The 72089-nt window shown below is 46.8% G+C and overlaps 1 protein-coding gene across 2 annotated transcripts; it reads right to left on the reverse strand.

Annotated features, from left to right (window-relative positions):
* Positions 1-8064: 8064 nt before the first annotated feature.
* Positions 8065-51701, reverse strand: LOC141165963 (uncharacterized). Of its 2 annotated transcripts, XM_073652108.1 has the most exons (3): positions 51585-51701; positions 10740-11159; positions 8065-8157 (listed from the first exon to the last, which is right to left on the reverse strand). In XM_073652108.1, exons 1-3 carry the CDS (start codon positions 51600-51602, stop codon positions 8146-8148), a joined length of 450 nt encoding a protein of 149 aa, XP_073508209.1. In that variant the 5' UTR covers positions 51603-51701; the 3' UTR covers positions 8065-8145. The 2 variants fall into 2 exon arrangements, with proteins under 2 accessions (XP_073508209.1, XP_073508199.1); XM_073652098.1 differs by lacking the exon at positions 51585-51701 and having other exon boundaries at positions 10740-11629.
* Between the last annotated feature and the right edge of the window lie 20388 nt (positions 51702-72089).

A 72089-nucleotide genomic window follows, 5' to 3' on the forward strand; every position in this document is an offset into this window, starting at 1 on the left:
GCAGAAATTTTCTGCTTCATTTCTGCATTGTGGGCACATAGCCTCAGTCCACTGTTCAGCCACATTACATTCTGTGTCCAGTTCAACTTGTAAAATTAGGGAATGGTCCTCTTTAACATCAGACTGTGGACCATATAGGAACCACAACACTGATGAGATACACTCAGTATCACAAATAAACATTTACATCCAAGTTCCTTATAGATGACATCCTCTCTGATTGTAGTCATTCTCTTTCTTTTTTTTCTCTATCTTGTCCAGATGCCATAATGGCTTTTCATATTCACAGGGTGACTCTGCAGTCTTACATCTTCTCGTTGGTCTTCTGCAGCACACCCCGGCACTATGACATTAAAGTTAACAGATGGTACCTTATTAAGGAGTTAGAACTCCAAAACTTGTTGTCATTATAATTCCCCTCTTTCCAATCTCCTGGTTACCCTGTTTCTCTGGACCCAGCAGTGCCTGCAAACACTGCATTTTCAATTTATTTTTTTACTCAACTTCTGTGCCTGACTTGGTCAGGTTCAGCGGCTGGAGCAGCAGCCGCGTCCTACCATTCCTCAAGCCCTATGCAGTATTGTACTTGCAATTTGCACAATTTTACCAGGTGAGTGCTCCTTTGAGTCTCTATTTCTCAATTTTATCCCACCAATTTCACACATGGAGTGTCCCTGCTTCTTATTCTTTCATTAAAGATAATAGTGTCATTATAATGACCCTGAATAGCCATATCTGCCCTACTTATGCCCCTGAATAGTTTCACCTCAATATGCTCCCTACACAAAATATAACCCCAACACTGTATCTCAGATAATACATGGCTTCTGCACTATCCTTTCCTGTAAAATATTGCCTCCACACCATACACCCTTACGAACTATAACTGCCACTGTTTGCCCTTATAAACTATAACTGCCACACTGTCCACTCTTATGAGCTAGAACCGCAACACTGACCACCCTGATTAGCAATAACCACCAAACTGTCAATTCTGATTAGCTGTAACCACCACACTGTGCACCCTTATGAACTATATCCGCCTCACTGCCCAGCCTGATTACCTATAACTGCCATACTGTATTCCCTAATTAGCTATAACTGCCACACCCCACCCTGATTAGCTATATACGCCACATTGTCCACCCTGATAAGCTATAACCGCTACACTGTCCACCATTATTAGCTAGAACTGCCACATTATCCACCCTGATTGGCTATAACCACCACACAGTGAACTCTGATTAGCTGTACCCACCACACTGTCCATCCTTATTATCTATAACCACCACACTGTCTGACATGATTAGCTAGAACCACCACACTGTTTGCCCTTTTTAGCTATAAATGGTACGATGTCTGCCCTTTTTAGCTATAACCTCCACACTGCTCGTCCTTATTAGCTATAACCGCCACACTATCCGCTCTGATTAGCTATAACCTCCACATTGACCTTATATTAAGTGCCCCCCATGCTGCCCTCTTTCCATACTAGGTTCTCTCTTTACACTGTTCACTCACACTGTGTCTCTCCTATATTGCCCAGTCTCTACATTGCGGCCCCTTCTCACAGATCCCCCCCTCTGCTCATGCACATTGTCCCCCCATGCTCCCCCCTCTCTATACTGTGTCTCATACCATCCCCCTTCCATTGTGGTCATCCCCACACTGCCCAGTCTCTATACTGTTGTAGTGAGCTGGCCGGCTCTGGCTGTTCTGTGATTATTGATATAGAGCCTGTTACAGAAGTGATTACACAGGATGATGTTGCCACCTTGTGGCCAGAGGTTGCACCTGCGCAGGGTGTGATGACAGAGAAAAAGACTGGGCCTCCTGTGTCCCGCCCTAGAGAGTCACGTGACCAAAGTGGGAAGCAGGAAAAAGCGTGCGAGGAGTTTGCTGTGGTCTGTGAAAAGAGCCTGGACGGTGTGCAGGCCCTCGTGCGTGGCGCAGGAGAGACTCTCAACGGGATTTCTTTTACCTGACACCATATCCTCGGGGCCTTCCCCAGCTTCTTCACTGCTGAGGGATACAGCTATTACACTCCCTGCTACTGGAGTGTGGACTACATAAGGGATCCACCAAAGCTGCTATCCGGATCAGAGAGACTGTAAGCGGGTCCTCTGGCGAGAGGCCGAAGTATTCCCTTCCTTTCAGCGTAATTTGTTGTTCCTGTTTTTTTCTCCGGCTGGGACCCCTTCCTGCAAAGACAGACAGGCCTGCGACGGGGGACACATCCTTCTGGAGTAAAGGACTGGTAACGTGTGAGTAGGGACAGTGAGGGTCAGCTTATCACTACACGTTATTACTGTGCATATTTACGGTTGTCATTTATTGTTTTTTTTCTTTGCTGTGTTAAAAATGTATACGAGTAAAGATACGGTTATCAAGATGGAGTCTGTGTGTGGGGATCTTGCTTGGCCAGATCATAGATACCAATGCGCGGCCTTGCCCGCGGTCACTTCATCATTCCCACTTTTTCCCCTCCATACTGTGACTTCACACTGTCCCCCAGACTGCCCCCTCTCTATGATGTCCGCCCCATACTGCCCAGTCTCTTTATAGTACCCCCTCACACTGTCCCCTCAGCCCCCCAATAAAGCTTTCTTATTTCTTGGTCTCTATTGGAGTGCTTATCTTCCTGCTGTCTTCTCCTACTCTGTTGCCCAGGAGTGATATCAGCAGTGTAATTAGGTGACCTCACCACACTGTTGTACATCACCTTGACCCTGGAAGTGCTGGCAGTCAGAGGTTTATTGGTACTTGCGTCTGAAAGACGGAAGTACAATTGACAGCAGGGGACCGGATTTTTACCTTTTGTCTGAGCCAACTGTCAGTTTAACAACCCGCTTAGGCACTCTCACTCCTGAGGCAGCCCAACGGCTCTCTGCTGGATGCACCCAGGGAAAATATGCCCCATATGTCCTTCTACCCCAAGTTTCATGACTACTTAAGTGGTCAAAGTGCTTTGGGTAAAATTTCAGAAAAATATTTGTGACTGCATCTACAGTCCTGCTCGTTGTTTTGGCACCCATGAAGTTTAAGTACATAATGTGGAATATCTCCTGAAAAAAATTAATCAAGTGAAACAGTTTTTTGTGTAGAGCACTCGTGTTAAATACAAAAGAGCACATGAAAAACAATAATTAAAAAAAAAAAATGGAGAGAAAAATAGAAAAACCTAAAGCTTGCTGTGTCACTGGTATTGGCACCGCTAGGTTCAGATAGGGTGAGACGGGTTTCATGAATTCTTTGGAATCCTGGGGGAACCGTTACTCAGGGTGACCATAGGCTGCAGCTTCTCTCAGGCACACAATAGATTCAATTGCTGACCAGACACATCTGACAAGAGTCTTTTTCAACAGTTTAACAGTGGAATTTAATCCGAAGCACAGTCGGTGTAATTCAGGGATATTACAGCAACAATCTTCATTACAATACAGTCTGAGTTTTTTGAGCAACAATACAGTAGTTTCTTCACAAGGCACAGTATTACAGTCTCTTCAGTAGCATAATTCAGCATAGATTAGATCTCTTAGCAGCACACTTCTATGCATACACAGCCAAAAGGTTTTCCTTTACAAGGACACAATAGTACACAGCATTCTTTATCCTGCATGGAGATGGAAGGGGGGAGGGTTTGATGAGGGAGATGATCCCTGTGACACATTTCCTTCCAGTCCTTATCTTCCTGCCCGATAATACTCTGCACTGTTAGTTCAGGGAGTTTATCTGACCTGTGTTTCATTTCTCTCCTGATCTGAATCCTGTTCAGTTGCCTTCTGTCAGATCCAGATAACACACTACCTTTCTTTTTGGCTTCAGCCAGACTACAATAACAAGTTCCCCACAATCCCCCTGGGGCTCTGCTAAAACACTCCCTGTCTCCTGTGACTGTGTTAACCCCTCTAGTTGCTGGATGCTTCTGAAGCACAACACTTCCTGTCTCCTGTGCTTGTGTTATTTGTAACAATTGCTGGATGCTTTTGAAGCAACCGCACTACTTCTGCATGTCACATATGGAAACACATTTTGACTCGCCTGTAGTAAATCACAAAAGAGATTCACCTGTGATTAATTGTCGGTGCCCATGTGACATGAATTAGCTAATGAATGATGATTTCAGTGTTTTAAAAAGTCACAAGTTAGGCCCTGTTCCTTTGTCACAATGGCGAAGACAAAGGAGCTTTCTGAGGACAACAGAACTGCTATTATTAGCAAACACAAGACTTCCAGAGGGTATAAGGCCATCTCCAAAGACCTTGGTATCCCAGTTTCAACAGTGTGCAATATTATTAAGAAGTTTGCCAAGCATGGAACCGTCAAGAACCTCCCTGGACTTGGGGGAAAGAGGAAAATTGACAATAAATGTCTTCGAAGGTTGGTGCAAATGGTGGAAAAAACCCACGTCAGACATCCAAAGACCTGAAGGCCAACCTGGAACAGTCTGGGGTCATGATTTCAACAAGTACCATATACTGCGCACTAAACTAAGTAGAGCTTTATGGGCAAAGGCCAAGGTAGAAACTGTTGCTGAAGAACAGACATAAAAAGGAAAGAATGATCTTTGCCAAAGAGAACCTTGATAAACCTTCTGATAAAATGTTCTGTGAACAGATGGAAAAAAATAGAGCTTTTTGGCAATGCAAAGAAAGCAATTTTGTTTACAGATGGCGCAATGAAGCTTATAAGAAAAAGAACACCTTACCTACACTTAAGCATGGTAGAGGATGCATAATGCTGTGGGGTTGCTTTGCTGCGTCTGGTACTGGAGGCCTTTACCGTATCACAGGAATCATTAAATCAGAGAATTATCAATAGATTTTATAGTAAAATGTCCTACCCAGTGTAAGAAAACTTGGTTTGAGTCGAAGATCATGGATCCTCAAGCAAGACAATGACCCAAAGCACACATCCAAAAGTACACAGGAATGGTTGAAAAAATAAAAATGGACTGTTTTAAAATGGCCAGCCCTGATCCCATAGAAAATCTTTGGGGTGAGCTGAAATCTGCCATTGGGAAAAAAGAACCCTGCAAACATTCAAGAGCTTGTACAAACTTCAAAGGAAGAGTGGGAGAAAATTCTAGCTGAGAAGTGCAAGAAGCTTAAGATGGCTACAAGTAAGTTTGAAGGCTGTTAGCAATGCCAAAGGGTGTGCAACCGAGTATTAATTAGGGGTACCTTTATTGCTGCACATGCTGTTTATTCTGTTTTTTCTTTGAAATTGCATCATTGAAGTTGAAAAACAATGTTTTATTGTTGTATTACTTTGGATCATTAATTGAAAAATCCTGAGGATATAACTTTGGTACATTTCCATTTAGTTCTGAAGATATTTTTACAGTCTATGAAAAAAGTGAAGGGGTGCCAATAATGGTGAGCAGCATGGGCGTACCCACCGTGGGGCAGGGGGGGGGAGCTGTCCCCCCTAGAAGCAGGCATGCAAGCTGCACACCAGGGCCGGCGTTAGCACCCGGCGCACCAGGGCGAATGCCGGGGCCCTGAGCAGGCGGAGGGCCCCTCACCGTCAGCGCCCGCTCCCCCCCGCTTGCTCAGGGCCCTGGCACCCGGCACAATATTTACCCCTCCCCGTGCCTCCGCAGCAGCTCCTGCATCCTCCGCGGCTGCTGCACTGTGACGTCTCAGGTCAGAGGGCGTGGTGACGTCTTTACACCGCGCTCACTCCTGAGCAGTCACAGTGCAGAGCAGGATGAGGCCGACGACGCTGGAGTCCGGAGCAGCGGCAGCAGGTGAGATGTGAGGTATTTGATTTTTTTTTTTATTATTATATGGCGGCCTGTGGCCATATAAGGGTGGGGGGTGAGGTGGGGGTGTGTGACATCCTGCATGGGGCATTATAAGGGGGGGTGTGTGTGACATCCTGCATGGGGCATTATAAGGGGGGGTGACATCCTGCATGGGGCATTATAAGGTGGGGGGTGACATCTTGCATGGGGCATTATAAGGGAGGGGGGGTGTGACATCCTGCATGGGGCATTATAAGGTGGGGGGTGACATCCTGCATGGGACATTATAAGGGAGAGGGGGTGTGACATCCTGCATGGGGCATTATAAGGGAGGGGGGTGACATCCTGCATGGGGCATTATAAGGGAGAGGGGGTGTGACATCCTGCATGGGGCATTATAAGGGAGGGGGGTGACATCCTGCATGGGGCATTATAAGGGGGGGGTGACATCCTGCATGGGGCATTATAAGGGAGGAGGGGGGTGACATCCTGCATGGGGCATTATAAGGAAGGGGGGGTGTCATCCTGCATGGGGCATTATAAGGTGGGTTGACATCCTACATGGGGCATTATATGGGGGGGAACAGCCTGCGTGGGGCATTATGTGGGGGGAACAGCCTGCGTGGGGCATTATGTGAGGGGAACAGCCTGTGTGGGGCATTATGTGGGGGGGAACAGCCTGCATGAGGCATTATGTGTGGGGAACAGCCTGCATGGAGCGTTATATGGGGGTCAGTATTCTGTATGGAGCGTTATATGGGGGCCAGTATTCTGTATGGAGCGTTATATGGGGGCCAGTGTTCTGCCTGGAGCGTTATATGGGGGCCAGTATCCTGTATGGAGCGTTATATGGGGACCAGTATCCTGTATGGATACAGAAAAACAACCTGGCACTCAGAAGACTCATGGGTTCTTTTAGTGATTTTTAATAAAGTAATGTAGTAAATAACAAATAAACAGACGTTTCGGTCACAATAGACCTTCATCGGTGTACTACAAAAGCAAAAAAATATAATAGTGAGTACCACATAGAAATATGCAATTCATATAACATAGGTTTGACAGAATGAGATCAAAATTCAATTGGTCATGGATAATGTACATACAGAAAATACAACATCGGGAAAAAATAATAATATAGTAGAGGATCTGGGGAAAGGGGATGGGAAGGAAAACTAGGTTAGGAGGGAAAGGGAAAAATAAAAAGTGACATACCGGTTTTATTAAAGGCGTGATGCATTTGGGCCGCTGTCTGTAGAAATTTGTAAACTAAGGGAACACATATAAAAAATTTAAAAAAAAATTTTTTTGTAAAAACATTTTTTTAGAGGTCTAGAAAAATGTAAGATATGTGATGACACTTAGTATAATCGGTGGCTATGAGGTTAGAGATACCCCGATAGGTGCTATGGGATGAAGAACAATGAAGAGCACATAAAGTGTGAGGGCAGGGGATGAAAAAAACGTACCCGTTGCTTGCGGTAGGTACTTAAAGGTAATGGCCTGGTCGGTGCCGTAGGCTGTATAGAGCAGGGTTCCCCAACTCCAGTCCTCAAGGCCCACCAACAGGTCATGTTTTTTGGATTTCCTTAGTATTGCACAGGTGATGGAATTATCGCCTGAGCAATACTAAGGAAATCCTGAAAACATGGCCTGTTGGTGGGCCTTGAGGACTGGAGTTGGGGAACCCTGGTATAGAGGATGGAGTAAATAAATTAATATCTATGGGATATAGGGGCATTAAGTATAGTAGGAGCCAAAAAAGAAAAACATACCCGTAGGAGAAAATGAATAACCAGAGGCAGTAGCCCGCTAGGAAGTTGTATGCTAAGGGAAAGAAAAAGGGCACATTAAATGAAGCCCCAATAAGTATTAAGGATAAGGGGACCAGTGTAGGAAGTGTACCTGAATTGTAAAGGACGCAGGACGCGGTATCCACCGTTTGTCCAGAAGCATGTGGCAGGATAAGGCACCAGGGGGCTTTAAATAGGGGATAGGAGGGGTGAAAGGTTGTAATAGGAACCAATCATTGGTGGTAGTGGTGTGGGAACGCGCTTTACTAGCTTCTGGGATAGGACCTGAAAACCGGAAGTAGCGTCAAATGACGTTATTCAGGTCCTGTAAGGAAAAAACGGTCACGTGACCGGAAGTGACGTGTGTATGCGTTCCACACAGTGTTCTATGCGTTCCACTGAGCGAGGGGAGCGCTGTAATACTTCTAACAGTGCTGTAGAGCAGAGGAGGCCCACTAATAGATGTGTGGTTGCGTTCCACACAGGTACCATGCGTTCCACAGAGCGGTGGGAACGCTATATTACTTGTGACGGCATAGTAGAACAAGGGAAAGCCAGGATAGGAGTCCAGGAAGGATGGGGATCAGGAGGAGGGATGCCATATTAGGATGGGATCTGGAGAAACAGATAATGACAGCATAAGTTATTTAGGCAGAAAACACGGTGTATATCATAAAAACCACAATAGAGTGTAATCATATCATCAGGACCCCCCAAGTAACAAATAAAAGAGGTTCCAACAAATTTACCTGTGGTCTTGGTAGTGAATACATGTATACATGTATATATGTAATCCGTGTTGTGTGGCAAGAATCAGTCAAAGTGGAAGAACTTTATTTTGTTAGGAGGCACACACCCATAAACACACATATACATTTATATATATCCACATGCGCATATGCACACCCATACTGAGGTGGCTCTAGTCGTTTAGGTAAAGGAGCTGAGATCGTATTCCTTATTTAAGCCCCTTGGGGATAACGACTGTAACTCGTGGATCCAAAAAGCCTCTCTATATTTAAGAAGGCGAATACGGTCGCCTCCCCGTCTGGGAGGGGGTACGTGTTCAATCACTTGGAATTTAAGCTGTGCCACTGAATGGCCAGCTGATGCAAAATGTGATGGAACCGGAAGAAGAAGGTTTTTACAACGTATGGTCGATTTGTGTTTCGAGATCCTATCTTTAACACACTGGGTGGTTTCCCCCACATAAATGAGACCACAAGGACATTTAAGGATGTAAACAACATAGGAGGAGTTGCAGGTAAAGTAGTCCTTAATTTTGTACTGTTTCCCCGAGTGTGGGTGGTAAAACGTGTCGCCTCGGATGATATTGTTGCATTGGTAGCATTGAAGACATGGGAATGTCCCGTTTTTGGGTGTGGACAGAAATCTTTGTCTAGGTTTAGTGATGGGGGTGCCTACGTCGGAATGGACGAGGTGGTCACGGATGTTAGTGGGTCTCTTGTAGCATGGTAAAAATGGCGCTTTGAACTCTTGAACTGTGGGATAGGCTGTTTGGAGTATGTTCCAATGTTGTCGTATTTTCTTGTGTATTATCGAGACTACAGGATGGTAGGTATGGACAAACGGTATACGGTTATTGGTGGAAGGTCTGGGTCTGTTGATGGGTTCTAGGGCTCGAGATAATGTATCAGGTGAGTAACCTCTGTTGAGGAACTTCTCTTTCATCTCGGTGATCCTGATGTCCCGTGTGGTAGGATTGCTAACAATTCGTTCAACGCGGTGGAATTGGGACTTGGGCACCGAGGTGAAGATGGATTTGGGGTGGAGGCTGGTATAATGTAAGAGGCCGTTTCTGTCTGTGGGTTTAACATAAAGGTCCGATGAGAGGTGTCCCAGATTATCTTTTAAAATGGTAGTGTCGAGGAAGTTTATGGATTCCCTGCTAGAGGAAATTGTGAACCGTAGGCCCTCCCAGGATGAGTTAAGGGTCTCAAAGAATCGTGATAGGGTTTCAATGGGTCCCGCCCAGATGCAAAAAATGTCATCAATATAGCGTTTCCACATCCTGGAATAGGTTTGGAAGAGTGGGTTCGTATATACCACCTCTTCTTCAAACGATGACATGAAGCAGTTTGCATACGGTGGGGCTACATTGGATCCCATGGCGGTACCCTGTTTCTGTAAGTAGAAGGTATCCTGGAAGAGGAAGAAGTTTTTGGACAGGACCAAACGTAAAAGGTCTAGACAGAGGTGACTAATTTCAGGTGGTGTTTGGGACAACTCCAATAGATTTTTGACGCAAATGATACCCTTTTCATGTGGGATCGAGGTATATAAGTTGTTTACATCTAAAGTGACCAGTAGGGAGTCTGGGTGGACCTGTTTGATTTCTCTAATAATGGTAAGAAAAGCTCCTGTATCTAGAATAAAGGATGCAGTTTGTTTAACCAGAGGGGTCAGAACTTTCTCCAGAAAAATGGCTAATGGTGAAAGAATAGAATCAGTGGCGGCGACGATGGGACGTCCCGGGGGATTATCCATGTTCTTGTGTATTTTAGGTAGTATATAGAACACTGGAGTAATTGGGAATTTGTTAGTTAAAAACTCACAGGTTTTGATATCTATCGTCCCGTTTAGGGAATGGTGTTTCAATGTTTCGGAAATGGCCCCCCTGATCGTGGAAGTTGGATCATGTGAGAGCTTCTGATAAACTGAGCTGTCATTCAGTTGTCTCTGGATCTCACCCAGGTAGAAGGATGTGTCCATCACCACTATCGCTCCCCCCTTGTCTGCCGGTTTTATGGTAATTGAGGGGTCGGACTGAAGTGTTTTGAGTGCCTGTCTATCCAAAGAAGATAGATTCTGGTGGTAGTGTAACCGGCCCAGGTCAATGTCCGACCGTAGTTTTAGAAAGGATTGATTAATAAAATCGATAAAGGTCTCTGCTGCGTGATAATGTTGAGGGGGTCGATATGTGCTTTTGTTTCTCAAGCCTAAACTGGTTGCTGTGATGCTAACGGAGTTGTTAGTGGGTATAGTGGTGTCCGTAATAGTTGTCTGGGAGAAATGTGTCTTCAGTCTGATGGACCTAAAGAACCTCTGCAATTCCATTTCTAAGACAAATGTATTACATTTATATGATGGGCAAAAGGACAGGCCTTTTTGTAATACCATTAGTTCCGCTATACTAAGCGATCGAGAAGAAATGTTCACAACCAATGGGGTCGTACCTGGGAACGTGTGACTCTGGTGAAGTTCCTGTCCCCTCCTGTTGGTGCCGCCTCTCCTCGTCCTCCTCCTCTTCTGTTGTATTTCTTCCGGTAACCTAAAAAATGATGGGTAGAGGTGGAAGGTTGATCCCGTCTGTCCGTCTCCGAGCCGGAGGAGGATAGATCGGTTGAGGAGCGTCCAGGATACCCCGGTCCATGTTTTATGGTAGAAAAGTCGCGCCATTTGTAAACTCGATTTTTCTGGTAGTCCTCCGTATCACGGATAAATTTCAGCCTTTTCCTGTTTTCTGTATCTCGACGATGCTGTTCAAGGTTCTGGTTCACCTTGATCTTTAAGGAGCTTAACTCTTCCGCGGAGGTCGTAGATGTCAGTTGGGATTCAATGTTAGAGATTTGTTCCTTCGATATGACTATTTCCTTCTGTAAAGATTCAATTGTTAGGGTCATCAAATCAAACGAGCATTTGTTCAAAATACGTTCAAATTTTAGACAGTAGTCTTCTTGGTTGCTAAAAAGAGTGGGGCGTAATGGGACCCTAAGTCCCCTTGGAATACGTTGAACTCGAACGTATTCAGAAAGAGTCGCACAGTGTAATTCAAGATTGGTGCAATGGCGTAGTTCCTTCTCCCAATCCCTGCTTCTTGTTTCCCTGGGCGGTATTTTCAGAAAGTCACAAGAAAAATTGGAGTTGGAGATGATATTGGAAGTTTCCTCGGCGTTGTAGAAGAAGGTGTTGGTTGTCATGACACCACAGGGTGCTGGTATATAGAAACCAAATATATAAAAAAGAAACTACCGCACTCCTGGAGTGGTGGTGGTGCCCAGGTAGGGTTACAAGCCCGTATAGATACAGAAAAACAACCTGGCACTCAGAAGACTCATGGGTTCTTTTAGTGATTTTTAATAAAGTAATGTAGTAAATAACAAATAAACAGACGTTTCGGTCACAATAGACTTTCATCGGTGTACTACAAAAGCAAAAAAATATAATAGTGAGTACCACATAGAAATATGCAATTCATATAACATAGGTTTGACAGAATGAGATCAAAATTCAATTGGTCATGGATAATGTACATACAGAAAATACAACATCGGGAAAAAATAATAATATAGTAGAGGATCTGGGGAAAGGGGATGGGAAGGAAAACTAGGTTAGGAGGGAAAGGGAAAAATAAAAAGTGACATACCGGTTTTATTAAAGGCGTGATGCATTTGGGCCGCTGTCTGTAGAAATTTGTAAACTAAGGGAACACATATAAAAAATTTTTTAAAAAAAATTATATATTTATCCTGCCACATGCTTCTGGACAAACGGTGGATACCGCGTCCTGCGTCCTTTACAATTCAGGTACACTTCCTACACTGGTCCCCTTATCCTTAATACTTATTGGGGCTTCATTTAATGTGCCCTTTTTCTTTCCCTTAGCATACAACTTCCTAGCGGGCTACTGCCTCTGGTTATTCATTTTCTCCTACGGGTATGTTTTTCTTTTTTCTTTTTTGGCTCCTACTATACTTAATGCCCCTATATCCCATAGATATTAATTTATTTACTCCATCCTCTATACAGCCTACGGCACCGACCAGGCCATTACCTTTAAGTACCTACCGCAAGCAACGGGTACGTTTTTTTCATCCCCTGCCCTCACACTTTATGTGCTCTTCATTGTTCTTCATCCCATAGCACCTATCGGGGTATCTCTAACCTCATAGCCACCGATTATACTAAGTGTCATCACATATCTTACATTTTTCTAGACCTCTAAAAAAAATTTTTTACAAAAAAATTTTTGGAAAAATTTTTTATATGTGTTCCCTTAGTTTACAAATTTCTACAGACAGCGGCCCAAATGCATCACGCCTTTAATAAAACCGGTATGTCACTTTTTATTTTTCCCTTTCCCTCCTAACCTAGTTTTCCTTCCCATCCCCTTTCCCCAGATCCTCTACTATATTATTATTTTTTCCCGATGTTGTATTTTCTGTATGTACATTATCCATGACCAATTGAATTTTGATCTCATTCTGTCAAACCTATGTTATATGAATTGCATATTTCTATGTGGTACTCACTATTATATTTTTTTGCTTTTGTAGTACACCGATGAAGGTCTATTGTGACCGAAACGTCTGTTTATTTGTTATTTACTACATTACTTTATTAAAAATCACTAAAAGAACCCATGAGTCTTCTGAGTGCCAGGTTGTTTTTCTGTATCTATACGGGCTTGTAACCCTACCTGGGCACCACCACCACTCCAGGAGTGCGGTAGTTTCTTTTTTATACAGTATCCTGTATGGGGCATTTTATGGGGGCCAGTATACTGTGTGGAGTGATTCGCCGGTTTCTGAGCTATTGTGGAATTTACAATAGATATCACTCATGTAATGTAAGAAGTGAAATCTTTGCATTGTACTATATATATATATTTCTCTTCGGTATCTGTGACCATGGCTTGCACCGCCCTAGTTTTGATCCTGGGTACGCCCATGGTGAGCAGCACTGTATATCATGCCATCCCTTCTCTCAATAATGTGAAAGTATGTATTCACTGAAGACAGATTTTACATGTGAACTGAAAGTGAAGGATAAACATACAAAGACCTGTAACTTAAAATTCCTGAAATCAGAATTTTTAGATGATTTACTTAAGCACAATATATGATAGGAGTAGGCAATTCATTTACCCAGAGGGCCACATGAGAGACTGTTGTGGAGAACTGATAAATAGGCTGAAATTAATTCTGCTCTATATTAATATAATTATGTTTTATTATTTTATATTAATATTAATTTTATCACTTAATATTGAGCAGAATTAAGTATACTGAGTCTAACTACTACGTCTAATACATTTATGATAAGGCTTATGTTTACATGTATTTTTATAAGTAACAGCTAATCAAAACCTTATTATTTACTGCTTTTTTTTAAGTCACACTGCTCCTGTTATTCAAGTAACAGAAAGTATGTATCATATTTTGATATACCTTGGTCAACAGTTCACCCCACACAGTGTGATACCCCACAGCTTTCCCACAAAGTGTGATTGCCCGAACAGGTCCATCACACAGTATGATAGCGATACATACAGCACGATTCCCCCACAGTTTCCCCACACAGCATGATGGGCCACACAATTCCATAAAAAAAAGATAAGCTCTACTCACTTTGCCCCATTTCTTTGATGTGCTGCTCTGGTCTGTGCCATCTGTGGACTGTGGTTCTGTGCAGCAGGTGCAATCTATGAGATCATCACATCTGCTACGCTGATACTTGGGTGCACAGGCTTAATGCTTTAGCATGGAGCCAATAGAGACCTGTTCTACCATGGTATTCAATGGTATCATTTGCCATCAAGTCCCTCCAACTCATGGGCTGTACGCCACTATACCTATCCCTTTGGCTGTCTCAGTCCGCAGGCTAAACAGGAGCAGCCAAAGGGCTAGCTGTGGCCTGTGGGCCACAGTTTACCAAGATCTAGTATATTATATATGCTTGACTCTTCAAGGAAATCTCAAGTAATTCAAGATAAGAGGTATTAATTTCATTTACAATTTACCCTTTAGTGAAATGACATCACCCCTCATACCATTTTACCTTTCCCTGTTCCCTCCTCCCTGTTACGGATCCGGGTGGTGGAACCTCTGTGCTGCGGTGCAAGGAGGGACCCAGAGGGGCGTAACTAAGTATCAACTCGGACCGACCTAGGTCGTACGGCGGCTAACGACTCCGTGACCAGGGAGGGACCGAGCAGAGGGACCAGGTGCTACTCTGGGGACGACCTTGTAAGAGAGCAGGTGACTCCCATGGGTCAGATGGCTGAGACTGACCGGTACTGCAGATGGGCACAGCAGGCAGGCTGACGAGAGATCCGGGTAGATGAACTGGCAGAGAAAGCAGGCGACAGGCGGGAGCCTCTAGGTAGGCTGTCAGGTGGTCACGGCAAGTGACAGGCGGGAGCCTCTATGTAGGCTGTCAGGTGGTCACGGCAAGTGACGGGCAGGAGCCTCCAGGTAGGCAGACAGGTGGGCACGGCAAGTGACGGGCAGGAGCCTCCAGGTAGGCAGACAGGTGGTCACGGCAAGTGACGGGCAGGAGCCTCCAGGTAGGCAGACGGGAAACAGGCAGGTGCTTCCAGGTAAGCAGGCGGCAAAGCCCATAGACAGACTGGCGGACTGAACGGAAGACAGACTGTCGGGCTGGAGAGTAGTCAGGCTGGCGGACTGGACTGATAGTCAGGCTGGCGGGCAGGACTAGTAGTCAGGCTAGCAGCGGGACCTGAGGGCTAAAGCAGAGATGAGTAAACTGTGCATCAACTATTGCTCGGGCACCTCCATTTTGGAGGAGGTGCCTTATATATGGGAAGACCTCCGGCAATTGGCCGGGGACTCCTTAGGGCGGCGCGCGTGGCCCCTTTAAGAGGGAGGGAGCGCGCGCGCGCCCTAAGCACAGTGCCCGGATAGCTGCGCGCGCCGGCAGCAGCAGGAAGAGGAGCGCTGGAGAACGCTGGGCGGGGAGCGCGGCGGTGAGAGGGACGGCGTCTCTGCCTGGCAGGGGGCAGAGACGCCGATTCTACACTCCCTCCCTTATACCCATAAATTAGTTAGGAAACAAACATTGTAACCCATGTATATATGAATGCTATCAACTGTTTTTCAATTGCCTTAATCAATAAAAAAAAATATTAAAAAAAAAGTGAAAGATGAGCCAAGCAGAAGAAAGAAGTAGATTTCTTTGATAAAAATATATTACAAAGCTTTTTATTTTCATGCATGCTATTGATTTATGAAATAAGGAATTAAAATGACAGTTACTATTTGAATGTTATAGCATTTTACAATTATTTTAAAACTTATACAGAGCACCTTAGTGGCATGATGGTCATGTTCTGACAATGAGATTTTCCACATGCACTAACTTAAGCTGACGATTGATTGCATATATAAAGGCTGCTTACAAGACAAATATGCAGCAATGCTGGGTTCCCTTTGGAATGCTGAATTCGTTAGAGAAGCACACATACTAGTGCGACTATAAAATACGGTAAAATGTTCTGTACATACTGTAACTAACAAAGTGCATGCAATAAATAAAAATACATATATACACATTTACATTTGTAGTTGCATTTTCTTCCCTTTAAAGTCAACTATAAATCAGTCTAGGCATAGTACGTGCTGAGGGTAAAGAGCCTTACACGTGCACAAAGCAATACCTTTTGTTTTACATATGGTGCCTGGCTGCGGTATTTGACTTAGGACATACAGACATCCTTTTGTTGTACTAATACGGACATCCATCTGTATTATAGCCCAAGACACCAGGACTGCATTAACAATTGTACAGAATCCTCGCTCTGCTTGCAGCATCGAAGAGCGCAAAGTTCAGACCTGCTCCTCAGCCTTGTTGCTGGCCTGGACTATCAATCTTCAAGAGCATAACTCCCCCATCCATCAGCAAACAGAAAGGCGAGTGGCAGGGGAGCAGTTCACTCCTCAAGAAAGGTGAGAAAACCCTTTTAATCTATTCTAGAGTATTAATTTACATATACTTTAAAACTGAACATCACTTTAAAGTTTATCTACAACAGGGCCGGACTGACCATTTGGCAATTCTAACATATGCTAGATGGGCCGATCGGATAGTAGGCCGCATCAGCTCACAAGACTTTGTGGCACCCCAGGGGTCTGGTTTCCACAGTAATGGCAATATTACGTCTGAGAGCAGGTGGGAGGTCTCCTGGTCAGGAATCCTATGCATGCCACACCTCCTGCCCAGTCCTGGGAGGGGAAGAACTTCCCCTATATAAAACTAGGGCTGAGGCAGGGTTAGAGAAGAAGGGAAGAAGAGGAGTCCCAGACAGAGACACAGTCTGGTCTGTAGAGGAGCAGCTATAGGAAAGAAAGATCAGGAGCTCAGTGGGAGCAGTGCTAAAAGGAGTCAGGGGCTGGAAGCTGTAGAGCTCGCCCTGATTGAAGAGTTCTCACCGGACCCGGAGTCCGAGGCTGTGGGGACTAATCCTTACCCAGCAGCAGAAACCGACCGGCAGGGGATTTCAGGTCCTCTGGCCCAGAAACCCGAAGGCACGGTCACACGCAAGGGACCAGCACCGCCGTCGTGGAGCGGAAGCTACCAGAAGGCCCCGAGTCACCGGCCATACGGGTGAGCACCACACGGTACACTCAGGGACGTGGGCTACTTTTACCCGCCTCTAGCAAGGTAGCCAGAAGAGTACAATTAGTTGGGGAGGCCTACAACTCCGCCTGGCCAGGGGAGATCCTATCTGCTCACAGACTGACCAGGCCCCGATCGCTAGCCAGTACTCCGGGAGGGTCTACCTTTGCCACCAGTAAAGACCCTGAACTACACCGCACCGTCTCTGAGTGTTTCATCATCCACGTCCGCTGCCCTGAGGCCATACCCCTCCCGTTGGGGGTTATACCATCCCCGCTGCACAACCGTATCACCGGCCTCAGCGGTCTGCCCTGCAGCGGCGGTCTCATGACCGCATTCAACGGGTGGCGTAGTCGAACATTCTAACATCTACTGCTAAATACTGCCGCTCAGTTTGACTCCCTGGGCACGGACCGGGTCACCGCCACGAGACTACTACCCCCATCTGATCCGGCTCCGGGTAGGCCCCCGCGTGCGCAACGCTACTCAGCACAGGCCCAGGGGCGTGTCAACTTTTGGCGTAGTCGGCAGGATTCCGTGCCCGCAACCACCGGGTACTGCGCGCCTGAAAAAGAGACTTTTAAACTTACCTGTGGTGAAGATTTCCGCCATCCGACGCCATCTTCTACCTCCTTCCCGCCATCCGTGGAGTTTTCCCGCCGTTGGACGCCATCTTCTGCCTTCTTCCCGCCATCCGTGGAGTTTTCCCGCCGTTGGACGCCATCTTGAAGACGCCGCGCGGGAAGAAGAGGGGCGTGGACTCCGAAAAGCCCGCGAGAACTGAAGCCCCGCCTCACGTCCGGACGTTGCGTAAGGTCCTGGAAGGAGCCCAGCAGACGCCGACGTCATAGGAGCGCGACAGAAGGTCCTCAACCCTGACGATCCACTGCGGAGCCGCGGCCTACGGAAGAGGATCATCGCAAGGTAGGCCACGGTCCACTAGGGGGGAGGAAGATGTCGGATACGGAGGAGAGCTTCACTGCCGCAGCCACCGCCAGCGCCACCGCTGCTGCGGTCATGCCTTTCACTATGCCCTATATCCCGGGGGCAGCCTGGCTACCCCAGTACTCAGGGGAGTCACATACCCTGAATGACTTTAGAGAAAGGCTGGACTTTGCACAGTTCAAGGACAGAGCCATCCGGGTGCTCCGAGAACCGGCACCGGGTGGCGTTGTGACCCACAGGCGCCCTACTACCGCTTACCACAAGGAGGCGGCGCCCTTGTCGGCAGGGCCTGTGGGGGCTGATGCGCAGGCTTTGAACAATGACCCGGCTCCAGACCTGCACCATCAGGTCCAAGAGCTAGCTAAAAGCGTTGCTGCGCTAACCCGAACTGTGCAGTCGTTACAGGTTTCTGCTCCAGGGAAGATCCAGCTGGCATCCGGACCGGAGGACATCCCGTGGCGTCGACCAAGGAGGACCCCGCCGGCCAGAGGAAGACCCAGCGACTGATACAACGAGGACGGACAACCCATCTGCCGCCGCTGCAATCAACCCGGACTTATGGCAAGGTACTGTCCTTTAAACTGGCACAACCTGGGGTAGAGGGCCGACCCCTAGGAATAAGATCACCAGGCCCATCGAACTGGCGTGACAAATATGTGGGAGGACGTCCAGTCTTGCCTGTGGTACTGGATGGCATTCCTATGAGTGCCCTACTTGACACCGGGTCACAGGTCACCACCATCCCGTACGTGCTCTTCAAGCAGTACTGGAATGACTCAGATATAACCCGCTACCCTGACGACGACTTGAGTATCATCGCCAGCAATGGTCAACCCGTGCCACAGATCGGATTCAAAGAGATGACCATTAAAATCGGTAGAGTCGAACTGGCAGCACAGGGACTGATCATTGTAGACATTGACAAGCGCGAGAGTCACCCAAAGATAACGCTAGGAACTAATGTGATTGAAAATTGTCTTGCAGAGGTGATTTTCATTTTACAGCAGGTTGCCAAGAACGCTAGCTCCGGCCAGCAGCGAGTGCTCCAAAAAGAGATCCGGGCACTGATGCGACGGCAACAGGTGGAACTCTCCGGTGGTGAGATTGGAAGCGTGAGAATGTGTGACCCTTTCCCTATTGCCATGCCCCCAAAAAGTGAAATGATGATTTGGTGAAGGGCAGCTATTGGTCTAAGAGGTAGAGACTACCAAGCAATGGTAGAACCCGTCTACTCAGACAGTAGGCCCACCATTCTGACAGCACGGGGGGTGGTTGATGTACGCCAAGGGAGGGTGCCCGTTCGCATAATAAACATCGGGAAGAGAGAAGTACACCTGCCCCGGTATGCCACGCTAGCTAAATTGTTCACCATAAACCAGAATTCTGTACAGGCCGTGGAACCCTTGCCTCCATCTCAACCAGAGGAAGGTAACGGCTCTAAGAAACCAATGGAGGACTGGTGTCAGCAACTACATCTGGGTACTGACTCCACTCCCTCACACCAGAAACAAGGAGTCTATCGGGTGGTTCAAGAGTACGAGAGAGTGTTTAGTAAACACCCGTTAGACTTCGGGCGAGTAAAGGGGGTAGAACACCACATCCCCACGGGAGACCATCCTCCCATAAAGGAGAGATACCGACCCGTACCCCCTGCACACTACCAACACGCCAAGGGGATGCTTAGAGACATGAAGGAGGCTGGGGTAATCAGGGATAGCTGTAGCCCCTGGTCAGCTCCACTAGTCTTGGTTAAAAAGAAGGACAACACCATGAGAATGTGTGTAGATTACCGGAAAATCAACCGTATCACACACAAAGATGCGTACCCCTTACCAAGGATAGAGGAGTCTTTGGCTGCTTTAAAATCTGCTAACTTCTTCTCCACTTTGGATCTCACTAGCGGGTACTGGCAGGTTCCTGTAGCAGAGGCGGACCGGGAGAAGACCGCATTCACCACCCCGATGGGACTTAGCGAGTTTACCTGCATGCCGTTCGGACTCTGCAACGCACCAGGAACCTTCCAACGATTGATGGAATGCTGTCTGGGACACCGAAACTTCGAGACGGTCCTGTTATACCTGGACGATGTCATCGTCTACTCCAAGACCTACGAGGACCACCTGAAACACCTGGCAGAAGTGTTCGAAGCCCTGGCAAACTACGGCCTAAAGGTGAAACCCTCCAAGTGTCACCTCCTGAAACCAAAGGTGCAGTACCTGGGACACGTGGTGAGTGCTGACGGAGTGGCTCCCGACCCTGATAAGATCACCGCAATTAAGGAATGGCCAAGCCCCTCCAGCGTAAAGGAAGTGCGGCAGTTCCTCGGGTTGGTAGGCTACTACCGAAGATTCATTCCCGGTTTCACCAAAAAGTCAGCTCCTATGCAGGACCTCCTGATAGGCCAGTCCAGGAAGGCCAAGAACCAGAAGCCACCCTTCAGATGGGAGAAGCTGGAAGAAGAGTCCTTCCGCCAGCTGAAGATGGCCCTCACGGGGGATGAAATCCTGGCGTACCCTGATTACAGCCAGCCCTTTATCCTCTACACCGACGCAAGTAACATCGGGCTAGGAGCCGTACTGTCCCAGATCCAGCAGGGGAAAGAACGGGTAATTGCTTACGCCAGCCGAAAACTGCGACCCACCGAAAGAAACCCTGAGAATTACAGCTCATTCAAGCTAGAGTTCCTGGCAGTGGTGTGGGCAGTCACCGAACGCTTTAGGCACTACCTCGCCTCTTCCCGGTTCACCGTGTACACGGATAACAACCCGTTGACACACCTGGATACGGCAAGACTCGGTGCCCTGGAGCAGAGATGGATGGCCCGCCTGTCCAACTATGAGTTCACGATCAAATACCGGGCAGGACGCTCCAATACCAACGCGGATGCCTTGTCCAGAATGCCAAACCTACCGGACGTAGGGGAAGATCCAGAGGAACTGGAAGAAGTTGAACTCCCCGCGTTCCACCGTCATGGGACTATCCAGTATTCCCACCGTGTAAGGGGTAAGCAATCTGCTACGTTCAACCCCTTACCTCATTACAACTGGGCGGAAACGCAAGACAGTGACCCCGCCGTCCGACTGGTGAAGGAGATGCTGACTCAGCCAGATGCCCGCCTTGACCCAGACGCTCCGGAGGAGGCCAAGCAACTGTGGCTTGAGAAGAGTCGACTGTTCCTTTACAAGGGGAAGTTGTGCCGCAGAATGGTTAACTCCCGGACGCATGAACTGATCTGGCAAGTAGTGGTGCCAAGAAGAGACGCGGCTATGGTACTGGAGGCATACCACGACGGAGCTGGGCACTTCGGATGGAAGAAGCTGGAGTTCCTGCTGCGCGGGCGGTTCCATTGGGTAGGCATGAGAGGAACCATCGAGAGGTGGTGCAGAGACTGTGGACCGTGCCACCTAAGAAGGAAGGACCGTGCCAGCCAGAAGACTCCCTTGCAGCCCATCATCACCCGACAGCCACTGGAACTGGTAGCCCTGGACCATGTGAAACTGGCTCCAAGCAGATCTGGGTATGTCTACGCCCTCACAATCGTAGATCATTACTCCCGGTTCCTGGTGGTGGTCCCGGTCAAGGACTTAACGGCTCAAACAGCAGCTAGAGCCTTCCAGCAGCACTTCTGCCGTCCACACGGATACCCAGAGCAGGTGCTGACGGACCAAGGACCTGCCTTTGAAGCGGAAGTCTTCCAGGAGTTCTGCACTCTGTATGGCTGCCGGAAGATAAGAACAACACCCTATCATCCGCAAACCAATGGACTCTGTGAGAAAATGAACCAGGTGGTGATAGACCTTCTGAAAACATTGCCCCTGGAAGAACGCAATCTGTGGCCTGAGAAACTGCCTGATCTGGTGGACCTATACAACCACATCCCGGTAGGTTCTACCAACTGTACCCCGGCTTACCTAATGAGAGCAAGACCTGGTAAGCTCCCTGTTGATCTGGAGATGGGAGTCCTGACACCCGAGGACACTTCACCAGAAGCAGACTGGGACACAGAAAGGCAGCAGCAGTACCGGAAAGTACAGGAGAGCGTGGAGCGAAGTCTCTGTCAAGCTAGAGAAAGACAGGAGAAGACTTACAACCAGTATGCTCCCGCTGTTCCCCTGGTACCTGGAGAGCAGGTCTTGAAGAGGAAGAGACGCCTCCACAAGTTGGACGACCAGTGGGAGAAGGACCCGTACACCGTACTGCCCTCAAGCCATGAGAACCCGAAAGTCTGCATAATCAGTAAGGACGGAGGAGAAACCACAGCCATTGTATCCCGAGATCATCTGAAGAAGTGTCCCGAGCAGTTACGAAACCCTGAAGAAGATCAAGAAAATCCTCAACCCGTAGAGGAAAGGGAAGAGATGGTCCGTACTGTACTCGGAGACTTCCCTCGGTCTTGGACACAAGTGAATGGCGCTGTTGTGGTACCCGTCCTCACCTTCCTCCAACCAGCATCTCAAGTACCTACGGAGAAACAGGTAGAGCTGGAAGAGCAGCCGGTCCAGGAGGCAGAAGACCCCACACAAGCAGACCAGGAGGATCAACCCTCTGCTTATAGTGAGCCTGCCGTGCCCCTAGTGAGCCAAAGAGCCCGTAGACAGCTGCCCAGTTTATCTTTGACAGCTCCTACACCCCGTAGCTCAGGACCAGTCAGTCAGCTCCGTAGGTCCACTAGAGCCACTAGAGGCCAGTTGCCCGTACGTTGGAGGATCTAAGTGTTTAGACTGTTTATTTGTATTTACCTGTTTATTGTTGCCTGTAAATAATTGTGTATTTTTAGTTATTTTATAAGTGTCGTTTAGGGATTATCCGGAATCCTTTGTACATATGTTTGGAGCGTAACCCAGGAATGGACTAAAGACTGTTAAGGACTCGGGGCAGGACAGACCCCTACCTGGTTACGGCTCCCTGTTCCTTGGTGAGATGGACACCCTTGTTTTCTTCAAAAACTGCACCCGGTTGCGGACACGCTGTGACCATCATAATGTGTTTTTCTTTATTGTACTGTTTTTGTTTATAACTTGTTTTGTTTACAAAAATATGTTTAGTCCCGGAGTACTAAATTTCACTAGGGGGGAATGTGGCACCCCAGGGGTCTGGTTTCCACAGTAATAGCAATATTACGTCTGAGAGCAGGTGGGAGGTCTCCTGGTCAGGAATCCTATGCATGCCACACCTCCTGCCCAGTCCTGGGAGGGGAAGAACTTCCCCTATATAAAACTAGGGCTGAGGCAGGGTTAGAGAAGAAGAGAAGAAGAGGAGTCCCAGACAGAGACACAGTCTGGTCTGGAGAGGAGCAGCTATAGGAAAGAAAGATCAGGAGCTCAGTGGGAGCAGTGCTAAAAGGAGTCAGGGGCTGGAAGCTGTAGAGCTCGCCCTGATTGAAGAGTTCTCACCGGACCCGGAGTCCGAGGCTGTGGGGACTAATCCTTACCCAGCAGCAGAAACCGACCGGCAGGGGATTTCAGGTCCTCTGGCCCAGAAACCCGAAGGCACGGTCACACGCAAGGGACCAGCACCGCCGTCGTGGAGCGGAAGCTACCAGAAGGCCCCGAGTCACCGGCCATACGGGTGAGCACCACACGGTACACTCAGGGACGTGGGCTACTTTTACCCGCCTCTAGCAAGGTAGCCAGAAGAGTACAATTAGTTGGGGAGGCCTACAACTCCGCCTGGCCAGGGGAGATCCTATCTGCTCACAGACTGACCAGGCCCCGATCGCTAGCCAGTACTCCGGGAGGGTCTACCTTTGCCACCAGTAAAGACCCTGAACTACACCGCACCGTCTCTGAGTGTTTCATCATCCACATCCGCTGCCCTGAGGCCATACCCCTCCCGTTGGGGGTTATACCATCCCCGCTGCACAACCGTATCACCGGCCTCAGCGGTCTGCCCTGCAGCGGCGGTCTCATGACCGCATTCAACGGGTGGGGTAGTCGAACATTCTAACATCTACTGCTAAATACTGCCGCTCAGTTTGACTCCCTGGGCACGGACCGGGTCACCGCCACGAGACTACTACCCCCATCTGATCCGGCTCCGGGTAGGCCCCCGCGTGCGCAACGCTACTCAGTACAGGCCCAGGGGCGCGTCAACTTTCAACAGTATCATCTCCCTGCGCTGCCTCTTAGACATGCTGAAAGTTGCATCTAGCAAAACCAAAAATCAGCTGGACTATAAGCTGGTATACGTGCAAAGTGTAAGAGCACGTTCACACTGTGGCCATTTCATAGACAAAACCCAAGAAAAAGAAAAAGAAAAAATAAGCATATACCCTACAGCTGTTATGATCTGCAACAAGTACTAAGGAAAGATAGGGGAAAGCTGTCCCTACAGTAAGACTAAGCTGAATCCCTACGATGTAGCGGGCTGACTGTTCCTAGCGAACAGACCAGCCTTAGTCCTCGGCTAGTCTGAACGAAGACCTATAGCATAAGGGAAGGGGAGGGGTCCCTAAAAGAACTAAGGACTGGGACAAAAATGGGACACCTCCTAAACAGAGAAGTTGTTGCAGAACACAAAAAGACAAACTGACAAAAAGGTAATAGTGGTCCCAGAAGGACCAAACAAACTGACAGAAAAAGGCACAGAAGCACCTGACTAGAGAAACAGTCAAACACTGAAGTCCAGCACAGCCAAAAGGGCGGAGCTGGAATATAAAAGCAGATGGTCACATGACCGCAAAACACAAGATTGAAAAAACAAACAGGAGGGTTCTAACAACAGCAAGTAAATCACTAAATGGTAATTGTACATGTAAATAACACAGGGAACTTAGCTAACGTTATTTTGATCAAGAAAGCATAAAAGCCACCCCACCATGTTAAGGTGTACCCATCAGGACGGTCCAAGCCTGTCTCTAGCACTAAAAATCTTTCCATGTGTCAAGCAACGTCAATATGATTAAGGGCAGAGTAGGACAACTAAGATACCCACCCATGGGAAACTATACAGTTGAAATATTTAGCTCAAAAAAGGTGGGCTACGCCCCCTGTTTGGGCATAATGCAAGAGATAACCGCAAAACCAAAAAACTGAGCTATACTATAAGCTGGTATGAGTGAAAAGTGTAGGAGCACATTCACACTGTGGCCATTTTATAGACAAAGCCCAGGAAAAAAAAAATCTTTTATGATCAAAATATTGTTAACAAAGTGCCCTATATTATTTACATGTACTATTACCATTTACATCGTTAGAGTGGGGTGAGGTCTGCATTGCCAACCGTCCATAAATTCCAGGACAGTCTGTAAAAATAGGGCACTTTTTTGCCCTGTCTGTAAAAAAATTGAAGGTGTCTGTGATTCTTTTGAAGCTGAAGAAAATTATACAGATTTTTTTTTACTGTAATTATCATCGTTTTACAGTTCACAGTGAATGCAGTTGATGTCTTCATATTAGAATTATGGGCTGTAGACATATATCACTTATATCCATAATGATTTATTATGGTTTTCCAATGTGTCCATGAAAAATATTGTTTGTCCGTAATTTTTTGATAAGCTGTCCAGAAAAAATAAAAAAGTCAAGTTGGTATCCATGGGTGAGGTGATTTTTAATCTTGACAGGGACAATCGGGTTATTATTATGACTATAGATATGCAAATCGGGGTCATTATTACAGAGTCTTTTCCACTAGATTGAGCATGTTATATTGGCCATATCATGGAATATATGAAATAATGGCTACATCATATTTGCAGAGCTGAATGAAACATTTTTTTTATTATTTGATAAGTTCTACTCCCCATTGTGGAGATATTAGCTTGTAAAGTTCAGGTTGCAATGTATGATAAACTCAACTGGGCATTACAAGAGTTTTTTTCTGGGGGGCTTATATGATGCCTCCTGCTTACGATTGGTCAACATCATGCAGGGGGCAAAGCACATGGCAATAAATAATAGGAAAAAATTCAGCTCACCCCTGAGATGCTGTTCCAATCCGGGAGGAGCACGGTATCCCCGCTGCTGCACAGCGCTGAAGGTAATTGAGGAAATAAAAGTTGGAAGCAGCTCAACATACCGGAGTAATTAAAAATTCACAAAATCTTTATTGGAAATCTTTTAAAAATAAAATTGCTGAAAAATTGGGCATCTCAGACAACAAAGCAATAAAGAGGGGTGGTGTGTATAACAGGAATTAGTCCATATGCGTTTTGAGCTACATGGCTCTTGAACAGTGGATCAACCAATACGTGGCTCCATCATCTTCACCATCAGAAGTAACCTGGGGATCAGGGATAGCTAGAGTTAGTGACAGGGTAGGAGCCCCTAGTCCCTGGTTATCACACAACAGTATCGTAACACATGCTTTCTCCTATGTGAGGCATGTAATGACAGACAGCCCTTAGTGCTGATCTTTGCAGATACTGTGAAGTATAGATCAGATTTCAGTGTGATAACAAACACTTCCAGACACTTCCAGATCTACTCTCAGAAGAGTCAGTGTGAAGGAGGGAGAATATAGCAGGGCTGAATTTGACTGCAAGCACATCTAGATCTCCTCTCTCAGCAGTCAGTGTCGGGGGAGGTTAGGGAATATAGCAGAGCTGAGAGTGATTACAAACACTTCTAGATCTCCTTTAACAACAGTATCATTGTGGGGGAGGGGCAGAGTTACCATAGCTTTGAGAGGAGAGCTGCAGTTGCAAACATGTTTGTATTGCCTTCACACTGACTGTCGTGAGAGGAGATCTGTAAGTGTTTTTAATCACATTCAGCACTGCTCTGTGCTATACAGTAGTTGAGTGTAGGGGCACAGGGGGTACTAATACTCTGCAGGGCATAAAGTGGAAATTACTATTGTCTAGGGTGGTTACAGTACTATGTGCTTTGGATCGAGGTGAAGGAATGTAAAAAGGGTGCTGGAAAAGCCATAAGCCAAAGATATCTGTTTGTCACATTCTGCAGAGATTGATCATGGATGGAAGAAGAGGTCATGATGGTCTGGGCAGAATGGAAAAGAAATGGATAAATGAATTACAACACTCATTGATAATGTAACAGGTGATTTACTGAAATCTACTAGTGATGAGCAAGCATGCTCGCTACTGCTCGGTGCTCGCCCGAGCATCTCACTGCTCGAGATGCTCGGCGCTCACCGAGTATTTCCGGGGGTTGCTTGGCGGGAGCTCGGGTCCCCTCCCTGCATGTTTGGCGCTCTTTACAGAGCCAATGAACATGCAGGGATTGCCTGTAATGCCGCAGCCATGTTGTTTGTGGCATTACAGTGATTGGCTGGCCGCACAGTGTCATCAGGTCTATTATCAGACCTGGCGCCGCCGTGCTCGTCACAGTCACTCCGGAATCAGACAGTGTAGGGAGAGGTGCTGCTGAGCTAGGGAGAGATTTGCTTGTTTATTAGGTAGTGTAGGCAGAACAGAAGTATATTACACATATCCGTCTCAACAAACAGTCCTTCTGAGGACTAATCCATCTGCAGAGATATCAGGCAGGCTCTGTATATAGGCAAGCAGGCAGTGTATATAGCAGACTGCAGTGCATATAGCACAAGAGGCTCCATTCCAGTTCTATCTGCTGCTGCTGTTAGACATTTCTAGACATAGGCCCAGGTCTCAGGGGCCAGGAATAATTTTTTTTTGGATCTTAATCCTCATTATTTGCTTAAAAAGCAATCCAGAGAACACCGTTTTTCTGCGCCATTTGCTTGTTGGCTCTGCAGAATACAGCCAAGTCCTTTCCATATTACCGCGCTAAAAATCCAGCTATTTAAAACTGTGGTTTGTCCATCACACGGATCACATATCATTGTTCTGAAAATACTGCCATTTCTGGCCTCCATTGAAATTTTGTTTCAGTGTGTCAGTGAATCTATTGACACCAGTTTGCTGTTAAAAATAGTTAGCTACAGACCAGGTATTTAAAACTGTGTTTTCTCCGTCACACGGATCACATATACATTTTCAGAAAATACTGCCATTTCTGGCCCCCATTAAAAAAATTTTCAGTGTGCTAGCGAAGTTTTTGACACCGGTTTGCTGTTCAAAATAATTACATACAGGCCAGATATTTAAAACTGTGTTTTCTCCGTCACATGGATCACATATAAGTTCGCTCCAAATTCAGCCATTTGTAGTGAGCGTGGAAGATATTGTCCTCCATTTTAAATGGCCAAGGCACATGGCAAGGGACTAGGAACTGGACGTGATGGTGATGGTGAAGGTGCATGCAGAGGCCGAGGCCGTGGGCAAGCTGAAATTGTGCCACAACAAACAGCCACATCCTCTCGCTCGACCTTCCTATCCCAATTAATAAGGGACCGCAGAACACCACTATTGAACACAGAGCAGTGTGAAAAGGTTAGTGGTTGAATAGCAGATAATGCTTCCAGTCACATAACCACCACCACCAACACCCTGTCTTCCACACGGTCAAGTCTCAGTAGCCGTGAATCTGGACCGCATATTCCTCACCCTGAACCTCCTTCCTCCCACCATGCTGAGTGCCCAGAGACAACTGAACCCACACTTGGACACTCAGAAGAGCTGTTCACGTTTCCATTTATAGATTCGGGCCTCTCGCTCGACCTTCCTATCCCAATTAATAAGGGACCGCAGAACACCACTATTGAACACAGAGCAGTGTGAAAAGGTTATTGGTTGAATAGCAGATAATGCTTCCAGTCACTTAGCCACCACCACCAACACCCTGTCTTCCTCACGGTCAGTCTCAGTAGCCGTGAGTTTGGACCGCATATTCCTCACCCTGAACCTCCTTCCTCCCACCACGCCAAGTGCCCAGAGACAACTGAACCCACACTTGGACACTCCAAAGAGCTGTTCACTTTTCCATTTATAGATTCGGGCCTCTCGTCCGGTCCACTTGAAGCGGGGCAAGAGGAGATAGCATGTAGCGATGCTCAAATATTTGAGCAGCCACGGTCATACGAAGGCGACGGTGGGAAAGAGGTGGACGATGATGAGACACAGTTGCCAGAAAGTCAGGAGGAGGACAATGGTGCGGAAGTGGAAGACGAGGTGGTGGATGATATAGTAACTGACCCAACCTGGCAGAAGGACACGCAGAGCGAAGACAGCAGCACACAGGGGGAGGGAGGCAGAGCACTCCAACAGGCAGGAAGAAGCAGTGTGGTGGCCGTGGACAGAAGGCGGGCAACTGTTCCCCGTAACACCAACACGACGGATGTTGCCAGTACAACTGTTAGGTCTGCCCGAATCTGGTTGTTTTTTAAAGACTCTGCCGGGAACCCCAAATAGGCCATTTGCACCACCTGCCAGGCCAGCATCAGCAGGGGTAGCAAAACTACCAGCCTGACCACCATCAGCATGATCAGGCACATGGCAGCAAAGTACCCGACTTTGTGGGTCGAGCCCCAGGGTCCAGGAACAGTGTCTGCAGGTGGCACCACTGCTTCTTCCTCTGTTGTGCATGCAAGCCAATCCTCTGTCCATGGTGCATGCGAAGATGCCTCCTGCCCTGCACCCGTCGTTGCACACTCTCAAGTATCAGCATCAGGAAGCACGTCCACGTCCTTGTCCCAGCGCAGCGTTCAGTTGTCCATATCCCAGTCCTTGGAACGCAAGCGCAAATACGCAGCCAACGCCCCACAGGCCACACTACTAAATTCACACAATTCCAACATTTCGCGACTGCTTGCGCTTGAAATGTTGCCTTTTAGGCTCATGGAGACGGAAGCATTCCACAACCTGATGGCGGCCGTCCCTCGGTACTAGGTCCCAAGCCGCCACTATTTCTCCCGGTGTGCCGTCCCCGCATTAAACAAGCACGTGTCCCAAATCATTAGCCATGCCCTCAACAACGCAATTACCGGGAAAGTTCACCTAACCACGGACACGTAGACAAGTGCTTGGGGGCAGGGACGGTACATCTCGCTGACGGCACATTGGGTTAACATAGTGGAAGCCGGGACCCAGTCGGACCTTGGGACGGAACACATCCTCCCGACGCCAAGGATTGCAGGCCCTAGGTCAATAACGGTTGCCCCCACAGTCTACAGCTCCTGCACCTCATCCTCCTCAGCCTCCTCCTCCTCCTCTTCAGCCTCCCTCTCCGAAATGACCACATCAGTCACAAGCTGGAAGCACTGCAGCACTGCCTCGGCAAAGCGGCAACAGGCTGTGCTGAAGCTAATATGCTAAGGTGACAAACCGCACAATGCTGAAGAGTTGTGGGCATCTCTGGCAGGCAGATCTGTGGCTCCCACCGCAGAACCTACAGCCAGTCATGGTCATGTGTGACAATGGCCGGAACCTGGTGGCGGCTCTAAGGCGAGCTCACATACGTACCATTTCTGGCTCATGTGCTTAACCATGTGGTTCAGCGGTTTCTCAAATCCTACTCAGAGCTGCCGGATCTGCTTGTTAAAGTACGCCGCTTGTGTGCCCATTTTAGAAAGTCAGCTACAGCTTCCGCCACCCTTGCCGTGTTTCAGCAGCGTTTGCAGCTTCTGGCTCATAGACTGGTGTGTGATGTCCCCACGCATCGGAACTCTACACTGCAGATGTTGGGAAGGATTTGTGAGCAGAAGAGGGCAGTTGTTGAGTACCAGCATCAACAAGGCCGTCGGTATTCAATTCAGACTCCACACATAAGACCTCAGGAGTGGACATGGATGTCAGATATATGTACCATCCTCCAAAACTTTGAGGACTCCACCAAGATGGTGAGCAGCGATGGTGCCATAATTAGCGTCACCATCCCGCTTCTCTGTCTTCTGAAACGCTCTCTGCTGACAATCAAAGAGGATGCATTGTAGGCGGAGCATGATGAGATGGAGCAAGGAACCATACAGGGTGATTACACACAGCCCAGCCTCATCTCATCCCAATGTGGATTGGGTGACAATGAAGAAGAGGAGGAGGAGGAGGAAGAACAGGAGCTAGTTTCATGCGCTCTAGACGGTACTACCTGCACAACTGTCATACCGTCTGTTCAGCATGGATGGCCAGAGGACAGAGAGGAGGAGGAGGAGAGCATGGTCAGTCATCCTCTTGGTGAGGACACGGAAGTCTTGCCTGTTAGCAATCTGGCATGCATGGCTGTGTTTATGTTATGCTGCCTTTCCCATGACCCTCGCATTCTCAAAATTTTGGGTGACAGTCATTACTGGTTGGTGACACTTCTAGGCCCACGCTACAAGGAGAACTTTATATCTCTTATTCCTGAGGCAGACAGGTCTACAAAAATGGGGCAGTACTAGAAGACCCTTGTTGCGGAACTATTAAAAAAATTCCCATCTGAAAACGCTGGCAGCAGAGGTCACAGTTCGTTGGACAGCCAAGGACTACAGGCGAGAGAGACACAACTCCAATCCAGCAGAGGCAGGGGAACACTGTCAAAGTTCTGGGAGAATTTTCTCAGCCTCTCCTATCGAACAGGCCCTGAGGCGTGTGGTACTCTCACAAGGAGTGCAAAGTTTGGGAAGATGCTGAGGGAGTACCTTGCCGACTGTACCAACGTCCTCCGTGATTCCTCTGTGCCTTATAATTATTGGGTATCCAAACTGGATACGTGGAATGAACTGGCTCTCTATGCCTTGGAGTTCCTGGCCTGCCCTGCCGCTAGCGTTTTATCAGAGCGGGTTTTTAGTGCCGCTGGTGGAATTATAACTGATAAGCGCATCCGCCTGTCAACTGAAAATGCTGAGAAGCTGACTCTTAGAAAAATAAACAAGGGCTGGATTGGGCCAGACTTCTCAACACCACCGAATGAGAGCAGCGGGACATAAACTCAAATCCAGTGGTTTTTTTTGGAAGGTGTATTCCCATGCACCTTTTTCACACCCACACATGGGTATACGCTTCCTGATTTTGGCTATTTTCTCTTGTCCTCCTCCTTCTCCTCATCCTCATCCTCCACAACAATATCACCAGGGTGACCGTGGTCCGTGATGCAACACCCACATAATTTTTTTAAAGGGTGTTTATGATGCCCATAAAAAAAAATAATTATACAGTATGTTCATGTATACCCCCTAGGGGTAAATGTTTGTCAGCCCATACGCTTAGTGCATTGGCATTACAAGTATAGGAGACCCGCTCCTTTCTAATGGGAACATTTTTTTATGAGGCCCTCCTCCACGTCTCTTCCAAGGGGCATTGGTGTTATGATCTGCAACATGTACTAAGGAAAGATAGGGGAAAGCTGTCCCTACAGTAAGACTAAGCTGAATCCCTACGATGTAGCGGGCTGCCTGTTCCTAGCGAACAGACCCGCCTTAGTCCTCAGCTAGTCTGAACGAAGACCTATAGCATAAGGGGTGGGGTCACTAAAAGAACTAAGGACTGGGACAAAAAATGGGACACCTCCTAAACAGAGAAGTTGTTGCAGAACACAAAAAGACAAACTGACAAAAAGGTACTAGAGGTCCCAGAAGGACCAAGCGAACTGACAGAAAAAGGCACCGAAGCACCTGGCTAGAGAGACCGTCAAACACTGAAGTCCAGCACAGCCAAAAGGGCAGAGCTGGAATAAAAAGGCAGATGGTCACGTGACCGCAAACCACAAGATGGAAAAAAACAAACCGGAGGGTTCTAACAGTACCCCCTCTTTTATGAGGATCCTCCGGATCCTCCAGGCCCAGGCCTATCCAGAAACCTCCTGTGGAAAGCTTTAACAAGCCTAGGAGCAGAGACATCATCCGTCCTTACCCAGGAGTTGTCTTCGGGACCGAAACCCTTCCAGGAGACAAGATATTGTAATCTCCCTCTATGCCATCTAGAATTCAAGATACGAGAAATTTCATATTCGCCGTCTTCCACCACAGTAGGAACTGTGACAGTGGCATCCCTATCTGACACATCAGCCTTTTTCAACAAGGAAACATGAAACACAGGATTAATCTTCCAGGAAGTAGGGACATCCAACCTAACAGCAGACGGGTTAACAACCTGAAGCACCTTAAATGGACCCACAAACTTAAGACCCAGTTTTTTAGATGGAATCCTCAACCGCAGGTTCTTTGAGGACAACCAAACCATGTCACCCACAGTAAACAAAACCTCCTTGCGTTTCCTGTCAAAATACTTCTTGGACTTCTTGTTAGCCTCTTGAAGGTTGCAACGTACATTAGTCCAAACTCTCTTCAAATCACCGGAAAAATTCTCCTCCTTCGGCACCGCCGACCCCAATTTGGAGAACGTACCAAAAGACGGATGTCTCCCAGTACAACAAAAAAAAGGAGAACACCCAGCAGAGGAGGACGTATGATTGTTAAGAGCAAATTCTGCGAGAGGCAGAAACTCAGACCGCACCTCTTGATTGTCTGCCACAAAACAACGCAAAAACTGTTCTACATCCTGGTTCTTTCTTTCAGTCTGTCCATTAGACTCAGGATGATACCCAGACGAAAATGACAAATGGACTCCCAACCTGTCACAAAAAGCATACCAAAAGCGAGCCACAAACTGAGGTCCTCTATCAGAAACAATATCCGTGGGAACGCCATGAAGCTTGACTATCTCCTTAACAAATGCCTTAGCGAGTGTCTTGGCGCAGGGCAACTTAATGAATGGAACCAAATGACACATCTTACTAAAACGGTCCACGACCACCGAGATGACAGTAAAACCCTCGGACACAGGAAGATCAGTAATAAAATCCATTGTGAGATGCGTCCAAGGCGCACTAGGAACCTCCAGAGGGCAAAGCAACCCCGCAGCAGGAGTATGTGAAGACTTTGACCTAGCACACACAGTACATTGACGCACCCACTTGATGACTTCCTTCTGCCATCCAGGCCACCAAAAACTGCGACTGATAAGTCTCTTAGTCTCAGAAATTCCTGGATGACCTGCCAACCGAGACTCATGACACTCCACAAACAAATCTCTCCTAAAGGTTCTAGGCACGAACAACCTCCCATGGGGAGAGTTAGATGGGGCATCATCTTGAGCTTTCAGAATCCCATCCTCCAAAACGCTGTCCAATGCCGCCACCACAACTCCTTTCTGTAAAATGCTCTCCTCCTCCTCGCCACCGACCATAGGAGATAAGCTGCGAGATAAAGCATCGGCTTTAACATTCTTAGTACCAGGGATATAGGTAACAGAAAAATGAAACCGAGAAATAAAAAGTCCCCACCTTGACGGGCATTCAAGCGCTTGGCAGCATCCAGATAGATCAAATTCTTATGATCTGTGAAAACCTGAATAGGAAATCTAGCGCCTTCCAAAAAATGACGCCACTGTTCCAACGCGAGTTTAATAGGCAGCAACTCCTGATTTCCAACATCATAATTCAGCTCGGTTTCCGAAATTTTTTTCAAAAAGAAGGCACAAGGATGTACTCCATCCCTGTTCTCCTGAGACAAAACTGCTCCGACCCCCACCGATGAAGCATTGACCTTGACCAAAAAAGGCTTGGTCTCATCAGGCTGCATAAGGATAGGGGCAGAACTGAACCTCTCTTTGAGATACTCAGACGCTTCAATGGCCTCAGTAGTCCACTGGGCCGTATTCGTACCTTTCCTGGTGAGATCAGTTAGAGGTTTAACAATTATAGGAAAATTCTTAATGAATTTCCTGTAATAATTGGCAAAATGCAAAAATCTCTGTATAGATTTCAAACCAATAGGCCTAAGCCATTCCTGCACAGCGTGAACCTTCACAGGGTCCATCTCAAAGCCCTCGCTGGAGACAATGTAGCCCAAAAAACTAATTTTCTGCACAGCGACCTCACATTTCTCCAGCTTAGCAAAGAGTGAATTATCACTCAATAACTGCAAAACTTCACGTACACTCTGCCAATGGGACTCTAGATCTGGTGAATAAATCAAAATGTCATCCAAATACACAAACACATTCTTACCAATCAAAGGTCTCAGGATGTCATTAATAAGGTTCTGAAAAAATGCAGGTGCATTGGTAAGACCAAAAGGCATCACCAGATTCTCAAAATGACCTACCGGAGTGTTAAAAGCAGTTTTCCATTCATCACCCTCCTTCACTCGTAACAAATTGTATGCCCCTCGGAGATCAATTTTAGAGAACCACTTGGCCCCCACTAACTGGTTAAACAAGTCAGGAATTAACGGCTATGGGTAGGAATTGCATACGGTAATCTTATTAATTTCACAAAAATCCAGACATGGACGTAAACCCCCGTCCTTTTTTTTAACAAGAAAAATCCAACTGCCACAGGCGACTTAGAAGGTCTAATGTGACCAGCAGCCAGGCTAGTCTGTATGTATTCCTCCAAGGCCTTTCTTTCAGGGATAGTCAGATTAAACAAGCGACTCTTGAGAAGAGTAGCTCCCAGAACAAACTCAATGGCGCAATCATAATCCCTATGAGGAAAAAACCCTCCAAAAATCTTGAATAGGTACCGGTAATTCCCCTTTTTCCACAGCCACAATGCGACCATTACATTTATCATAACACTTCGGACTCCAAGACTTAATCACATTAGTAGACCAGTCCAGTAAAGGATTGTGCAGTTTTAACCAAGGCAAACCTAGAACAACTGGAGAGGGTAAATTATCCAATACAACCAAGTCCAAAATTTCTTGGTGAACTCCATTGATGTAAGGGGAAATGCAGCAACCTTGTGAGTAATACATTTCAAGGGAGTGTTATCAATTGCAATCACAGAAATAGGTGATAACAAAGGTTTGGATTTCAAGTTAAGTTTTTCCAAAAACCCTTTATCAATCACATTAAGTGTTGAACCACAATCCACAAACACCTGAAATTCAATCAAATCTCCCTGCAAAGTAGTTCTCCCAGAAAGAAATACTCCTGCAGAGCATAAACAAGCAATACGGGCGTACCTGACCTTTTTTTTTTCTTTACTTAAACAAAGCTCACAATACTTAATCAAATGGTCAGCTTTACCACAATAAAGACACAATCCCTCAGCGAACCTCCGGTCTCTTTCCTGAGAGCGGAGTGACATCGCCGCAACCTCCATCGGTTCTTCGCCGTCTGAGCAGATTTTCTGGGGACTATGACCTAACATTACAGGAGTCTTTACCTCATTCAGCGTGAACCTCAGCCTCCTGTCCACACGAACAGCTAATTGCATGGCATCCTGCAGAGTCTCAGGTGCAGGGAATGCAATTAGCAGATCCTTAACCCTTTCACTCAGACCAGCAAGAAATAAACATTTCAGCGCAGGATCATTCCATTTGACTTCTGAAGCCCATCTTCTGAAGTGTGTGTGATGCGCCCCCTGGGCCATGGGGTACTCGGTGCCGGGCCGGTCGTGTCTAGGGGTGATGTCACAGTGGCGGTGACCCGGTCCGTGACCCAGGGCGGTCAGTAAAAAGGGGATTTTATAGTTTTTATATATATAGTTCGTGACGCCACCTGTGGTATGCGGCTAAAGGGAGCCGCCGCTGCGGAGCAGGTCCTCTGGAGCTGATGTTAGTGCAGCAAATCTGGTGTGGCTCTCCACAGGTAGAGCTTAGCTCCAGGGCAGTGTAGATGCAGTAGGTGATGCTGGGCGTTGTAGTGCAGGGGTGATGGCGCAGTTAATAATAACAGAGACAGTGGGGTGCAGTCCTCAGGGTCTTTACTCACGGTTGTTGCAGTGCAAGTTACAGGTACTGGTGTAAGATCCCTCGTCGTGCTGTGTTTACTCAGGGAGGGGTTCAGTCCACCCTCAGATATCTCCGGAGTACTTAGCGGGACCCCCTTTTGTGTGTTCTCTCTCTGGCCATTTCCCTGCACCTCATACCAAGTATCCCAATCCGGTACCTGCGGGCCTTGTCGGGCGACGTCTATTCCGTGCCCTGGGTCCTCTATAGTTATCTTCTTGGTGAGACTGATATGGACTGTTGACTACAGGACTTGAAATACTGCAGCCTCCGGTTTCTAGTTGAGACATAAAGTGCTCTGCTAGTTGAGGGACCGGTCCCCTTTGTGTGGCCTTACCTTTCCACCTCCTGGTAGATTCGGGCGTACGGGTAGCCTCCAGCACTGCCCGTACCCCTGGGTCCCTTCCTCGTTCCTGGAGCCCTTCTCCTGCTCCCTCTCCTCTTCCTTTCAGTCTTGAGCCTCTCCTCAGGCCCGCTCAGGAGCAGAGCTCTTGCAGAGCCCCTGCTCCTTCCACTTCTCCTTCTCTGACTGATCTCTTCTGTTCTCCTCTCTAAACAAGATGGCTTCTCTATTTATACCTTCCTTTCATGTGTTCCCCTAAGCTACTTCCTCCACCCACACCCACTACATAGCACCTCCCCTCAGCTAGGGACCAAGGACTGTGCTCTCCCTTATTAGCAATCTCGCCCTACCCCCACTGCGGGTATGTGTTGGATGCAGGTGTTAGGGTCCCGAGCTTTACTCCTTCCTTACCTGAGAGTGAGATACCACACTTGTGGGTGAGATGCAGTACCTCTGTGGCGACGGAACCCTCAGAAGCGCCACATGTGCAATAATTTTCAAGATCACTTGACCACTGATTCAAACGACTGAGTTCTGCCTCAGCAGATGGGATTCTATCAGGATCGTCATATAATAGACCCATAGCAGAAAAAAATTCTTCTACAGACCTTAAGCATGGATCTTTAGGTTGGCGAGAAAAGGCCCACCCCTGTGGTTCATTGCGCAAAAGTGACATAATAAAACCAATGCGCTGTGATTCATTCCCAGAGGACCTTGGTCTCAAACGAAAATATAACAAACAAGCATTTTTAAAGGAAAAAAAATCTTACTGTTTACCATTAAAAACATCAAGCAGTCCTACCTTGGGCTCCACAAAATGTGCTCCAAAACAGCTACTCACGTGTTGCTGTAGCTCGGCCACCTCCAGAGACAATCCCTGCAAGCGTTGAGCCAAATCCTGGACGGAAACCATACTGATCCCCGAATTTCTTTCCTTTTAGTTTTTTGGGCTGGACTTACTGTTATGATCTGCAACATGTACTAAGGAAAGATAGGGGAAAGCTGTCCCTACAGTAAGACTAAGCTGAATCCGTACGATGTAGCGGGCTGCCTGTTCCTAGCCAACAGACCCGCCTTAGTCCTCGGCTAGTCTGAACGAAGACCTATAGCATAAGGGGAGGGGTCCCTAAAAGAACTAAGGACTGGGACAAAAAATGGGACACCTCCTAAACAGAGAAGTTGTTGCAGGACACAAAAAGACAAACTGACAAAAAGGTACTAGAGGTCCCAGAAGGACCAAGCGAACTGACAGAGAAAGGCACCGAAGCACCTGGCTAGAGAAACAGTCAAACACTGAAGACCAGCACAGCCAAAAGGGGCGGAGCTGTAATATAAAGGCAGATGGTCATGTGACCGCAAAACACAAGATGGAAAAAAACAAACAGGAGGGTTCTAACAATTGGAGTGCCTCGCAATTTTTGGCAGCCCTTGCATTCACTGCATAGGCCAACACTATGGGAGACCCACTTCCTAATAATGGGAACATTTTTTCATGAGGCCCTCTACGTCTCTTCCAAGGGGCATTGGAGTGCCTCCAAATTTTTGGCAACCCTTGCATTCACTGCATAGGCAAACACAATGGGAAACGCACTTCCTAATAATGGGAGCATTGTTTTCAGGAGGCCCTCTGACCTCCATGTCTCTTCCAAGGGGCATTGGAGTGCCTCCAAATTGTTGGCAACCCTTGCATTCACTGCATAGGCAAAGACAATGGGAAATCCACTTCCTAATAATGGGAACATTGTTTTCAGGAGGCCCTCTGACCTCCACGTCTCTTCCAAGGGGCATTGGAGTGCCTCCAAATTTTTGGCAACTCTTGCATTCACTGCATAGGCAAACACAATGGGAGACCCACTTCCTAATAATAGGAACATTTTTTCATGAGGCCCTCTACGTCTCTTCCAAGGGGCATTGGAGTGCCTCCAAATTTTTGGCAACCCTTGCATTCACTGCATAGGCAAACACAATGGGAAACGCACTTCCTAATAATGGGAACATTGTTTTCAGGAGGCCCTCTTACCTCCATGTCTCTTTCAAGGGGCATTGGAGTGCCTCCAAATTGTTGGCAACCCTTGCATTCACTGCATAGGCAAAGACAATGGGAAATCCACTTCCTAATAATAGGAACATTGTTTTCAGGAGGCCCTCTGACCTCCACGTCTCTTCCAAGGGGCATTGGAGTGCCTCCAAATTTTGGGCAACTCTTGCATTCACTGCATAGGAAAACACAATGGGAGACCCACTTCCTAATAATGGGAACATTGTTTTCAGGAGGCCCTCCTCTAAGTCTCTTCAAAGGGGTATTGGGGTGCATCCAAATTTTCAAAGGGGTATTGGGGTGCGTCCAAATAGGAGACCCACTCTTTAGTAATGGCAACAACAAAGCCTAGCCGGCTGATGGCTCTCTAAGAATAATGAGGGTTGACTGCTGGCCCTTTAAGAAGAGTAAAGGCTGCCTGATGGCCCTTTAAAAATAGGCTTTCTGACATTCAGAGTCTCTCCTTCATAAATGAAACAGGATGTGTCTGATCGTGTCTCACACTTCACATGGCCAAATAAGGTTGTAAAATGTTAAAATTACATTTCCCGGTGAATGCATTTGTCACGGTTGAAAGCAATACAAAAGTGCAAAAACGCATCAAAAACGCTATGTGTGAACATAGCCCAAGATGTGGAGGAGTATTTTTGTTTTTGGTTATTTATTTTGCCTTATATACAAGTCATTATCCTGGAAAGGTTGATCCTTAACATATTTCCCAGGAAAATCCATTTTGGTTTCGTTTTTGTATGTTTTATTGTGAGTCCGTAAAAGTGGCGTAATACTCTGACAACATTGGTGACAGCAGTGAGCTGGGAGTCAGAAATGCTTCCAGGGGTCTTCCCCATGCTGTTCCCATGCCATTTGAGCACTGTTCCATTCGATTTGGGCAATTTTTAGGCCCTCTGCAGACCGCCAGGGGGAGCCTCCGGAAAAATGCTCGAGTTTCCTATAGACTTACCTTGGGCTCGTTGCTCGGGTCGAGCACCCGAGTATTCTAATGTGCTCGGCCCGAGCAACGAGCACCCGAGCATTTTAGTGCTCGCTCATCACTAATATCTACCATTATATCTTTACTGTTTTGTTCTAATATCAATCTTAGTACAGAAGACTTGGTTAGTGATCAGAATGATGGTATTATCGCTATTGTATATGTTGTTAATATGGTTATGGGATGTTGACTCGCCCCCAGGGCCGCGGGGTACTCGGCAGCCGAGCCTTATGGCTGCTTGCAGGGGATATCACGGTGGCTGGCCCGGTCCGTGACCCAGGGCGGTCAGTGAAAAACGGGGGATAATTCTATACGGGGTTTTGGGATTTTTCATGACGCCACCTGTGATGTCTGGTGAGGATCACCAGCGCTGCAACAGTCCTCTGAGGCAGATGATAGGGCAGCTTGAGATGGAACGGCTCCCCACAGGTGGAGCAGGCCTCAGGGCAGTGTAGATGAATGGAGGTGCGCTGGGCCTTGTAGTGCAGGGAGGGAAATGGCGCCGGTGAAAGAAAGGAACGGAGGCAGCTCGGTGCAGTCATCCAACATTTACTCACCATTGTTAGGTGCACTGTACTGGTGCAAGCCTCCCGCGTCGCACTGCGTTCACCGGGCAGGGGTTCAGTCCATTCTCAGGCAGCTCGGGTGTACCTGGCAGAACCCCACTTTCTTATGTACCTCTCTAGACCGACTTCACGCTGGGTCTTACTCCCTCCTGCCCTGCGCTTCCCACTGTGAATTCTGTTCGGGTGCGCTCCCCCCTGTCCGTCGGAGTTGCACAGACCTGCTTGACCTTACTTGGATTGAAGTGGATTGAAGTGAGGGTTTGGCTTGTGGCTATAGAAGCCAGAAGCCTCCAGTTTTTCCAGCCGAGGCTTGAAGCTGTACGACTGGGACAGGGCCGGTCCCCTTCTTGCGGCCTAGATCCTCCTGACACTTGGCAGGTTCGGGGTGTACAGGTGCCGCCTGCACTCGCCGTACCCCCCTAGGATCCCCTCTGCAGAGCGGAGCTTACTCCCTGCTCCCCTCCTGGGCCTCAGTCCTAGGCCCTTGTGGTGGAGCAGAGCTTCTACAGAGACTCTGCTCCCAGACGGTTCCTACTCAATCACACACTGTTTTCAACAGACTTGGGCCTCACTGGCTAGGCCCGCCTCTGACTGAACCCACTCTCTAAGATGGCTTCCCTATTTATATCTCTTTCTACAAGTGCTTCCTCTAACTACTTGCTCCACCCACACCCACTACTGGTTCCCCCTACCTTTGGGTTCCCCCCACTCCAGCCAGGGACAGGGCTCAGCAGCTGCGCTCTGCATGTTGCCCCTCCAGCTGGCCTGGAGCAGTGTAGTGTTGGATGCAGGTGTTTAGGGTTCCATGCAGCACTCCCACATTACCTGAGAGAAGGGAGACACCACACTTCTGAGTGAGGTGCAGTACCTCTTTGGCGACTGAACCCTCAGGGACGCCACAATGTCTTTATTGTTAGTCTCTTATATTGCAATATTGATGGTAATATTGGGCTTGATATAGTCGTGTTTGCAAATGATCAGTATGGTGACATTCTGTCACTATGTGGTGGTATTATGAGATCATAGTGTGGCAGTATTATTTAAATGGGTTTAACAGTTTTTGGAAAATTCGTTTCCCAGATTCAATTTGTTTTAAAAAAACACTGTGCCCTTCTTACCCTCCCCAGGACTATCACTGAGTCTCTGCTGCTGCTTCTAGTGTGTTTTATTGTATGCAGCGCTGACGTTGCGTTGACAGCGCTGCAGCCAATGCCTGAGCGTAGCAGCTCATGCCATCAACTCGGGCAGAGCTGCTGAGCTCAGTTATTGGCTGCAGCTTTTTAAACATGATGTCCGCAGTTCACAAAGTAACAGACACCCAGCAGGTGAAAACTCAGCACCGAGGCAAGGATGGTAGTTTCAACCTACACTAATGTTTAAGCTTCTGGCTTGGTGAGACTCTTTTGTTCTCTGGGTGGTACAGTTTCTATGGCTGTTCTTTAAACATTCCCTTTTAGTTATTATTAATAATAATAATAATAATAATAATAATCTTTATTTATATAGCACCAACATATTCCGCAGCGCTTTACAATTCAGAGGTTCATATACAACAGTCATAAGTAACATAGCTAAAGATAATACAATAATTAAAGCAAAAATAATGATGACCCTGCTCGAAAAGAGCGTATAATCTACAATGAGGTGGGGGTAATACAAAGTACAGGAGCTTATTTACAATAATGGTCCAGCTATCTTGAAGGGATGAGGGATAGATAAAGGCTCATCACCAGCCAGTATTTGTGGTGCTTTTGGGTGTGGTGGAGTTTGGTGGAGACTTATGTTTGGAGAAATAATAAATGGGCTATAAAAATATAAAAGGACTTTGATTAGGGAATGTGATAGGCCGCCCTAAACAGGTGTGTTTTTAGGGAGCGCTTAAAACTGTGCAAGTTGTGGTTCGTCCTAATTTCTTGGGATACAGCATTCCAAAGAATAGGTGCAGCTTGGAAGTTTTGGAGCAGGGAGTGGGAGGTACGGATTAGTGTGGATGTTAGTCAAAAGTCACTTGCGGAGAATAGACAGAAATGAGGGAGGAGATGTAAGAGGGTGCCGCACTGTGGAGAGCTTTGTGGGTGAAAACAAGCAATTTAAATTGAATCCTATAATTCATGGGCAGCCAGTGCAATGACTGGCATAGAGCGGAAGCGTCTGAGTAACGATTAGCCAGATAGATGACCCTGGCTGCAGCATTAAGGATGGACTGGAGAGGGGAAAGTCGAGTGAAGGGGAGGCCAATTAATAGAGAGTTACAGTAGTCAAGGTGGGAGTGGATCAGGGCAACAGTGAGGGTTTTTGTTGTTTCCAATGTGAGAAAGGGGAAGATTCTAGAGATGTTTTTCAGGTACAAGTGACAAGAGCGGGCAAGAGATTGTATGTGGGAGGTGAAGGAAAGATTGGTGTCAAACACAACGCCCAGACAGCGCACCTGCTGGCTCAGCGTTATTGTGGTGCCACACACGGAGAGGGAGATGTCAAATTTAGGGAGGTGAGTAGACGGCGGGAGCAGAAAAAGTTCAGTTTTGGAAAGGTTGAGTTTCAGATAGAGAGCGGACATGATGTTGGAAACTGCGGCCAGACAGTCACTGGTATTCTGTAGTACAGTGGGGGTAAGGTCAGGGTATGAGGTGTATAGTTGTGTGTCATAAAGATGGTACTGAAAGCCAAATTGGCTGATAGTCTGTCCAATTGGGGCCGTGTAGAGCGAGAAGAGAAGAGGGCCAAGGACTGAACCTGAGGAATCCCAATAGTGAGAGGAAGGGGGGAAGAAGTGGATCCAGCAAACGATACACTGAAGAGCGGTCAGATAGGTAGGAGGAGAACTATGAGAGTAGTGTCCTTTATGCCGATTGAATGGAGCATAGAGCGTAGGAGGTGGTGGTCAATGGTGTCGAAAGCTGCAGAGAGGTCAAGAAGAATGAGCAAAGAGTAGTCACCGTTACTTTTTGCTGTCAGAAGGTCATTGGTTACTTTGATGAGTGCAGTTTCTGTAGAATGTAGGGGGCGGAAGCCGGACTATGATGGGTCTAGAAGAGAGTGAATGGAGAGGTAATGGGTAAGGCGGGAGTAGACCATGCGATCCAAGAGTTTAGAGATGAAGGGAAGATTGGAAACTGGTGTGCAGTTGTTTGTGCAGGAAGGGTCAAGACAGGGCTTTTTTAATAATGGAGTAATGGTGGAGTGTTTGAAGGTGGTCAATGGTGCATGTAGTGGGATGAGAAGAAGAGAGGAGCCTGGAGACTTCTTCTTCTGTGACTGTGTCAAATGTGGAGAGTGATCCTGAGGAGATGTGGGGAGGAATGGGAGTCATGGCACTTAGTGGCTGGGAGCTGATTTCCTGATGGATGTTCTCTATTTTCTCTGTGAAGTAGGAGGCCAGGTCCTCAGCACAAATGTCCGTGATAGGGGCCTACGCTTTAGGACTGAGGAGGGAGTGAATGGTGTTGAAGAGTTTTTTTGGGTTGTTGGATAGTGAAGAGATCAGGGTGGTGAAGTAGGACTGTTTGGCAAGGTGAAGGGCAGAGGTATAGGTTTTTAACTTAAATTTATAGTGGATAAAGTTTTTTAGTGTGCGAGTTTTCCTCCATAGGCATTCGACACTCCTAGAGCATCGCTGGAGAAATCGGGTTTGCGGTGTGAGCCAGAGCTGTTTACTCTGTGTTTAGAGGTTCTGAGGGTGAGGGGCGCTACTTGGTCCAGGGTGCTTCTGAAAGTGTCATTGTAGTGATCGACAGCCAGATCAGGACCGGAAAAAGAGGACATTGGGGACAGTGATGAGTGAAGGGAGTCTGTAAGTGTATGAGGGTTAATGGCTTGTAGATTTCTGAATGTGTGATAGGTAGGAGTGTGCTGGGGTGGGCGAGGATTTGTGAGCGTGAAGGAGAGAATGTTATGATCAGAGAGGGGAAGAGGGGGGTTATCTAGGTAGTGGATTGAACAAAGCTGGACAAAGACCAAATCAAGGGTGTTTCCGTCTTTGTGTATCTCAGAGGTTGAAAGCTGTGAGAGGCCAAGAGAAGTGGTTAAAGATAGAAGCTGGGATGCGGATGTGAAGATGGGGCTGTTTATGGGGATGGTGAAGTCTCCAAGGATAAGGGTTGGTAAATCTGAGGACATGAAGTTCGGCAGCCAGGCAGAAAAATGGTCAAGGGCAAAGCTTCCTAATGCAGCTTGATTGGCCATTTTTGTGGAGAATGAACATGCTACTACTTTTAACCGCTTCACTATTGGCAAACTCTGAAGTGTTAAAAAAAAAGTCTGAACACAGCAATTTTGTTTTTACATTGCTGTGCATTCTGATCATTTTTTACCACGGCTTTGTGAAGATTTTTCAAACGGATTTCAGGTGTAATCTGCCTGATAAAATAAATTTGTTTGAAGAGGAGACTTACATTTAGAAAAGAAAATATGATTTTGGCTTGTACCAAGTGTATTTTTGTGACTACTAATCTGTGAATCTGCATGGTTTCATAGGCACTAATGTACACAGTTAATGTACTGTATTGTGATCTATAATATAATCAGAGATGTGTCCTTCTGTCTGAAGCCTTTATAGACTGCACAAGCACACTGCGCCTGCGCAGTGTGGCCACAGACAGAAGAACACATCAAGCCATTACAGGTGACGGAGAAGGACGAGAATGGAGGAGTGGGGCGCCGGAGATCGCGGTATGCGTAGGCGCATCCAATGGTCGACGCTCATAGCAAGTAAGCAAATCTGCAAATTTGCTCATCGCCTGTATGTAGCAGAGCCAATCGGACAACTGCAGCTTCTAGTCTCCCATGGAGTGAAGTGTAAAAAAAATGTTTTTAAAAATATTTTAAAAAATATATATATATAAAAGTTTACATCACCCCCCTTTCGTCCCATTCAAAATAAAACAATAAAAAAAACACACATACACATATTTGGTATCGCCGCGTTCAGAATCACCCGATCTATAAATATAAAAAAAGAATTAATCTAATCGGTAAACGGCGTAACGAGAAAAAAATTCTAAACTCCAGAATTACTTTTTTTGGTCACCGCAACATTGCAATGAAATGCAATAACGGGCTATCAAAACATCACATCTACTCTAAAATGGTATCAATAAAAACGTGAGCTCAGCGCACAAAAAATAAGCCCTCACCCGGCCCCAGAAAAGTGAAGACGCTACGGGTCTCGGAAAATGGCGCCTTTTTTTTTTTTTTTAAAGCAAACTTTGGATTTTTTTTTCATCGCTTAAATAAAAAAGAACCTATACATGTTTGGTGTCTACAAACTCATAATGACCTGGAGAATAATAATGGCAGGTCAGTTTTAGCATTCAGTAAACGTGGTAAAAAAAACACCAAAAAACAACTGTAGAATTGCACTTTTTTTCTATTTCAAAGCACTTGGAATTTTTCCCATTTTACAGTAGACAATATGGTAAAACCAGGGATGTCGTTCAAAAGCACAATTTGTCCTGCAAAAAATAAGCCCTCACATGGCCATATTGACCAAAAAATAAAAAAGTTATGGCTCTGGGAACAAGGGGACCAAAAACTAAAAGCAAAAACGGAAAATGATCCGGTCATTAAGGGGTTAATGTTAAAACAACATTCCCTATTGAATGTGCGGCTGTTCCTGGATCCGGGATCATGGAGACAGCAGACGCCTGTGGCTGAAACATGAATGAACTGCACGACACCCACAGCACATGAGAACTGCGACACCGTTTATTTGTGGTGTGCCAAGGTGAGGAGAAACATCAGCCCCTTGACCATGACTACCACCCTGTGCACTTTACACATACATGGAATGAGAAACACATATTGTAGGAGGATTTCTAAGCTAAATGCACTACCATTCTGGTGCAACTTGCCGCAAATTTTTTTTTACTGTAATGCGCCCGATCAGGGGCGTAACGACTGTGGTCGCCATTGCAACCGGGCTCGGCGTGTCAGGGGCATGGTGGACGAGGGGCCTGCCGATGCCAGCCAAAGCTGCAACTGGATGTGCATCCTCGGATCCACATACAATTTAAATGAATTGCGGTGCGTGGGTCCACGCGCCACAATACACTCTGCCGGCCAATCGGAGGCCAGCAGCTGAGGTCGACGTGCACGTGACAGGGCGCATGGGAGCGACATCACACGCTCCCATAGCATGCAAAAATCAGCTGCTGGCTTTTTTAAATCAGTGGCCATACTGCTATGGATGACTATGGGAGTGCATTATACTTTCTAGGATGACTATGGGAGGCATTATTCTTTATAGGATGACTATGGGGGTGTATTATACAACGATGGATGACTATGAGGATGCATTATACTTGCTAGGATGACTATCGGGTGCATTATACTTTATAGGATGACTATGGGGGTGCATTATACTACTAAGGATGACTATGAGGATGCATTATACTTCATGGATGATTTTAGGGGTGCATTATACTTTTTGGATGACTATGGGGTGCATTATACTTTGTGGATGACTATGGGCTATGCATTATACTTTATGGAGGACAATGTGCTGTGCATTCTACTTTATGGATGACTATGGGCTATGCATTATACTTTATGGATGACGATGGGCTGTGCATTATCTTAGATGGATGATTATGAGCTGTGCAGTATATTATATGGAGGAATATGTGATGCATTATACTATTTGGAGGACTACGGGGGGTGCATTATACTTTTTCTATAGAGACCCAATGGCTTCTATGTACGCCCCTGGTGAGTATATTGGTTTATTTTCTTCTATACATTAAAGGACAGCGGCAGAATGGGGGATATATATACCAGGATGGAGGACGCATATACAGTACAGACCAAAAGTTTGGACACACCTTCTCATTTAAAGATTTTTCTGTATTTTCATGACTATGAAAATTGTACATTCACACTGAAGGCATTAAAATTATGAATTAACACATGTGGAATTATATACTTAACAAAAAATTGTGAAACAACTGAAAATATGTCTTATATTCTAGGTTCTTCAAAGTAGCCACCTTTGGCTTTGATGACTGCTTTGCACACTCTTGGCATTCTCTTGATGAGCTTCAAGAGGTAGTCACCGGAAATGGTCTTCCAACAATCTTGAAGGAGTTCCCAGAGATGCTTAGCACTTGTTGGCCCTTTTGCCTTCACTCTGCGGTCCAGATGACCCCAAACCATCTCGATTGGGTTCAGTTCTGGTGACTGTGGAGGCCAGGTCATCTGGCGTAGCACCCCATCACTCTCATTCTTGGTCAAATAGCCCTTACGCAGCCTGGAGGTGTGTTTAGTGTCATTGTCCTGTTGAAAAATAAATGATGGTCCAACTAAACGCAAACCGGATGGAATAGCATGCCGCTGCAAGATGCTGTGGTAGCCCTGCTGGTTCAGTATGCCTTCAATTTTGAATAAATCCCCAACAGTGTCACCAGCAAAGCACCCCCACACCATCCCACCTCCTCCTCCATGCTTCACGATGGGAACCAGGCATGTAGAGTCCATCCGTTCACCTTTTCTGCGTCGCACAAAGACACGGTGGTTGGAACCAAAGATCTCAAATTTGGACTCATCAGACCAAAGCACAGATTTCCACTGGTCTAATGTCCATTCCTTGTGTTCTTTAGCCCAAACAAGTCTCTTCTGCTTGTTGCCTGTCCTTAGCAGTGGTTTCCTAGCAACTATTTTACCATGAAGGCCTGCTGCACAAAGTCTCCTCTTAACAGTTGTTGAAGAGATGTGTCTGCTGCTAGAACTCTGTATGGCATTGACTTGGTCTCTAATCTGAGCTGCTGTTAACCTGCGATTTCTGAGGCTGGTGACTCGGATAAACTTATCCTCAGAAGCAGAGGTAATTCTTGGTCTTCCTTTCCTGGGGCGGTCCTAATGTGAGCCAATTTCTTTGTAGCGCTTGATGGTTTTTGCAACTGCACTTGGGGACACTTTCAAAGTTTGCCCAATTTTTCACACTGACTGACCTTCATTTCTTAAAGTAATGATGGCCACTCGTTTTTCTTTACTTAGCTGCTTTTTTCTTGCCATAATACAAATTCTAACAGTCTATTCAATAGGACTATCAGCTGTGTATCCACCCGACTTCTACACAACACAACTGATGGTCCCAACCCCATTTATAAGGCAAGAAATCCCACTTATTAAACCTGACAGGGCACACCTGTGAAGTGAAAACCATTTCCGGTGACTACCTCTTGAAGCTCATCAAGAGAATGCCAAGAGTGTGCAAAGCAGTCATCAAAGCAAAAGGTGGCTACTTTGAAGAACCTAGAATATAAGACATATTTTCAGTTGTTTCACACTTTTTTGTTAAGTATATAATTCCACATGTGTTAATTCATAGTTTTGATGCCTTCAGTGTGAATGCACAATTTTCAATGTGGGCATGTTTTTTGTAATCCAGATGTTTGAGTCTTCTTTAAAAAAAAAGTCGTAAATTGTTTTGTGTAACTGTACTACAGTCCCCCCCTAGAGTGATTCTTTTTTTACACCAGAATTTTTTGTGCAAAGGCTTGAGTTGTGTGTGACATTTTAACAGATCATGTAATTTTTGCTTTAAAAAGGCTCAAAAAAGGTAAAAAAACAAAAGTAAAGAGCATTTTATCTGTTGCGCAAAATTCCAAAACCTGCGTGCGCCATTTTGAAGAACTTGACGCTAAATCGACAACAAATACTATGAAAAAGAGAAGTGGCTTAAAAAAACACAAATGATGAATCGCAGCCTATGAGTTTTAGAGGCTTTTTATATTTTCATGACAAGGGAAGTGGCTTAGTAAGAAAGAAGCATGAATCGAGAAGCACAATGGGTGGTGAGAACTTAGTCAAAAATGTGTAAACATGGCAGAATTTATCAGTCATGAGCTTATGTGATAAATTTGGCTCATTGTTAGACTTTCTAGTCTAAATTTACATTGTCTAAAAATTAGACAGAATTAGTAAATCTGCCACAAGATCTGTGTAATATTCTACTGCCAATATTCTTTTGTAGAATCTCAAGAACGTATATTTTATTCAAGGATAAAGTTTACTTGATTTGACCTATTTCTTATGTTATTGTTCAATTTTTTACAAGTCAATCACATAGTTCTCATTTTGCTATGATAACTGTTAAGGAACTTCTGCCCTCTAGTGGTATAACAGTGTAATTTAGAAGTTGTGACAAGGTAATAGAAAGACATATTGAACTAAGCATCTGTAAAATAATTAACATCATACTATGGGGTAGGGGGCTGTGGGACATCATACTGTGTGGAGGCCATCATACTGTATGGGGGAATGTGGAGCCATTATGCTGTGCCAGAGGGCTCTGGGGGCCATTATACTGTATGTGGGGGAAGATACTGTGGAGGAATTCACTATGGGTGTATCATATTGTGTGTAGGAAGCATCATATTTGCATCATACTTTGTGGGGACCTTGAAAGGGTTATCATAGTGGGTGAGAAGACTAAGGGGCTTTAATAGAGGCAACATTACTGTGTAAATGATACAATACTTGTCCCTCTCCCTGTCTTTAAAAGTTGGAGATATGATTTTCTGTGACTATGCACCGTGAACCTGCTTTCTCCACCAAATATTTTTTTTGGGGGGAAAACAATTGGGTCCCAACTAGGACTTTTGCTATGGGCCCATAATTTCTCTTTATGCCTCTGTGTATGAATATACCCTTCAAGGGTTTTGGTACGGATGTTAAACCGTAATCATTATGTCATCATCTTGGTTGCGGAGGTTGAAAGCAGTAGCGTACCGCCAATGGCGGCAGTCCAGGGGAGGACATACCACCGCCGGAGCAGCTGCTCACCGCACGCGACGAGCATGGAGCGATCCCTCCAGTTCCGTTGCTGACAGGAGGAAAATAGCAGCAGACCTGGAGGGATCCATTCTCTGCATCCTCGACACAGATGCGCGCAGCTTGATGACATCATCATGCAGCATGCGCCTAGGTCAGGAAGAAAGTTGCCAGCAACTAGGAGGATGTTGCAGGGGAGCGTGCTGAGAGGTAAGTTGTGTTTTTTTTTTACTTAAAACGCTGGGGAGAGGAACAGGAGAATGAGGAGAGGTGGGGGAGTGCAATGGTGGTGCTGGGGAGAGCAATGATGGGGCTAATGGGGCTGGGGAGAGCAAAGATGGGGATGGTGGGGAGAGCAATGATGGGGCTGGGGAGAGCAATGATGGGGAGAGCAATGATGGGGATGGTGGGGCTGGGGCAAGCAATGATGGGGATGGTAGGGCTGGGGAGAGCAATGATGGGGATGGTGGGGCTGGGGAGAGCAATGATGGAGCTGATGGAGCTGGGGAGAGCAATGATAGGGATGGTGGGGCTGGGGAGAACAATGATGGGGATGGTGGTGATGGGGAGAGCAATGATGGGGATGATGGGGCTGGGGAGAGCAATGATGGTGGCGCTGGGAGAGAGCAATGATGGGGGTTTCACTTTGCTTGTACTGTAAAGTCTTCTATATTTTCCGTGTGCATATAGCCTTACAGTTAATTGGGGAGAGTCATAGAGACTGAATAATTTATATTATTGGGTGGTGGAGATTATAGTCAATGGGGGGCACAGTGGTGCTTATCACTTTGTATTTTGATTACTAAGTGGCTAATAGTATATTAATGGTGGGGTACATATCTGTATTCAAGGGGCAGTGCGGGGGAGACACATGTATATATACAATATATGTGACCGTGTTATTTTTAGGGCTGCACTGATCATCGTGACAAGACGAGTCGTGGCTGGGAGATGTCGACATGAAGGTCTAACCAGATGGACAAGAAACAGCAGAAACCGACTCTGATCAGATGAGACATCTGCGGTAAGTGCCTGGATGTCTATAATATTCTGTATCTGCACTGTGTGACTTGGAGTGATAATGTTATTTGTAAAATCCCTTAGGCTACATTCTCACATTTGTGTGAAATGTCCGTGTGCTGCCAGATTTTTTTATCGGATGGTCCACAGACTCGTAGAGTTTTATAGATCCATTCACACATCCATGAAAATCACGGATCTGAGAATGAGATCTGGGAGGGTCAGAGAATGCCCTGTTCTGATCCGATTTTGAGGATCAGAATAGGACATGCTCAATGCGTCTGTAAAAGCGGGCAGAACACAGACACTGCACACAGATGCAGGATGTAGCTGTATTATGTATAGCATACTCACTTAGTATATAGTGTACTCACTTATTATGTATAGCGCCGTCCTTAGTTATATAGTTTCACCTTTTATTATGTATAACACCCTCCCTTATTATGTACTGTAACATACCTGGCGGCGTCCTTGCATGGTGGTCCATCTCCCACTGTGCAAGAGCGCGCGCTTGATCTCCAGTCCAGAATGTCTCTCTGGCTTCCCTCCTTGCTGTCTGTTTGTCTGTTTTGGCTGCATAGGGCGATGCCCGCTGAACTTCCTGTTTCTTGTACCTGCTGCGGACACGCCCCTGTTGCACCTTCAGCCTATTGCTGTCCATCTTTGGGTATTTATACCACCTTCTTCCTCAAGATGGCGCCTGAGCATTGTGTCCTGTCAGTCGGCTTTTTGTCTCTGACGTGCCAGGTCCTATCCTGTTTTCCTGCCTGTTCTCCAGTTCTGTGTCTGAACTGTGGTCTGTTCTTGTGAACACGCTTCTAGCCTGTTCTTTCGCCTTCTAGGGGCTGTATTCCTAGATCTGCCTGTCTGTGCTTTGCGGTATCTGTTCCCGTCTGAACAGAGTCCTGTTTGTGTCCCAGCCTTGCTGTATTTGTTCCCGTTCCTCGGTTCCTAGTTGTCTGTGCCTCGTTTCTACTTTTGCCTTTTCTCCCTTTTCCCTCTTTGTCTGTTTTCTGCGTCTTTCTGCAGAGTCTGAACTTGCTCCTAAATTCCTTCTCGTCGTCTCTGTACCTCTGTTGTGAATTTAGTGTACGCTCGCTACTTCTTTGGAAGTACTGTTTGTGCTTCTGGTTCTGCCTTTCCTTCTCCGTCTGTTCTTTGTGAACAGAGTCCTATCCCCCTGCCTTGTCTGCCGCTCTGCGGTTTCCGCTCTGCTCCTGCCTTGTCTGCTGCTCTGCGGTTTCCGCTCTGCTCCTGCCTTGTTCGCCGCTCTGCGGTTTCCGCTCTGCTCCTGCCTTGTTTGCCGCTCTGCGGTTTCCGCTCTGCTCCTGCCTTCTTAGCCGCTCTGCGGTTTCCGCTCTGCTCCTGCTTAGCTTGCCGCTCTTGCGGTTTCTGCTCTGCTCTTGGCTTGCTTGCCGCTCCTGCGGTTTTCGCTCTGCTCCTGCCTTGTTTACCGCTCTGCGGTTTCCGCTCTGCTCCTGCCTTGTTTACCGCTCTGCGGTTTCCGCTCTGCTCCTGCCTTGTTTACCGCTCTGCGGTTTCCGCTCTGCTCCTGCCTTGTTTGCCGCTCTGCGGTTTCCGCTCTGCTCCTGCCTTGTTTGCCGCTCTGCGGTTTCCGCTCTGCTGCGGCCTTCTTAGCCGCTCTGCGGTTTCCGCTCTGCTCCTGCCTTGTTTACCGCTCTGCGGTTTCCGCTCTGCTCCTGCCTTGTTTGCCGCTCTGCGGTTTCCGCTCTGCTGCGGCCTTCTTAGCCGCTCTGCGGTTTCCGCTCTGCTCCTGCCTTGTTTACCGCTCTTGCGGTTTCCACTCTGCTCTTGCCTTGCTTGCCGCTCCTGCGGTTTCTGCTCTGCATCTGCTCGCTGCTCCGGCAGTCCTGTCCTGCTCTGCTTCTGCTCGCTGCTCCGGCAGCCCCGTCCTGCTCTGCATCTGCTCGCTGCTCCGGCAGTCCTGTCCTGCTCTGCTTGTGCTCGCTGCTCCGGCAGTCCCGTCCTGCTCTGCTCTTGCCCACCGCTTCGGGCGTTCCCTCTCTGCTGTGTTTGGCTACCGCATCTGCGGTTCTGTTTCTGTGACCCAGTCTGTACTGGGTCTTGTCCTCTCTGTGCTCCAGCCCGTCCTTTCGGCCAGTACCTCCCTGCCTGCATATTCGCCTGTATCCACCCGTCTGCATACCTGCCGTGTTCGCTTATATCCACCAGTCTGTGCCAGCCTAACCTGCCTGTTCCAGTAATCCCTGTGTGGGTCAACCCCCGTGTCCGGAGTTTGACCTGGAGTAGCACCTGGTCCCTCTGCCCGGTTTCTCCCTGGTGCACTGGCGTCTTATGCCGTCGTGCCATCTTGGTCGGATCGGCCAGATACTTAGTCACGCCCCTCCAGGCACTCTCCGGTTCATGGTCCAGTGGAACCACTTCTCTCGCACACGCCAGTCAGTCCGGGCGTGTGCATAACATGTACCATCCTCTCTAGCTCTAGGGGGTCAGAGTTGGGGGATCATATTGTGTTAGGGTCACCATAGTTTGCCCTGGGAGTTGAGGTGGGGTACAGTAGGGACATTATACTACGCATGTGGAGGAATTCACCATGAGGGTATCATACTGTGTTTGGGGGACATCTGCGTGACAGCGTGGCAAATCAGGGATGTTCATGGGTAGAGCCGATTTTTTCGCGCGAACAAGTCGGAACCTCAAACACGAACACGAATTTGAAATGCCGAACAAATTCGCTCAACACTACTTCTGAGGACTAATCCAGCTGCATATATTCAGTGGTGATAGCAGGAGTTAGGCAAGCAGAGAAATCAGCGATGCTATTCATACATGGTCGCTGGTAATAATAGGAAACTACAAGCCCGCTATTAAAAACTGTGGGCGTTCGTCAGACATATCACATATAACTGCTGTACACATGCAGCCATTTGTAGCGACTTTGGAAAATATTGTCCTCCATTTACAGTTATATAGTAAAATAGTAACATAGTTTTTAAGTTTGAAGGAAGACTAAGTGTAACATACCTGGCGGCGTCCTTGCATAGTGGTCCATCTCCCACTGTGCAAGAGCGTGCACTTGATCTCCAGTCCAGACTGCCACTCTGGCTTCTTTCCATGTTGTCTACTTTGCTTTGCTCTTGCTGTTTAGGGCGACGCCCGCCGAACTTCCTGATTCTTGTAGCTGCTGCAGACACACCCCTAATGCGTCCTCAGCCTATTGCTGTCTGTCACCTGGTATTTAACCCAGCTCCTCCCTGGAATCCATGCCTGAGCATCTTATTCTGTCAGTTGGCTTCTGGTCGCTGACATGCCAGGTCCTGTCTATGTTTCCTGCCTTACGGTATCAGTTCCCGTGTCTGAACTGTGTCCTGTCTGTGCACTCTAGCCAGCTGTCTCTCTGCCTTCCTGGAGGCTGTATTTCCAGGCCTGTCTGAACACGCTCCTAGCCTGCTTGTCTCGCCCTCTGGGGGCTGTATACCCTGACTCGCTCCTGTATTTGTTGCAGCACAGTTCCTGTCTGAACTGTCTCCTAGCTTCTTACCTGTTTTGTCTTTATGTCCGTTTGCTCCCTTTTTCTTTAGAGTCTGAACCTGCACCTAACTTCTACTCGCTGTCATTGTACTTCAGTTTGTGAGTTGGAGTCCTTTCGCTACTTCTTTGCAAGTACCTTGTGTATATCTGGTTCTGCTTTTCTTTTCCAGTCTGTTCCGTGTGAACAGAGCCCTATCCCTTTTGCTTTGTCTTTGTTTACCTCTTCGGCGATTTATCTCAGCCTTGTCCACCGCGTCTGCGGTTTCGCTCTGCTCAGCCTTGTCCACCGCGTCTGCGGTTTCGCTCTGCTCAGCCTTGTCCACCGCGTCTGCGGTTTCGCTCTGCTCAGCCTTGTCCACCGCGTCTGCGGTTTCGCTCTGCTCAGCCTTGTCCACCGCGTCTGCGGTTTCGCTCCGCTCAGCCTTGTCCACCGCGTCTGCGGTTTCGCTCCGCTCAGCCTTGTCCACCGCGTCTGCGGTTTCGCTCCGCTCAGCCTTGCACACCGCGTCTGCGGTTTCGCTCTGCTCAGCCTTGCACACCGCGTCTGCGGTTTCGCTCTGCTCAGCCTTGTCCACCGCGTCTGCGGTTTCGCTCTGCTCAGCCTTGTCCACAGCGTCTGCGGTTTCGCTCTGCTCAGCCTTGTCCACCGCGTCTGCGGTTTCGCTCTGCTCAGCCTTGCCCACCGCGTCTGCGGTTTCGCTCTGCTCAGCCTTGTCTACCGCGTCTGCGGTTTCGCTCTGCTCAGCCTTGTCTACCGCGTCTGCGGTTTAGCTCTGCTCAGCCTTGTCTACCGCGTCTGCGGTTTCGCTCTGCTCAGCCTTGTCTACCGCATCTGCGGTTTCGCTCTGCTCAGCCTTGTCTACCGCGTCTGCGGTTTCGGTCTGCTCAGCCTTGTCTTCCGTGTCTGCGGTTTCGCTCCGCTCAGCCTTGTCTACCGCACCTGCGGTTTCGCTTTACTCTGTTTGTTTACCGCATCTGCGGCTCTGAACTCGTCTCCCAGTCTGTACTGGACCCTACCCAGCCTGCGCTCTAGTCTGCCTGTTCCTGTATTCCCCGGTGTGGGTCAACAGCCGTGTCCGGAGTCTGACCTGGAGTAGACCCTGGTCCCTCTGCTCGGTTCCTCCTTGGTGCACTGGCGTCGTATGCCGTCATGCGACCTTGGTCGGATCGGGTAGATACTTAGTTACGCCCCTCCAGGCACTCTCCGGTTCATGGCACAGTGGAACCACTAAACACGCACACGGCAGTCAGTCCGGGCGTGTGCATTACAGCATGCTCAGGCCATGGTTCCCGTTGAGCCCCACGGCCTTCGCTCTCTGAGACGTTTTTCAGCGAATACGTGCATCTAGAAGAAATTTATTTTTTTATTTTTTTTTTTGCTACCAGCTGAGTTCCAGGCGAATTACGCACCCGTCCAGATGGATCTATCTGCACTCGTTCCTGTGGATCCGCCACTGTACTATGGGGATCCAAGACTGAGTCATGCATTTGTGGAGCAATGCTTGCTACACTTCAAGTTCTACCCTCTTTGTTTTCCCACCGATCGGGTTAAGGTGAGATTCATGATGTCTAACGTAGCGGGTGATGCCTTGGAATGGATCAACCCCCTATGGGAAACACAGGATCCTATCCTCCTGGACCTTCAGGCCTTCCTTGTGGCCTTTCTAATGGTCTTCGATGACCCTAACCCAGAGGCTCCTGCTGAAGCTTCACTTCCCAATATCCCGGAGCAGCCCCGATGGGTAATGTGTGTGGGTAGCGCACTAGTCCTCCTGCCCGAAGAGACTACTGCCCACCCAGAATCCACACAGGATGACTACGCTCTCCGGAATACTTCTCCCAACCTCAAGAGGCAGTCCAGACGTGCTAGGTGTAGAGGCAAGCCGTCACGCCAGGGTCTGTCCTCCCAAAGACCTCCTGAGCCCAACCTTGAAGTCCCTGCTGAAGCTTCACTTCCCAGTATCCCGGAGCAGCCCCGACGGGTAATGTGCGTGGGTAGCGCACCAGTTCTCCTGCCCGAAGAGACTGCTGCCCACCCAGAATCCACACAGGAGGACTTCCTGCACCCAGTATGTGATACTTCACCTACTTTAACCGGTGAGCCTGTCCAAGGGTACTCCGAAGCAGTGATTACCTCTGAGTCTTTACACCCCTCCGACCAGGCGGAGGACCTCCAGTTGTCTCCTGAACCCTTCGGGGTGCTACCTGGTAGCAAATGGACAGAGACTTTCCTATACTCTGCACCTGATACCTCGCCCGCTTCGTCCAGTGAGTCCAACCTAGTGTACTTCGAAGCAGAGGTTACCCCCGAGTCTCTACACCCCTCCGACCAGGCGGAGGATCTCCAGTTGTCTCCTGAACCCTTCGGGGTGCTACCTGGTAGCGAATGGACAGAGACTTTCCTATACTCTGCACCTGATACCTCGCCCGCTTCGTCCAGTGAGTCCGACCTAGTGTACTCCGAAGCAGAGGTTATCCCCGAGTCTCTACACCCCTCCGACCAGGCGGAGGACCTCCTGTTGTCTCCTGAACCCTTCGGGGTGCTACCTGGTACCGAATGGACAGAGACTTTCCTATACTCTGTACCTGATACCTCGCCCACTTCGTCCAGTGAGTCCGACCTAGTGTACTCCGAAGCAGAGGTTACCCCCGAGTCTGTGCACTCCTCCAACCTGGCGGAGGACCTCCAGTTGTTTCCTGAATCCTCCGGGGTACCACCAGATAACAAAGGGACAGTGACTTTTCTACACCTTGTACCTGATACCTCGCCTATTTCATCCTGTGAGCTTGACAAGATGTACCCCGAAGCAGAGGTTACCCCCGAGTCTCTGCACCCCTCCAACCTGGGGGAGGACTTCCAGTTGTCTCCTGAACCCTCTGGGGTGCTACTTGATAATGAGTGGAGAGAGACTTCCTTGTGTGCTGTTCCTGGTATTCCATCCGTTTCGTCTGGTGCTGAGGATGGCTGGATAGGAGGTAGCATCCTAGCTACCCAGATGAGACCAGTTTTTCCTGTGGACAGTAGAAGTAATCTCCTTGACAAGAAGGATAGGCCCTCAAATTCCCTGTGGAAGATTCTGGCAGGCCTGAAGAAGAGGGGGCGTAAGGGGGGGGTACTGTAACATACCTGTCGGCGTCCTTGCATAGTGGTCCATCTCCCACTGTGCAAGAGCGCGCACTTGATCTCCAGTCCAGACTGCCACTCTGGCTTCTTTCCATGTTGTCTGCTTTGCTTTGCTCTTGCTGTTTAGGGCGACGCCCGCCGAACTTCCTGATTCTTGTAGCTGCTGCAGACACACCCCTAATGCGTCCTCAGCCTATTGCTGTCTGTCACCTGGTATTTAACCCAGCTCCTCCCTGGAATCCATGCCTGAGCATCTTATTCTGTCAGTTGGCTTCTGGTCGCTGACATGCCAGGTCCTGTCTATGTTTCCTGCCTTACGGTATCAGTTCCCGTGTCTGAACTGTGTCCTGTCTGTGCACTCTAGCCAGCTGTCTCTCTGCCTTCCTGGAGGCTGTATTTCCAGGCCTGTCTGAACACGCTCCTAGCCTGTTTGTCTCGCCCTCTGGGGGCTGTATACCCTGACTCGCTCCTGTATTTGTTGCAGCACAGTTCCTGTCTGAACTGTCTCCTAGCTTCTTACCTGTTTTGTCTTTATGTCCGTTTGTTCCCTTTTTCTGCAGTGTCTGAACCAGCGCTTGGCTTTACCTAGGCTCGTTCCTGCATTTTGTTGCAGTAACTGTTCTTGTCTGAACTGTCTCCTAGTTTCTTACCTGTTTTGTCTTTATGTCCGATTGCTCCCTTTTTCTGTAGAGTCTGAACCTGCACCTAACTTCTACTCGTTGTCATTATACTTCCGTTTGTGAGTTGGAGTCCTTTCGCTACTTCTTTGCAAGTACCTTGTGTGTATCTGGTTCTGCTTTTCTTTTCCAGTCTGTTCCGTGTGAACAGAGCCCTATCCCTTTTGCTTTGTCTTTGTTTACCTCTTCGGCGATTTATCTCAGCCTTGTCCACCGTGTCTGCGGTTTCGCTCTGCTCAGCCTTGTCCACCACGTCTGCGGTTTCGCTCTGCTCAGCCTTGTCCACCGCGTCTGCAGTTTCGCTCTGCTCAGCCTTGTCCACCGCGTCTGTGGTTTCGCTCTGCTCAGCCTTGTCCACCGCATCTGCGGTTTCGCTCTGCTCAGCCTTGTCCACCGCGTCTGCGGTTTCGCTCCGCTCAGCCTTGTCCACCGCGTCTGCGGTTTCACTCTGCTCAGCCTTGTCCACCGCGTCTGCGGTTTTGCTCTGCTCAGCCTTGTCCACCGCGTCTGCGGTTTCGCTCTGCTCAGCCTTGTCCTCCGCGTCTGCGGTTTCGCTCTGCTCAGCTTTGTCCACCGCGTCTGTGGTTTCGCTCTGCTCAGCCTTTTCCACCGCGTCTGCGGTTTCGCTCTGCTCAGCCTTTTCCACCGCGTCTGCGGTTTCGCTCTGCTCAGCCTTGTCTACCGCATCTGCGGTTTCGCTCTGCTCAGCCTTGTCTAGCGCACCTGCGGTTTCGCTTTACTCTGTTTGTTTACCGCATACTGTGGCTCTGAACTCGTCTCCAAGTCTGTACTGGACCCTACCCAGCCTGCGCTCTTGTCTGCCTGTTCCTGTATTCCCCGGTGTGGGTCAACAGCCGTGTCCGGAGTCTGACCTGGAGTAGACCCTGGTCCCTCTGCTCGGTTCCTCCCTGGTGCACTGGCGTCATATGCCATCGTGCGACCTTGGTCGGATCGGGCAGATAATTAGTTACGCCCCTCCAGGCACTCTCCGGTTCATGGCACAGTGGAACCACTAAACACGCACACGCCAGTCAGTCCGGGCGTGTGCATTACACTAAGTCCATCTAGTTCAACCCATAGCCTAACATGTTGATCCAGAGGAAGGCAAAAAAAAAACATGTGGCAAACACCAAGCTCCACATTGGGGAAAAAAATTCCTTCCTGACTCCATATGACAATCAGACTAGTTCCCTGGATCAACCCCCTATCAAGGAATCTAGTATATATAACCTGCAATATTATACTTTTCAAGAAAGGCATCCATGCCCTTCTTAAGTTTTAGTAGTGAATCACTCATTACAACATCATGCAGCAGAGAGTTCCATAGTCTCACTGCTCTTACAGTATAGAATCCGCGTCTGTGATTATGATTAAACCTTCTTTCCTCCACACGTAGAAGATGCCCCCTTGTACCCCATCTCAGGCATCAGAGTAAAAAGATCAGTAGAAAGGTATTTGTACTGTCCCCTCGTATACTTGTACATAGTAATAAGATCACCCCTAAGCCTTTGTTTTTCCAAAGTAAATAACCCAAGTGTAATAATAACCTGTCTTGGTATTGCAGACCCCCCAGTCCTCTAATAACCAGCTATGTCTTTCTTATACACCGGAGACCAGAACTGTACACAGTATTCTAAGTGTGGTCGCACTAGTGACTTGTATAGAGGTAAAATTATGTTCTCCTCATGAGCATCTATGCCTCTTTTAATGCATCCCATTATTTTATTTGTCTTTGCAGCAGCTGCCTGACACTGGCAACCAAACGTGAGCTTGTTGTCCACCAATACACCCAGGTCTTTTTCAGTGACCGTTTTGCCCAGTGTTTTACAATTAAGCATATGATTATACATTTTGTTTCCTCTGCCAAAGTGCATTACCTTACATTTATCCATATTAAAGCTCATTTGCCATTCATCAGCCCAAGCTTCTAGTTTACATAGATCCTCCTGTAATATAAAATTGTCCTCATCTGTATTGATTACCCTTCAGAGTTTAGTGTCATCTGCAAATATTAAAATACTACACTGTATGCCCCCTACAAGGTCATTAATAAATATGTTAAAAAGAAGCAGGCCCAATACTGACCCCTGTGGTACCCCACTGTTAACTGAGACCCAGTCTGAGTGTTTTCCATTAATAACCACCCTTTGTTTCCTATCACTGAGCCAGTTCTTAACCCACATACATATATTTTCCACTATCCCCATTGTACTCATTTTATGTATCAACCTTTTGTGTGGAACCGTATCAAAAGCTTTTGAAAAGTCCATATACACGACATCCACTGCATTTCTGTAACGGGTCTGGGAGGCGGAACCTCTGAGCTACTATACAAGGGGGCGGTCCTTGTAAGGGAGCGGGTGGCGACCAGGGAAGACGGGCAGGCAGTCACAGCAGGTGACCGGGACAGTCTCTGAGTGAACGGGCTGGAGGTCACGGCAAGTGACCGGGGCAGTCTCTGGATGAACGGGCAGGAGGTCACGGCAAGTGACCGGGGCAGTCTCTGGATGAACGGGCAGGAGGTCACGGCAAGTGACCGGGGCAGTCTCTGGATGAACGGGCAGGAGGTCACGGCAAGTGACCGGGGCAGTCTCTGGATGAACGGGCAGGAGGTCACGGCAAGTGACCGGGGCAGTCTCTGGGTAAAGGGTTGGTACGACCTGTGGCGGCTGATGGTAGACGTGAGCTCCCAGGTGAGCAGGCGAGAGTCTCTGGATAAACGGGTGGTCACAGCATGTGACGGCGGAGCCTCCAGGAAGACCAACAGACAGGCGGCAGATGAGCGCTCCCAGGTGAGCGGGCAGAAGTCACTGGACAGGCGGGTGGTCACAGCACGTGACGGCAGAGCCTCCAGGTAGGCTAGCAGACAGGCAGCAGATGAGCGCTCCCAGGTGAGCGGGCAGGAGTCACTGGACAGGCAGGTGGTGACTGCACGTGACGGCGGAGCCTCCAGGTAGGCTAGCAGGCAGGTAGCAGATGTGCGCTCCCAGGTGAGCGGGCAAGCTGGTCCATAGACAGACTGACAGGAGTTGGAAGGCAGACCGTCGGACCTCAGGCAAGCAGGCAGGTAGCTGATGTGCGCTCCCAGGTGAGCGGGCAAGCTGGTCCTTAGACAGACTGACAGGAGTTGTAAGGCAGACCGTCGGACCTCAGGCTAGCAGGCAGGTAGCAGAATATCAGGCAGGAATAAGACAGCAAGCTGGCAGGAATCTGGCAGGTATCTGGCAGGTAACTGGCAACGGGACCTGAGGGCTGAAGCAGAGTAGTGAACAGTGCAACAACATTGCTCGGGCACCACCATTTTGGAGGAGGTGCCTTATATATGGTGAAGTCCTCCGGCCATTGGCCGGGGACTCCTTAGGACGGCACGCGCGGCCCCTTTAAGAGGGAGGGAGAGCGCGCGCGCCCTAAGCACAGTGGCCGGGAAGGAGCGCGCGCTGCCAGCAGAGCGGGAGGAGGACGCCGGGCACGGAGCAGAGAGGTGAGGGGAACAGCGTCCCTGCCTAGCAGAGGGCAGGGACGCCGGCGCTACAATTTCCTTGGTCCAGTCCGGAACTTGCCTCCTCATAAAAGTTGATCAGATTAGTTTGACAGGAACGGTCCCTCGTAAACCCATGTTGATATTGGGTCATGAGGTTATTCTTCTTCAGATACTCTAGTATAGCATCTCTTAGGAAACCCTCCAGGATTTCACCCACAGTAGAGGTTAAGCTTACTGGCCTATAATTTCCAAGTTCGGTTTTTGTCCCCTTTTTGAATATTGGCACCACATTTGCTATACACCAGTCCTGTGGTACAGATCCTGTTATTATGGAGTCTTTAAAGATTAAAAATAATGGTCTATCTATGACGTTAGCAGTTTGTAGCAGTGTGTCAGTGAAGCTATTCACACGTGGTCGCTGGCAATAATAGAAACTACGAGCCCGCTATTTAAAACCGTGGGCGTCCGTCAGACGTATCACGTACAGTGAAGAAAATAATTATTTGCTCCCTTGCTGTTTTTGTAAGTTTGCCCACTGACAAAGACATGAACAGTCTATAATTTTAAGGGTAGGTTAATTTTAACATTAAGAGATAGAATATCCAAAAAAAATCAAGAAATTCACATTGTATAAATTATACAAATTTATTTGCATTTTGCAGTGAGAAATAAGTATTTGATCCCCTACAAACCATTATGAGTTTTGGCTCCTACAGACTCAATTAATCAGTCAGACTCTAACCTCTACATCACGGGGAAGACCAAAGAGCTTTCTAAGGATGTCAGGGACAAGATCATAGACCTGCCCAAAGCTGGAATGGGCTACAAAACCATAAGTAAGACACTGGCTGAGAAGGAGACAACTGTTGGTGCAATAGTAAAAAATGGAAGAAATACAAAATGACTGTCAATCGACATCGATCTGGGCACCATGCAAAATCTCACCTCGTGGGGTATCCTTGATTATGAGAAAGGTGAGAGATCAGCCTAAAACGCCACGGGGGGGGAACTGGTTAATGATCTCAAGGCAGCTTGGACCACAGTCACCAAGAAAACCATTGGTAACACATTACGCCTTAAAGGTTTAAAATCCTGCAGTGCCCGCAAGGTTCCCCTGCTCAAGAAGGCACATGTGCAGGTCCATCTGAAGTTTGCCAATGAATACCTGGATGATTCTGTGAGTTATTGGGAGAAGGTGCTGGGGTCAGATGAGACAAAAATTGAGCTCTTTAGAATTAACTCAACTCGCCGTGTTTGGAGGAAGAGAAATACTGCCTATGACCCAAAGAACACCGTCCCCACTGTCAAGCATGGAGGTGGAAACATTATATTTTGGGGGTGTTTCTCTGCTAGGGGCACAGGACTACTTCACCGCATCAATGGGATGGAGCCATGTACCCTAAAATCTTGAGTGACAACCTCCTTCCCTCCGCCAGGACATTAAAAATGGCTTGTGGCTGGGTCTTCCAGCAAGACAAGGACCCAAAACATACAGCCAAGGCAACAAAGGAGTGGCTCAAAAAGAAGCACATTAAGGTCATGGAGTGGCCTATCCAGTCTCCAGACCTTAATCCCATAATAAACTTACGGAGGGAGTTGAAGCTCTGAGTTGCCAAGCGACAGCCTCAAAATCTGAATGATTTAGAGATGATCTGCAAAGAGGAGTGGACCAAAATTCCTCCTGACATGTGCGCAACCCTCATCATCAACTACAAAAAACGTCTGACAAGTATTAAGTGTTGTTTGCCAGAGGAATCAAATACTTATCTCTCACTGCAAAATGCAAATAAATGTATCTAATTTAAACAATGTGATTTTCTTGATTTTTGGGGGGGGATATTCTATCTCTCAATGTTAAAATTAACGTGTCTTTGTCAGTGGGCAAACTTACAAAAACAGCAAGGGATCAAATAATTATTTCCTTCACTGTATAACTGCGGTACAAATCCAGCCATTTGTAGCGACCATGAAAAATATTATCCTCCATTTACAGTTTGTAGCAGTGTGTCAGTGAAGCTATTCACACGTGGTTGCTGGCAATAATAGGAAACTACAAGCCCACTATTTAAAACCGTGGGTGTCCGCCAGACGTATCACAAACAACTGCGGTAGAAATCTAGCCATTTGTAGCGACCATGGAAAATATTGTCCTCCATTTAAAATGGGTAAGGCGCGTGGCAAAAGACAGGGAAGTGGACGTGATGGTGATGGTGCATGCAGAGGTCGAGGCCGATGCCGTGGGCAAGCTGAAATTGTGCCACAACAAACACCCACATCTTGTCCCGCGACTTTCCTGTCCCAATTACTAGGAGACCGCAGCACACCACTATTGAACCCAGAGCAGTGTCAAAAGATTGTTGGTTGGATAGCAGATAATGCTTCCAGTCACTTTGCCACCACCTTGTCTTCAACACGGTCAAGTCTCAGTAGCCGTAAGTCTGGATGAGCGTTGTTCGACTCGAACTGTTCGCCAATCTCAAATTCGAGCTGTTTTGGGCGGTGTTCGAGCCGTTCGGCGAACACGAACGATTTGAGAAAAATCCGGCTGTTCGAGGTTATGTTCGATAACTGTTCGTGCACCAAAATCATAACTGGATTTTTTCTCAGTAATGATGAAAATTAATGTTAATACGCAGTTTGAGTGTACAGCGGGGTGGGGGGAGGGGCAGGGGATGGATCTCTGCAGGAATAATGAAGATCTCCATTTTTTTTTCTCTTTCCCGCATTTACAGTGGGGAGGTGCAATCTGTCAGCCTATCAGCAGCGCACACACGGAGCGAAGTGCTTTTTTTCACACAAGCAAGGGCATGTGTCATTGGCAGTGTATGTCACATGTCCTTGCCCTATAAGACCAAGCCATTTTCCCCGTCGCCACCATTTTCTCACTGCTGCAGCTGCGTGTTAGACGGCACCGCTGTTGCTGTGTGCGCTATACCTTGTTAATTTCAAGCCAATTTTCGCACAAATCTACAGATAGCTTGGGAGTAGGGAATAGTTGTGATTGCAGTCCTTTTAAGGACTAGGTTACAGCATTTCCTACGACTTTTATCAGGCAGGTCTGTGCTCTTAAATAGATAGATTGTGGGAGTAAAGACTAATTGTAATTGCAGTCCTTTTCAGGACTAGGTTACATCAGTTCCTATCAGTTTTTGCCAGGCAGGTCTGTGCCAGTGCTGTGCAAGTTTTTTTCACAGCATTTGGCTGAATCTAGCAAAGCTAATCCTTTTTGGCCTATTGCAGAGTGTGTTAGTCAGTGGAGTAGCCTATCTGTGTTGCAAGATATACCACCTGTGTATAGAATACCAATTTTTTTACTGCACCTAGTGAAGTAAAATCTTTTGGGCATAGCATCATTCTATTAGTCCATCTAATAATTGTAGTATGTCAAAGTTTATTTTTGCTGTTGTGTGTACACATTGTTCCATAGGTACCATTGAGTATCTTTTTACAAAAGAAACTATTAAAGGTATTTTTTAAGGGTCTTGGTTTTTGGTTTTTGTTGTTTAGTTTTGTACCTTTTTTTCCAACTTTTGTTGGTTGTTGTAGGTTTGTTTTTTCTTAATAATATGGCTGGATTTTTGTCGGGGCCTTTGAATACTAATAGATGGCTGGATGAGGCAAGAGAAGTTTTTTTCAGGGGCTGAGTGTAAGGATTTATCTTCAGCTGAACCTAATATTAAAAATGTTTTTTCAGACCTGTTGGATGTATATAAAGAGAATATAAAATCCTGGTGGGAAGTACAATCCCTGGAAAATTATATTAAACAAGGGATAGTACCAAGAGGTTTAAGGATCAATTTGTTACCAGCTACAAGGAGCAGGTCAGCCTCACTTCTATCCAAATGGGAGAAAGAGTCTATAGCCTCGTCTTTGAGATTTATGCAGATTCTATTGGAGGAAGAGAAGATTACTTTTGATAAATCCGTGGTCACTCTTAAGGAACATATTGACAGGGCTCTTAATTTTAAATCGGTAACAGAATTCTCCACTAGAGAAGAAGCATTAAAAGTTGCGGTAGAAAAATACCAACTTATTCTTAAAGATAGGAAGCATAAACGCTTCACTAGGGATCTTATTGACTTTAGAGAAAAACGAGTCTATCCAGCTCTTAATAATAAATCAGGTATAGTGACGGATATCTCTTCATCAGACTTAGAGTCATCGGATACTGAACGTATTTCTAGGGACTACTCCAGTTTTCATAATAGATCAAGGGGACGGGGTAGAAAGAGTACCTATAAGAGATGGCAAAACAGAGGTCCTCCAGGTCAGGGACTGCTCCCCCCTACACCTTCGTCTATGGTTTCACCCTCCACCTCGTCTTCCTCCTCTTCTTTTTTAGAGAACAGGGATGCAAGATACCATTTACGAGAAAGGATGGTGAACTACAATCGATAGTTGATTTTGAATCACGGTCTGTTCTACATGCTGGCTCTGATAGGAGTATTTTAAATCTGTCCTCACGTACCCTTACAGTTATCGAGAGAAGGGTATTGGGTGCTGGACTATCATTTGTTCCTACGACCCGTTTCGATCCTTTTCTGTGGGTCAAGGATATTGAACTATTTCTTAGAAAACTGAGGTGGAAGAAGTTCTTTTCCCATAATGACAGACACAGATGCCAAGAACTTGGTATCTCTTTGGATGAACTTAAAGATGTTCACCTTCTGACAGAATTGGCAGAGGAGGGGAGTCGGGGAGTAGGCAAAGGTCCTTTCTCAGATTTGAGATTGAAGAGTACGAAAATGCCACCTATGGGGGAGATTAGCAGTATAGACATTTTTGCCTCACTTGTCACAGAGGAGATAAAGAAAATTAATCCAAGATCACATAGAGTGAAGTCCAATCTCACTCTTGAGGAGCGTAGAGCACTAGAGGCTCTGAGTAGCGATACCTCCCTTGTCATTAAACCATCAGACAAGGGAGGGAATGTAGTGCTCTTGGATTGTGATCAGTATATTGCCATGTGTGTTGATATTCTTTCAGATACCATGACCTATAAGATACTGCAAGGTGATCCTACTCATATCTATACCAAAGCTCTGCTATTTTACAACAAGCTAGACGAGACTGTCTTATTTCATCAAGCGAATTTAATTTCCTCCTTCCTAAATTCCCTACGACTGCGACTTTTTATGCCCTCCCTAAAGTCCACAAGGGGTTTCCTCCATTAAAAGGAAGACCCATTGTCTCTGGTGTAGATGCATTGAGTCAGAACTCGAGTATATACCTTGACCAGATGCTTAGACCTTTTGTCACGGCCCTTCCTTCCTTTCTCAGGGATACAACAGATTTGTTAACTAAACTGGATGGCATCATAGTGGATCCAGGGACCATTCTGGCCTCGATTGATGTGGAGGCATTGTACTCCAGTATACATCATACGGCAGGTCTATCAGCAGTTGATTTTTTTCTTAAAACAAGGGGCAATCATCTTTTCCCACATAATGGCTTTATCCTTGAGCTATTGAAATATGTGTTGACTCACAATTTTTTTCTGTTTCAGGGTAAATTTTACCACCAGCTCAGGGGCACAGCAATGGGGAGCCCTTGTGCCCCCACTTATGCTAATTTGCTCCTGGGCTGGTGGGAGGATACTATAGTCTTCGGGGACGGGGATGTCATCGGTGGCCCGTATATTCAATTTTGGGGTCGCTATATTGATGACATCCTCGTCCTCTGGATGGGTGATGAGGCGTCTTTCATTGGCTTTATACAACGTCTAAATGTCAATGAACTGGGCCTAAAATTTACATACGAAATAGGTGGTAAAAAACTGGCTTTTTTGGATGTCTTGTTATCAATTGATGATGCAGGTTCCCTGAAGTCATCAATTTTTAGAAAACCAACTGCGGCTAATAGTCTCCTAAATTGGGGAAGCTATCACCCTAAACCACTGAAACGGGGGATTCCGAAGGGTCAGTTTTTAAGATTAAGGAGAAATTGCTCATCTACACCTGATTTCTTGTCGAAGGCTAGGGATTTGAAAAGTCGATTTATCGACCGTAATTATCCGAGCAGGGTAGTAAATGAAGCATTCACACATGCCCTACAACAGGATAGATCCACATTACTTATAGCTCGTGATCGATCTGAACAGACTACATTAACCAGATTGATAGGGACTTTTGATGATCAACATCCAAAAATTATGACAATCCTGAAGAAACACTGGGGCATCCTAAAGGTAGATCCGGATATTGCCAAGTGTATTACGGATTTTCCATCTATTACTTTTAGGAGAGGTAGATCTGTAAAGGATCAATTAGTCCATAGTCATTTTGTACCTCCGAGAAGGGAGGGTACTTGGCTGGACAGAAGGTCTATTGGAACTTTTAGATGTGGAAAATGCTCTTTTTGCCGACATATATCTGTCTCTGATACCTTTACGAGTTCTGTCACCAAACGTATTTATAGAAATAAATTCTTTGCTAATTGCAGGAGTATGGGTGTAGTTTATATTTGTACCTGCATCTGCCCAAAAGATTACATAGGGAAGACTAGGAGGCAATTTAAGGTCCGTATTGGAGAGCATTTGGGGGATATCCGTAACAACAGGGATACACCCCTAGCTAAACACATCAATTTGCATCATGGAGGTGATCTAAATTCTTTCACTTTTCGCTCAATAGAAGTCGTAGATATGCCAATTCGTCAAGGTGATTGGGATCGCAAAATTTTACAGCGAGAGGCGAGGTGGATTTTTTGGCTCGAGTCCCTAGCCCCTGGAGGTATCAATGAACAATTGAGTTTCTCTAGTTTCATCTAGCCATTGTATATATTTTTTTTTTTTTCTATTACCCTTACTGACAAGATCAAGATCAGCCTTTTTCTATAAATTGTAGCTTGTTAACTATTTTCCAGTGTATTTATAATATACATTGTGAATGTGGGACACTGTTGTCATTAACAATTTTATGGACTATAAGCCTTTTTTAGGTATTAGTTTTTGTCCTCTTTGTGTGCATATCAGTGGTGTCTCTCTTGTTGTACTATTTATCCTTTCCTTTTTGGGTTTAATATTATATTTTGATTGGCTACTGATGTTAATATGTTTTTAAGTTATCTAATATGTAACATCTATAAGTATGATAACCGTTACTGGTTCGTGGGTTTGTTATTGTTTTCCCTTATATAGTGTGTGCCTGTCATAATCGTAGGTTATAAATACCGGAGTATGAGTAATTGATACGCAGTTTGAGTACCCTTCTCTGTGAATTGCGTTATTTACGCAGCCGGATTTTGAGTTATACGTTATATCCGGTCAATAAGGAACGGACTTTGCGCAGTCCCCGTTGTTTTCCTCCGGTGTTTGCGCAACCGGAAGTTGCGTTTGACGTAACTCCAGGAAATGACATTTAACAGTATATGGAGGGGATCGTGGAACGCAGCTTGCATCTCACGGGATAAGGTAACCGCGTTATTAACTGCAGGTGTCTTGCCTTATTGTATTGGGGTACTAATTAAGGGAGGTTTATATATAGAGAGAGACATTGTGCATTAGTCTATATACGTTTTTTCTGGATTATGGAAGCACACATTTGCTGTGCACCTACTATGGGCTTTCTCCTTTGATACTGGTTGTCCCCTGATGAGCCCCATATTGAGGAGGGGGTGAAACGCGTAGGGACTGGGACTAGGTCAATGGGACCTCATGTTTGACATATCACCTTTGGACATCTATTGATGGACTTTCTTTGGACAAACGTAAATGGGCACACCTGCTGACAACTCCTTTCAGGAAGTTTATTGTTCTTTTCGGCTGGATGATCTACATGTCCATCTAGGAACATCGCTTGAACTGCATTATCTGCCATCCCAGAAGAAATGTGCTTAAGATAAGTTTATCTGTCTATTTTTTTGATAATCATCTTGATTGGAGATACTATATTATTGCAGACCCTGGGATTCCAATAGTGGACATTTTGTCATTCCGCTGTGAGGATAAACTGTGGCATAATTGCCTATGCTAGAACAGTATGAATGGTCGCTTTACTCTTTAATTTTTCTGAGGGACTATAGAAAATTATAGTATCACTTGGAATATATCATTTGTCATCTCAGAAGAATTGCATTTGAATATTAGCTCGTTTATTTATTTTCCTGCAACCATCTTGGTAGGATACACTGCATAACTGCGGATATTGGGATGTTATCTATGGACAATTTGTTATTTTTTCCCGAAGATAACTGTTGCAGAATTGCTGTTGCTTGGACAGTACATATATATATTTCTTCTGAGGGACGACTCTAATCGGATACATGTATTGTGTGGAATTCATCATTTGTCATCTCAGAAGAATTTGCATCTAAGAATAAAGTGCACCCAGGAATTAGTCCATTTATTTACTACCTTTTTAGGAGTTGCTTTATAACTACGGACGCTGGGACATTGAATATGGACATTTTGTTTTTGTTTTTTTGAGGACATTTGTCTTTTTTGTCTATTACGGCTGGGACACTATTGATTACCTTTCATCAGTATTTTTGCTTGGGTCATTTCAATGTGGCCCTATGGCTTATTATATTTATGAATATTGATGGGCATTTCATAAGAATCATCTTATTTATAGTTTTTCTGTGTATTATGTCTATTTATCCTCTGACATTTCTATCAATACTAATAGTATGGTTTTTCTAGTATTTGATTACTATTGATCATTCCTTTCATGATCCCAGGCGACTTGAGGTCCTGTTGGTTTTAGGTCTAACAAACACTAACTGATATCTCTAAAAACGGACGTTAGTTTACTGAGTTTATTTTTTTGTATATATGATTGCTACTTGCAACGGGCTATTTTTTGATTGAGTCCATTTTTTGATACCATTTCATTTTTTGGTTACAGGGGGATATAGGGATAGTTTATTCTTACCCACTGACGAGTGGGGCTATTAATCGAACCTTTTGGGGTAAATTGAACTATTTGGCCTCTATGTGGGCTATTATCTACTACTAGGGTGACCTAGGGTAATTTTGGATTGTTTTCTAGACCCCTCCCTTTGTATGATAATTGTAGTATGTCAAAGTTTATTTTTGCTGTTGTGTGTACACATTGTTCCATAGGTACCATTGAGTATCTTTTTACAAAAGAAACTATTAAAGGTATTTTTTAAGGGTCTTGGTTTTTGGTTTTTGTTGTTTAGTTTTGTACCCTTTTTTCCAACTTTTGTTGGTTGTTGTAGGTTTGTTTTTTCTTATTAGTCCATCTATACTGACCTCCATCAGGTTGCAAATTGAATATAATTTTTTTCTGCATCTAGCTCTGAAAAAATATTTGGGCTTCTAGCAGTGTGTGGGACTTGTTCTATTAGTCCATCTATACTGACCTCCATCAGGTTGCAAACTGAATATAATTTTTTTCTGCATCTAGCTCTGAAAAAATATTTGGCCTTCTAGCAGTGTGTGGGACTTGTTCTATTAGTCCATCTATACTGACCTCCATCACGCTGCAAATTCAAAATAATTTTTTGTCTGCATCTAGCTCTGAAAAAATATTTGGCCTTCTAGCAGTGTGTGGGACTTTCTCTATTAGTCCATCTATACTGACCTCCATCAGGTTGCAAATTAAAAATAATTTTTATCTGCATCTAGCTCTGAAAAAATATTTGGCCTTCTAGCAGTGTGTGGGACTTTCTCTATTAGTCCATCTATACTGACCTCCATCAGGTTGCAAATTCAAAATAATTTTTTGTCTGCATCTAGCTCTGAAAAAATATTTGGCCTTCTAGCAGTGTGTGGGACTTTCTCTATTAGTCCATCTATACTGACCTCCATCAGGTTGCAAACTGAATATATTTTTTTTCTGCATCTACCTCTGAAAAAATATTTGGGCTTCTAGCTGTGTGTAGGACTTGTTCTATTAGTCCATCTATACTGACCTCCATCAGGTTGCAAACTGAATATATTTTTTTCTGCATCTACCTCTGAAAAAATATTGGGCTTCTAGCTGTGTGTGGGACTTGTTCTATTAATCCATCTATACAGACCTCCATCAGGTTGCAAACTGAATATCATTTTTTTCTGCATCTACCTCTGAAAAAATATTTGGGCTTCTAGCTGTGTGTGGGACTTGTTCTATTAGTCCATCTATACTGACCTCCATCAGGTTGCAAACTGAATATAATTTTTTTCTGCATCTAGCTCTGAAAAAATATTTGGCCTTCTAGCA

The sequence above is a fragment of the Phyllobates terribilis genome, unplaced genomic scaffold (assembly GCF_046119375.1).
Source record: "Phyllobates terribilis strain yellow unplaced genomic scaffold, ASM4611937v1 Scaffold_1__5_contigs__length_1240528914, whole genome shotgun sequence".
Classification (NCBI taxonomy): domain Eukaryota; kingdom Metazoa; phylum Chordata; class Amphibia; order Anura; family Dendrobatidae; genus Phyllobates; species Phyllobates terribilis.

Bases quoted from the DNA above. Each gene is read 5' to 3' on its own strand.
- LOC141165963 (XM_073652098.1), bottom strand. From the start codon at position 11,483: ATGACAACCAACACCTTCTTCTACAACGCCGAGGAAACTTCCAATATC.